Below are 72089 nucleotides of genomic sequence, written 5' to 3' on the forward strand. Positions count from 1 at the left end.
GTAAAAATAATTTTCAGACAAAATAACATTTTGACATTTTGGATGTCAAGTAAGTATATAGTTAGATCTTGTATTAATTATTGCATAACATTAGAATAAATATATTCTTCATCATCCTGCTGAAGGACTGCTCTGGATACAATAATTAACACAAGGGGGTTCTTATTTGGGTTCTATTACCAGGGATACTGGATTGCTAAATTGATATTTTAAAACTATAACGTTACATTAATCTACATTTACATTTTACATCATGGTGTTCATTTATTTATTTAATTCAATTACATTATTTTGGTCTTATTACTGGTGAAATATACCGTAGTATGCTGCTGTAAACAAACACTACGGTACAAGGGGAGCGCACTCAAATTCCATATCCCACAATGCATCATTCATTCATGTCATAGAATCGGACAGCGATCAGGCAGTGCTTTAACGGCAGAATCGCTGCAATGTGGATATTAAATGAGTAATTTTGTCACCAGCAACCGTAGCTTAGTTTTTCCAGTAAGTTAAGTAGCCTACCGTCTAATAACCATACACAGTATATAAGATAATAGGCTAACGTTTACTTAACCGGGCATCCGACGGACGTGACGTAGTAATTGCGGATCCGAAAGACAAAATACATATCACAAAAATACATATAACAAGTATATTGATTTATTTGTCTAACGTTGTATGTGATGATGTAAACAATAATGATAACAATAATAATAAAATACAGTTTCATGTATTTGTCTCATGTATTGTGTGCTCGGTCAGCCGGCGGACGGCCGCAATCTGAAACGGAATGAAGCCCACTCACGGCGGGCAGCAGAAACCGGAGTCGAACACGTCCTCCCCGGAAGAACTACAAGTATACTGGTTTGTAACAGATTCTGGGGCGCGTATCTAGTGGGAGTTGTAGTTTTGAAATATATCGTTATAATTCTCATAATTAGAAGTTGGTAGTGTAGAATTTTGGATACACCCTGGGGATTTTTGGGATAGAGAACACACTGGTGTCATCAGATTTTAAAAATTGAATCGTTAAATAGGTGAAAATAGCTTATTACCATATTTGACAGTGCTTACAGTGGGTAAACTTTGGAGACCATATCTACATGAGAGCTAAGTTCCAGACCTTTCTAGAACAGCTGGTCCTATGTGTGTAGTACCTTCTATAACAGCTGGTCCTATGTGTGTAGTACCTTCTATAACAGCTGGTCCTATGTGTGTAGTACCTTCTATAACAGCTGGTCCTATGTGTGTAGTACCTTCTATAACAGCTGGTCCTATGTGTGTAGTACCTTCTATAACAGCTGGTCCTATGTGTGTAGTACCTTCTATAACAGTAGGTCCTATGTGTGTAGTACCTTCTATAACAGCTGGTCCTATGTGTGTAGCACCTTCTATAACAGCTGGTCCTATGTGTGTAGTACCTTCTATAACAGCTGGTCCTATGTGTGTAGTACCTTCTATAACAGCTGGTCCTATGTGTGTAGCACCTTCTATAACAGCTGGTCCTATGTGTGTAGCACCTTCTATAACAGCTGGTCCTATGTGTGTAGCACCTTCTATAACAGCTGGTCCTATGTGTGTAGTACCTTCTATAACAGCTGGTCCTATGTGTGTAGCACCTTCTATAACAGCTGGTCCTATGTGTGTAGCACCTTCTGTTGTTAAATGACAAGCCTTCAAACATGGACTGGGTTCAAGGTTCAGAGGTCAATATTTCCAAGCAGGAGTAATGTATCCTCTTCATACTGACATATGTTACTCTCCAGGTTGAGACCTTTCCAACGATGTGTTTAGAATAGTCTTACGACAAGATTTTAATTTTTACTACATCATGGAGACCATGGAGATACTTTATTGTCCCCAGAGGGACATTTGTCAACATAACAGTTGACATATTGTTTTATCATACAGCTGGCATATACTTTAAATTAAGAAAAACTCAAACATAGTGGAAGCATATCACAGCCAAAATCTATTGCTCATCTTTCACAAAGAGTGATTAAGGCAACCTAACCTTATGCACCATATAATGAAGCAATTGCACAACCCCTGCAGCCTGAAGAAACATTATTTAAGTTTCAATTGAGGCAGGTCCAAATCAGGCCTAGTTTAAAATAATGTCGAGTTTACATTGGTTTACCATATATCTTCTTCCAGAAGACCTTATACTTGCTGCGCACACCGGTACGCACTCTTCTCGTTATAAATACGGACATGCGTTACCTTATGCGGTCGTGCACGAGACTCACGTTCCTCCCAAGGTCGTCCCATATTTGTCCTAATAAGGTCCATGTTAATCAATCAATGAATATTCCAGCCTTGAAAGGAGCCCTTGATCACCAATCACGAAACGGAAAAATGGGGAAAAAACACGATTCAGTGATTGTGAGATCGAGGTGCTCCTAACAGAGGTAGAACATCCAAACTAAATCCTGTTTGGAACCCTTATGTGGTGTACATATTTTTGATACACAAATTTAATAATGTAGCCTAATGTAACAGATTTAGCTCAATTACCAATGATACATAATTTATGGTTCATATTTGCCATTTACCCCTGTGAGATCACATTTATGATCATGATCATTGTCGTTTTTTTGTTAAAAAACAAGGATATTCAATTATGCAGTTGTGCTTATTTCTTAGAACTTAATCAAAACAGGTGAAAGTGCTTGAAATGTAACAATTTGGTAACTTTGTGTTGGAATAGCAGGTGCAGAAAGACAACATTCCCACACACAGACACCTACAATCAGGCGGTGTGGGAGGATCCCCTGCCTCGCCCCGTTGCTGGCAGCCCCTCGCCGGGCGCTCCGACCGGCTCTGGGTCGGTTTAGTAAGAACGGATTGTTGGGTTCAGGAAAACAAAAACTGGGTTAGGTTCGGAAAACGGGCATACCATCGGAGTTCACTAAAACGCAGTCTACAAAACCTTGGGAGCATTACGTACAATCACACGTGTGGTCAAAAGGTTGCGGAAAACTGGGAACAATAATATAAATAATAAATAAATAAATAATAAATCCCGACTATTGCGAGGAATGTTGCAACGACAAATTTCACCCTGCTTCACGCAACTTATTCTTGCGTACAGGTTTTATAAATTAGGCCCCAGGCCATATTTATAAATCCTCCTCCCCCCACTCCATCTCCGTCCACCAGGAGCGCATTGCGCATTACTCCCGGACCAGATTCCGCCGGAGTGTCCACCGTAGTATTTACCGACGTGCGTCTGTGGAGGGAAAAGTCCGCTGTACGTCGGGTGCAAAATAGGAATGATACATGCGTCGGTGTACAATTGCGCTGGGTGCAAGATAGGGCCCTTAAAGTCTTAGGGCCTGATTTACTAACACTAGCGCAGTTTGCGCTGCGTCCGTTTATGCGAGTTCGGTAATAGCGCACGCTATGCTTCCACATTTTGCGTAGTATTTATCAACCCTGACACCCATCAGCCAATCAGCGTCTTTCTCCGCCCACTAGACCGTAAATTGCGCTGTAGCAAAGCACTACTGGTGCTATGATATGGCTGAGTGCAGACATATTCCCACTGCTGATGCTATGACTGTTTGAAATGATCCTGATGCCGATATATTTGTAATATAGCGAGGAGTTTAACAACTGCTGGAATGGGATGTGAACGCTGAGTGGGAGATTCAATTTCATCTTTGATTTCTTCCAGTAACTCTAATATTGCATGGCTGTTTGATCTGTAACGCTAAATGATGTTGTGTTCACTGACAAAGTGTGATTCTTCTGTTAAAATATTTTCAGCCTCGCCTATGTCTTCGTCTTGCTCAAATTACTGTTGCCATTTCACCAGCGGCATAAAGGTCTACGAGGAAACTCGATTGCGGCTGGTTTAGACCTGCTTTAAGAGGCGGAGAATTTCCCCCGCAGAATAGAGGCGCGCTCTCACTGACAGTCTTTGTAAATACCACGGGATATATAATTAGGGGCACTTTGCGCTTATCCTCCCACCTTTTTGGGTGGAACTCCCACTTTCCCCACGACCCTCCCACGAACGCATATTGAAAGCGCAACTTGTCTCTTCTCGCTCATGTGGCAGACAATCTGAGATTTTACCCAAGTGTCCCTGCTTGTAAATTGCCCGCATCGGTTACGTCCGTCTTTGCGACCAATTAGCGCCTGGAAACAGATGCAAACGGCTCGATGAATCTAGCCCTGTGTGTAGTAGGCTGAGGATAGAACAATATAATTTACTATTCATAGGATAGCCAGTATGGTTTCTATATACTGTAGACATTTTAAGGATGCCACAGCTAAGAATATTGACGTGCTTTTTTGAAACTATTGTTTTGACCAAATTCCCAGATATATTTTAGGTTATCTTGGATGTTGATAAAACTGAAGTAGACTATTCAATTAAAAGTGTGTGATACTAAAAAAAAAGAAACAAGTTAATTTGTCTGTTTTATTGAATGAAGTGCACTAAACTGAAATACAACCTTAGCTTAGAGTGACAATAATAAACAAACACAAAAAAGTACATGCATTACAAGTTATTACAATATTAACACAGCCGCAAAACGGAAATGGATATATGACACTCAAACACTGACTGTAAATATTAATGTAAAAAGCATCCGTTTCAGAGAAGTGCTGCAAATGCGTTAGTGTCTTAAACCTGTAGAAGTCTAGGAGAAAGTCAGCCACTTCTAACTTGATTCATGACCTCAGTAAACATTTTCATAAGGAGTTTATGGTCTCAATCGCTAGTTTTAAGTCTTCTGCAACACAGAATGATATTCATTTTTTAAATTATGGTCTCGATTTTTAAATCAGCGATAAAGCAGGGGGTGTTTTAGGGCGTGGCTTTGATGTGATTGCCAGTAAAAGTGTGTAACGTAATGTAGAGTGTAAGTAGCGTTGATGGCTCCTCTCTCACTCGTCTAAAATTGTCACATCCCCAACCCTGATCACTGCGCCTAACGGCAAACTCGACGACTCATAGCAGATCTCCGCACACCAATGGCACCTACAATGGAAGCACTAACAAGTGTTGTCATCCGCCACCCACTCCAATGGCCACTTCTTTCCACGGTAAAACAAAAAGGAAAGTTGGAGTTATATAAAATGTAGACACAATGAGACAAATTTAGACTCCTGTAGCTGTTACCATAGTATAATATTCCAATGTTACTGTGTACAATAATTCATTGAGTTTATGATGTGAATCACAGTTTGGAATGCACTATATATATATATATATATATATATATATATATATATATATATATATATATATGTGTGTGTGTGTGTGTGTGTGTGTGTGTGTGTGTAGCCCTTATTATGAAGTGTTGAGTAAGATTTATGGTACTTTTTGTGTCACCTTTAATTGACTCTACCATCATCAAAACAAATGAGGAATATCCTTCAGAAAGATTTTTAATCCAAAAAACAAAAACAGTCTGTAAAAATCCAGCGTTACATCATAAAAATATGTAAATCGTTGGCTAACAGCCGGGATTATAGAGGGGGAGTCAGCCGCATACTATGATACAATACAGATGTTGTCTCACTGTGCTTTCTGCTGGGTTTTTCAACCGTGTAAAAAAATGTGATTTTGTAAAGAGATTTTTTTAATCTTTTTCTTGACAAACTTGGGAGGGTCCAGTGGAGGCTACTGATAAAATTAAAGACTTTGGGGGTGTAGGTGGAGCTGCAGGGGGATGAGGCTGGGCAACGGCAACAGCAACCTGTGTTGTTGGTGGAGCCAGTTGAGGTGTAGTTTGGGGTTCAACTGGGGATGATGAATGTCCTGCAGCAACTTGTGGGGTCCAGCCTTCATTGGAGGAGAATTAAGTGATTAACAGTAATAATACTTGGACTATTTTAAAGTAAAGTTCCCTGTGATGAAGACTGTTGTGAATTAATTAGCTGTATCTAAAAAGGGTTATTTTTATGATGTCATATTAAACCCTGCCTTTCCTGTGGTATCCTATTTTGCAGGTTTGACTTTGGCTAGGATTTGTTTCAAGAAATGTTAACATGGTTCACAAGAATTCAAATTGTTTTCTCAAAATCCATTTTCTTCTCACTTATTTGCCATACTTATGTCTTCACAGTAGTAGAGAAAAGTAAAGAATTTTGAAGAGGCCTGAACCAAAAAACTCTGTAATGAAAATACCTAATAGCTCATTTAAATCAGCCACCAACATGGCTCTATAGTTTGATCTGCTATGGTATCCTTCCTCCATGGTAAAACCATTGCAGCAGCACACTTTTGAGTTTTCAACAATAGCTGTATAATTTACTCTGCCAGAAACTGTTACCACTTAAAAAAGGCAACAATTTAATTTGTTTGACATAAATGAGTCATTTAACTAGTCTAGCACCAACTGATTATTTACAGTTGTACTTTAGCTAAGAGGTAAAAACCAAAAGAGAGACTGCATGTTTTGCTGTGTTGCTTGCCAACCAAGCTGAAACAAGTATTCTTTTTTTATTGATACTTAAATTTGAGCAGCAAATAGCTAGCTGGTATGTTTTTAACATATCTCAATAAGTTAAGTTTAAAAAGCATAATTATAAATGTGATTGCTCCGTTAGTTGAGAGAAGGCAACCACAGCCTTATCTGTGACAGGAACACAAGCCATCAAATACAATAATGTTTTTTGTAAATAACAGAACATTCTTACCTTGAATAACAAGTTCATAGAGTGTCTTTATTCTTTCAAGACACTTTTTAGAAGTGTCTGTCAGTTGACAACGGGGTGCCAAAACCTCTGAAACCCAGGCATTCTCTTTTCTTCCGGGCTTGGACAAAACTATTACAGCCCTTACACCCAGGGCCTGCAATTTTTCAAGCTAACACACACACACACACACACACACACACACACACACACACACACACACACACACACACACACACACACACACACACACACACACACACACACGACAGTAAAAGAAATTAACATGAAAATGTACAGAGCAACACTGTGTAACTTAACTGCATGGAAATAATAAAAGCAATTACATACCAGCATAGCAGCTTCATCCACGATGTGGGAGGTGGTCCGATTTTTTTGGTGGGTATGGACCCAGCTCTCCCGCTTTTCATCAAATTTTTCTAATTTTTTTTAGCCTTAGCTTTTGAGGTTGCTTTGCTTTGCATGCCTTGCAGGTTTTGCACGCGACAGTGATTTCTGTGTGGCAGACCACTTTCTTAAAGTTGTCCCCTGACCTGGCATTTCTATCAGAAATACAGTAAGAGAAACAGAAAGGGACACAAAAAAATTATGATAAATTGGGATGTCATGAGAACCAATAGCAGGTAGGTAGGTAGGTAGGTACATACATACATACACATACATACATACATACATACATACATACATACACATATATATTGTGTTCACATGGTTCATTATAAAAAAAACACAGGCAAAGCTGAATTTACAATTGATTTTATCTACCAACAAGGTAAAGAAACCCATAACTATGAAATAGAAGCTGCCAAAATGAAAAAACTCTTAAGGTGCTGACACACGACTGGCGAGGTCAATGACTCGAATCTGTTCGGTGTTTCCCGTGCCGTCATCAGTCTGGGGGAGAGCGGGATGAGCGTGACTAGAGTCTTAAAATCGGATGAAAATCTTTTAAACTGACCTTTGTTGATCTGAAATGAAGACAAACTCAGCAACTGCATCACGGCCTATTTCTCCTTAAAATGTTTTCAGAAACACGTTTTGGTGAACTATTTTAGTACAATATGAGATATCGTATTCTCTTCGAGCCGCCATGACAGTCTGGCTTTGAATTTACGGAGAAAACAAACCCATGTGACGCGTTCGTCCAATCAGCTGCCGGTTTTCATTTCTTGGGCAACATTATAGATTAGCGCCGCCTGCTGTTATAGAGATGTTTTACGTCTCGTCTCTTTGGTGTGTTCTGTGGCACTTTTCGGACCAACACGAAGACTGATCATTTCGACTGACTTTCTGTCTGCAACGGTCAACCGCGTCCGTTCGGTGTGTAAGCAGCTTTATGAAGACTTGGATAGGCGTGAGAAATCAGCAGAAAGAATGGGAAGACTGTGATCGACTAACCTAACATCATGCTTGACTTTACGTGTGTAAGCATTTTGTTACCAAATCAGAAATCAAAATGTTAATATTAGACTAACAATATTTCTGTAAATTACGTTAAAGCATTTTGACATGATGCAGCTTGTGTTAGACAGAATGTGGTTAAATATGAAGGCTGTGCAGTATAATGTTTTCAAGTCCCTTATGTGAAAGAATATACAAGGAATACAATGACAATACTCACTTGAAGACAATAGGCCAATAAGTGAGACAAAAACATTGTCAGAAAAAAAGAATGCCATAGGCACGTTCAAATGTTCATGCACTGTGTCTTTTGGTCAGTAAGACAGTAATGTGAAATACAAAAGAAGGAATAGAATGAGAATACTTACTTAAAGACAATTTAGGCCTTCTAGAGGAGATCGCAGCGCTGGCGACGTACAAAGACAGAGAGAGTGAACGAGAGACAGAGAGAGAGAAAGAGAGACAGAGAGAAAATGCCTGTGTGTGTGTATGTTTGTGTGTGTGTGTGTGTGTGTGTGTCTGTGTGTGTGTTGTCGCAATGGTAGGAGGATATTAGGTGCTAAAGAGGCCGTTGGTTTATTAATAAAGGAGGTACTGTAGAGGTGGATTTAATAGGGACAAGGGTGGTTGGTAACAGGAGCTGTCAAAGAGAGGATAATAAAAACAAAACATGGTTATTTATCTTGCAGCAAGCATGAATTTCTCACATTAAAAATACAGAAGTGTATCAAAATGAAAAAAAGATAACTTTGATGGAGATGTTGATTAATGTAAACAATTTGTATTTAGTCATACTCAACATGTAAACTGCATGAATATTAGCAAAATAAGGGACAGTAACGTTTGCTATTTGAGCTCACTATTACAAAGCTCTAACGTTACAGTTCACGAATACACGTAATGTTGTAGGCTAAAACTATGTTTACAACACTTTACAGCATTATTGAAAGTACGCAAAATAAGGATAAACGATTGCTTAAATAGATCCAACCGGACCGCGACGACCCGTTCCGACGGATCGCGTCGGACCTGTCAAGATAGCCTTTCAGCAGCTAACGTTAGAGCTAACGTTAGCGTATTCATGTAAATCACGTTACCTTATTAGCTAGTTAATAACCTTCAGCTCTCGACCGCAATGCAATTAACATGGCAACACTCATCGACAATCTTTAACAGTTTAAACAAAGGTAACACTTTACAATAAGGTACACAAAAAATAGGTAGTTAATGATTAGTTACCCTTTTTGAAAAGGGTAGTTACCCTTTTTGAAAGGGTAGTTACCCTTTTTGAAAAGGGTAGTTACCTTTTTGAAAAGCTTAGTTACCCTTTTTCAAAAGGGTAGTTACCCTTTTTAAAAAGCTTAGTTACCCTTTTTGAAAAGGGTAGTTACCCTTTTTGAAAAACTTAGTTACCCTTTTTGAAAAGGGTAGTTACCCTTTTGAAAAACTTAGTTACCCTTTTGAAAAGGGTAGTTACCCTTTTGAAAAGCTTAGTTACCCTTTTTCAAAAGGGTAGTTACCCCTTTAAAAAAAGCTTTTGTTACCCTTTTGAAAAGCTTAAAGGTATTGTGGAGGATTTTCCCCAAATTTTAGAAAAGACGCCCTCTGTACTTTTGAAAACACATCGCATAACCGCGCGCCTCCCCGAGGGAATACATTAAACGGTGTTACGCGAGGTGCTCTGTTTACAAGCTGCTGTCGGCATGGCTCATAGCAAGCCTACTTTCAGAAAGAAGATTTGCACTTTCACAAATTGAGATGTTTTGCGCGTGTGTGGTGCGCGTACGCTTGCGCGGGCTGAAACACGGTGAGAACGGCGAGCTTCCATGAACGGCTGAAACCGTAGCTCACCACAAATATACACCTGAAAGTGCTCATGCGCAGAAAGCGAAAACTACCTAGGGAAGTGCACGTACAACGGCCTTACGTATCAACCTGATCTCACAGAATTCCGTAAAATGGGCACGGACCCTTAACTCAAAATCCGTGGCAGTTTCACGGAATTGCAACTAAATCCGTTGAACTGTCACGGAATAATTCCGTTAAATGAACACGGATCGCCAACGGATCGCCAAATTCCGTGATGGGCCCATGGAAGAATTCCGTGTAATGAAGACGGATCACCAAAAACGAAATACGGGCTTACGTGACACGCGGATCGCCGAGAAAAAACGGTGGGTGGGCTTACGGTTCCGTGACACGCGACAAGAACGGGACGGTTGGGTTCAGGAAAAGGTCGTGGGTGGGCTTACGGTTCCGTGCCACACGCGGGACACGCTTAAAAAAAAATAAAAACACAACAACTGACAAACGCCACACGCGAACTCCACTCTCCTGAGTGAAAGTCCTGTGTTTTACCCATCCACCACCCCAACCAACCTCCTTACGCGGAATTCCGGCCTTACATACTACTCACTACCGTGCCACGTCATCTTCTCATTGACTTTACATTGGCATTGTTTTCCGTGGTGGCCACACGGAATTTTCACACATTCCGTACCACCACCACGGAATGAGCTGTTACCAGTCCGTGCCCATTTTACGGAATTAAGTGAGACCAGGCTGTTACGTATACATATCGCCAGACTGATTGACAACTAGGAGGACCAATTATTTTGATGATCCACCCGGAAAAAGAAAATCCTCCACAATATCTTTAATTACCCTTTTTGAAAAGCTTAGTTACCCTTTTTCAGAAGGGTAGTTACCCTTTTTGAAAAGCTTAGTTACCCTTTTTCAGAAGGGTAGTTACCCTTTTTAAAAAGCTTAGTTACCGTTTTTAAAAAGCTTAGTTACCCTTTTTGAAAAACCCTTTGAAAAGGGTAACTAAGCTTTTCAAAAAGGGTAACTACCCTTTTCAAAAAGGGTAACTAAGCTTTTTAAAAAGGGTAACTACCCTTTTCTTAAAAAGGGTAACTAAGCTTTTCAAAAAGGGTAACTAAGCTTTTAAAAAGGGTAACTACCCTTTTCAAAAAGGGTAACTAAGCTTTTCAAAAAGGGTAACTAAGCTTTTTAAAAAGGGTAGTTACCCTTTTCAAAAAGGGTAACCAAGCTTTTTAAAAAGGGTAACTACCCTTTTCAAAAAGGGTAACTAAGCTTTTCAAAAAGGGTAACTACCATAGATATAGAACAATAGATATGACATGACGTCATAACTTATGGCATAACTGTCCGCCATCTTACTAGGGTACTGTTTACTATTGTCACCAAGGGAGTAAGCTTCGCTTCAGAATGCGAACCTCCGATGGCGCCATTTTGTTGCTACAAAGGTATCACCTCTTGTTAGCATTCCACTGACCGCCATTTTTTTTTTACGTCACTTGACTGCGAATAACTTTACATCTGAAGCGTTTAAAGACTCTATTTGTCCGTTGTTTAATTCTAAAGAAACACAACAATGTATTCACCTTATTTTTAACGGAAATACGGACGGAGCCAGTTGACGGATTTTTGTGCGAGACTTCCGGTCAAGCACTTCCGGTCACTGGCTAGCTAAACCAGCTAAACTTACTTTTCACCGTAGAGTTAATCCTTCGTAACAACTAAGTTATCATAACAAATCGTTATGGCTTCGAGGAAGACCGGGATTGTTTGTGCAGTTAGAGGGTGTCATAATAACTGGTACAAAAGAAAACTTTACTTGGAGCAAGAGTGTTTAAATCACCGAACGCGAACGAGAGCTGAATGTGGATGTGACGCGCCCTACGACCTTTACCCGCCGCCGAAGAATGAGGAATCCCTTCGCCTGTGGTTAAAAGCTTTAAATTTGAAGAAACCACCGAAGCGACCGTATGTTTGTTCTTTTCATTTCGTGAACACAAGACCTACAGAAGACCACCCGATACCAGAAAAGTGGCTGGGCTACGAAGTCCCAATAAAAACTCCAAGGAGACATGTCAGGAGGTTAGCAGACACAGGTAAGTTAACGGATGTTTAATTATAGAAGATGGTGCAAAAGTTCATTTATTTCAGTAATTAAACTTAAAGGTGAAACTAATATATACTAATATATTATATAGACTCATTACATGCATTATATAATATATTAGTTTCACCTTTTAAGTTTAATTACTGAAATAAATGAACTTTTGCACCATATTCTTATATTTCGAGTTTCACCTCTATGCTCTCACATAAAGCCAACTGTCTTTTAAGTTTCTTCTCTCTGTATATTTATTGATACATCTGTATTTTTCTCAACCCTGCTAGCCCAGGGCATTTGTAAAAATTGGAAGCAATGTAATGCAATATGATTATTTGAATGAGCACTAATACAGGTGTTGCTCTATTAGCTTGGTGTTAACATAGTTGTAAGTACTCTAGGTATGCTTTATGTTGTTTGCTAAACTGGTTGTGGGCTTATGTGGTCTTGTGTTTGGCAGATGACAGCCACTGTGTTGAGGAAGCTGACCAGGCCGTTCCACAGTCAGAGTCACCTACGCATAAAGATGCTGACACTCAGTGGGAGGTTCAGGCCCTGATGGATCACACCTACATATTAGGACAAAAGAAGAATCATGTATGCGACAGAGAAACACAATGTGGTGGAGAAGAACCCCTTGCCCATGCCATCCTGAAGAATGACACTAGCTGTGTGTTGTACACAGGCCTTTCTCTCAGTGCCTTTTTTGATCATGTTAAATATCTGGAACAGTTCTATAAAGCAAACTTTAAGATGCACTTAATGGATCAAATATTGATGACCATGATGAAACTTAAGTTGAATCTACTCCAGGGTGATCTTGCAGAATGCTTTTCTGTGTCCCAGGGGTTAGTGAGCAGGATCCTCTCCTACTGGATAGACACAATGGAGGAGCACATGAGGATCTACATTCCTTGGCTGCCACGGGAGACAATCCGGAACACAATGCCTCAGTGCTTCAGGGAGAAGTTCCCCAACACCACCTGCATCATTGACTGCACTGAGACCACCCTGCAGAAACCACACAACCTTGACTCTAGAGGCGAGTCATACAGCCATTATTATTCCAGCAATACTATAAAGTATTTAGTTGCTATTGCCCCATGTGGACTTATTATGTTTATTTCTCCTGCTTATGGAGGCAGGTGTAGTGACAAGTTCATCACTCAGGAGTCTGGCTTCCTGGAGTATCTTTGTCCCGGCGATGAAGTGATGGCAGACAGAGGCTTTACCATCAGAGATCTGCTGTTTGAGAGGAAGGTTAACCTTGTTCTACCAGCGTTCACTCATAAAGGAGGGCAGTTGTCTGATGAGGATGTAACTGCCACAAGGAGAATTGCAAATGTGCGCATACATGTGGAAAGAGTTATCAGGAGGCTCAAAGTGTTCAAAATAATCTCCCAGACTGTACCCATCAACTTGGCACACAAAATGGACAAAATCCTCAGAATCTGTGCAGCCCTTGTAAACATGCAGGGGGAAATCATCCACGAGGATGCTGATTGAGTATAGAAGTCTACATGTCAAAAAGATCCTGATTTCCACTGTAGCTTAATATTTGTAAATAATTATTTGACAGCCTGCAGTGCCTTGATTGTACTATCATTTGCACATGTCATTTGTCTTTAACATTTAATTTTTCAGGTATCTCTATTCTGCACTGCTGATTAGTTATTTTACAGTAAACTGTAAACCAGTGAAATTATAATGCACAAGAATGTGTTTTGGATCTCAGGTTTTAAAAAATATTTATTGTGTTTGGCACCTTTTCAAGTATTGTATAATATCAACTTATTTTTAGACTTTAAATGTTTACAGAAAAACGATATTTAACTTGTGTCCAAATAAAATGTGTATTATTAAAATTTTCAATCTGTTTTTTCAATCAAGTTTTTCAATCTGTTTTTTCAATCGAGTGGATGTTGCCCTAACCACATGTAAATAACTAAAGAAGTGTATTTTATGTACATAAACTGGCAAAAAGATACAGTATTTCACTAATGGAATTTATTAACTCATGTCATTTGTTTACATTGAATGTAATTACAATTATTCACTTTAAAAATGGCAGAGGTGCCAATTCCAGGTTCAGAAAGTAAAAGTCACACACATGGCAGGACTTTTACTTTCTGAACCTGGAATTTACACCTTAAAAATGGTAAAACAACTAAATTTAAACATTTCACTTATGGCATTATTTGTAGGCCATTTAATTTTATACATATTAATTATAATCACAATTACTATTAAAATGGTAAAAAATCACCTTCCTGTGTAAAACGAAAACGAGCACTAGCTATAAAAAGTAAAACACCAAGGAACTAGCCTAACAAAGGGTCAGCGGAACAATTATTAACAGTTAGGTATCATCACACATCAACACAGACACAGGAAAGCTGGTGTCTGGCATGCCCATACAGCAGGTTAAAGACCCTGAGCCTATTTACACATATGTACATATTTATGGCACAGTGTAAGTCTGCCTGATAGAAACTCATCTACAATCCTTGGCAGCATGTAACTAAAATAGAAGGACTTGAGTTTAGGTAGAACTTGTGAACAATACTCCAAATCAAATGGCACATCAATGACAACTTTCTCAGATGGAGCCCAGACAAGCAGCTTGCATCTCTCTAGTCTTGTACAAAACATACCTAGTTGGACTTGAAGGTAGTAACCACGGGATCCATTTGGTTGCAGCTGTGGAACCCCGTTGACCATCTTCACATCTGTGAGCTTGCTGGAAAACACTTCAGCCAGAGATGAACAGTTCTTGGCCAGAACAGGACATTTAATCTCCAGCAGCTCCGTGGAGTTAACCACACCATCTGGGCTTGCAGAAAGCCATGGTTCTGTAACACTAACTACAGTGCCTCTCTTCTCAACTACAAACCCACAGCTCTCCATCCACGCGTAGGCCACCTCCTCATTCTCCTGGCCATACCTGGTTGCAGTGTTCCCGTGGAACCTAGGAAACAGATGCTCTCTAAGAAAGTTATCTGGCTTAGTAGATGCACGCACGGGGACCTTTTTTGCAGAGCTAGCAGTTACTCTTAATTTACGAGCATCAAACCACAAGTGGGAGGCACTCTGCATTTTAGTGGACTCCTCCAAACTGGCACATTTATCCCCATCTAATTTAATGTACATATCATAAAATGACATGCATTTCTGGCACTGTATGTCCGTGCCATGTTCACTATGAGGCTGCTGGAGCTGTGTGGGAGCTGCTGGAATTTGCTCTGGTTCAGCAGAGATGCATTTGTGCAGAAGGCTGCCCACTGGAACATTTGCGGCTTCTAAGCTCATCTTCAGTGCTTCATGTGAGCTGTAGGCAGGAGTTGGCGGTAGAGATGGAGAGATGGGCAGGATGTTCTCAGAGACATCAGAACTTTCTTTGTGGTGCCTGAAACATATATTGCTCAACCTTTTGGGGACTAAATTACGCTGTGTCCCTGAGTTCCAGTGGCGCTGCTCATCTGTGCAGGACAATCCAGTCAGACCTTTGGACACTGCAAACTGCACCTTTAACAAAGTTTAAATAGAACAGTTGCATAGTTTTAATGTATTACAGTCCTTGGTGTCACAATACTTATATAGAAAATATGGACAGCTATAAACTGTCCATATTTTTCAACTTACCTTGATGATGTACTTAAACAAATTGCCATTCGAGATTAGACTGGTATGAATTAGAATTGGTGAAAATATAAACTTACTTACCTACACAGAAGAGGTGGTTCACCAAAAAGTGGTGTGCTGACAGAATATTACATTTACCCAAACTTGAATGACCTTACCTTAACCCAAGGAACATCAATGAACAAGAGATTAGACTTTACTTATCTGGAAAAGGTGCACGATCTGTTAATAAAAAAATAAAAACGTTAGTCATATACTAAAATTTATTTAACAAATGCTTTAGAAGCCAATGTTTTCATAAGCTCTTTAGCACTTATTTGTATTGTCTGGGTATCAAATAGAAATAAACGAAGCTTCAATGTAAATCTAGCTTAATCTAATCTAAAATCTATCTTATTTTAATGTGAAAAACTTGCATTAAGAGCTCGGTGAGTACACATCAGATTGGTACAATGTTGTGACAAACTTAAAGCCTAAACATTATGAGGTAGGCAACAGTTCAGTTAACGTTTTGATATCAAATTGTAACGTTAGTTAAATCCCAAACATTTAGCACTGCTATCTATGTAAAATAAACTGACAATCACATAATCACAACGAGGCAACAGCTAACGTAAGTATATTTTGACACTGAACCATAGACTGTATATAAAACAGACAACTGAACAGGCAATTAATTAACCTACCTTCCATAAGATCGCCGCTGCGTGACTGCAGGACTTCCCCTGTCCCGCGACACAGGAGCACCCGGCCGTCTCAACAGTGCCGGTAGATGTAGTCAGGATCCATGCAGAGTGAACGTCAGACTTGCTTTGGCTTGGTTGAACATCAGCCTTCATAAATACCAGGTCATCGATTATGTTGTTATTGATTAACACCTTCCCAACTTTTCCACTGTGAAGGTACTGATACGCCTCTGTACTTTTATAATTGCGCATTGTAGACCCATCCGCACCAAGTGACAACACAAAATAATTAAATATGTCCTCGTACGTGATCTGAGGCCACTTCTTCATGTCATCCTCCCACTCATGAATAGTTTGAGGGTGTGGCACTGACCTGCCATTTGGATTATTAAGCGATTTTTGGAAATGTTCCCACGACATAGTTTACCAATTTAGTTAAGCTAATGTTTTGTGTTAGTGTTGCCCAGGGAAGCGATGAAACGGAAGTACCGCACAAAAACCGGAAGTTAGACCCATATTTATTTCCGCGTTCGAAAATAAGGCGAATAAAAGGCTCCATTACCTTGTAGCTCACGTTATGGCTCCGTAGCAGACTGTTTTGTAAAAGTACGCTAACGATTGTGTCATAACTAAGTGACTTACTGTCGCACAGTAGAGGAATTACCGTATAGTACAGGAGAAGCTCGCAGGCAGTTTCGACTTATATTAGCTGTTTAGGTTTAATTACGAATGTTAACTAGCATGTTAGTTAGCAATAATTAGCCTGTGCTTATGTTATCTCCTTACATATACCTACGCTCGCCGTCTCTGTAAGATTGGGAATGATTGAGATTTCTCTTGGCACAGCTACAAGAAGACTTACAACTTTCAGACACGTTGCTCACGTCACATTTACGCTGTCTCTCTCAGTTGGAGGCTGCTCAGTAAAGGAAGAGATCACCGGAAAAGTGCTTCTAATAGCCTTCACTGGTCTCCGTCCAGAGCAACGGGATCTATTGGTCCATTAATATATATGTCAATGATTGTCACCTATGGCAGCAGTATGGTTATCAGCTGTGCAGCACCTAACTGCTTTACCAGAAGGACCAAAGAGACCCAGGAGGCTGCCATCACTTTCCACATGTCAGTAGGAGTAGATAGAGTATTTCTTCTCTTCTTTTTTTAATTATAAATCCAGAAAAGTGAAAAACCCCCTTTTGTTCCCCCCCACCTCTAAAAAACCCCGCAGAGGAATGGGGGATTGCTAGCTAGCTCATCATTTATGAACAGCAAACATCGTTTTTTAATTGATTGATTTTTTACCTCAAATAAGACATTTAGTAACGTTAACGTTGTAACAGTTTTTGTAGCACGTCGTTAATATTGACATACATACATTGACTGCTGCGGCTGATTTCACTCAATCTGTGTTAAGTTTTCAGTTAAATTAAAGTTAACGAAGTACTGTAACGTTACACATAGAGTAAAGTTACGTTACACAAATCAACAGTAGCCACACCAGCAACACGGAGCCTAACAGACCAGCCGCACTTAACGGTACATTTTCACCAGCTGACGTTAGCTCCCCAAACATTAGCCATGTTGAATTCTGCTGTCAGTCATCATAACTATCTATTGTTGTCAGCTTACCTCAGGCCTTTACACGATTTTCCTTTCAGTAAAGCAAATTAAAACTTAATAATCCATGTCTTGATGAGGTAAAGTAACGTCCAGAAAGACTTCCTAATTCAGCAGCAAGTCTCCGCATCACTATCGTAAATGTAATTTCCAAAACGTTAGCTCAATGAAAATTGCGAAACGTCCATCAGCACTTCTGGTGAAGTCATTATAGTCTTTATCAACAAAAAACGATTGAAGCTAGCGAGGCTCTCCAACTACTCCGCTCATCGTCAAAACTAACTCCATGCTGGCCAGCTGACAGTAAGAAAACAAACGCTAAACCGGAGGTAGCGGGGTTGATGGGAAATGTGGTCCTTTATAGTTGAGATTGACATTAAAAAATATTGTTTAATGTATATTAGCCATTCAGAATACCAAAGACAGTTTTTACATATTAAGTTCATGCAAAATTGAAAAAATAAAATTATTACCTGCAATATAAATGCAAAATTATGAGATTATCTTCGTAATTGAAAAAATTACTTGTTCTCTTGGAGCTATATCAATCAAAATTCCATCCAAATCTCTATTTTTTGTTTCTTTCTAGAAAGGCACAGTTGTCTTACAGTCATTACTTTGAAATAAAACCACTATTGATGTATTGGTAGAAAAATATAAGGATAATAAAGACAACATGAGCCTCTTTCCCCATTGATTCCAATGGAAGCAATTCTAAAACTTAACCCTGGTAAAGCCTGGCTCACACTACAGGAGTTTTAAAATCCTAACCGATTTTGAAATCTGGTTGCAGCACACACTTGAGGAGAATCTTTGCAGATTTTCTTCCCTCAAATCTTAAACATGCTCACACTACAAGATTTGTAAATAGTGGGGCATCACACACTACAAGATATTCTTAAGATTATCTTGCCAGATTTAGCACCTCACGTGACGCGATCTCACGGGGAAGCGCCTTATATATATGTCAATGGGAAGCGCATGTAAACAAAATGGATACTGTGTCATGGCAACTTGCTGTAGTAATACTTATCCTTTGTACCAATAAAAAAACAAAAGAAAATAAAACGAGCGTGGACGATAATATTATTCAAACAAACTATTGTATTTTCCGGACTATAAGTCGCACTTTTTTTCCTACTTTGGCTGGTCCTGCGACTTATAGTCAGGTGCGACTTATATATCAATATATATATATATAATTGAACATGTTAATTCATACTGAAACATTACCGTCTACAGCCTCGAGAGGGCGCTCTAGGCTTGTGACAACTATATGCTGCTCCTAAAGACAACTGAGAAAGAAAAGAGATAAACTGCAGGTAGTAAAACATGCAGCCGAAAACGGTAATCGAGCAGCAGAAAGAAAGTTTGAAATGAGGGAGAAACTTGTGAGGGACTGGCGAAAAGGTGACTCTTACTGCAATGAAGAAATCAGAGAAAGCTAATCGGCTAATCGCGGGCTGAAAGCTAGACGGCCAGAGCTGGAGGAACGAGTCCACAGGTGGGGGCTTGAACAACGTGCTGCCGGGAGGGGCTGGTCAACGGTGCAGTTACGCCTCCAGCCCTGCTAGTTGTTCTGTGGGATTTATACTCCGGAGCGATTTATAGTCCGAAAAATACGGTATGTGCAATACATCTTTTGTTAGACCTGAACGTAGCAGATGATCACTGATCTAGATATAATGTTTACATTTGCTAGCTAGTGCGCTAGCAACTTTGTCCACTCCCCCGGTAGGTCCAGATCTGAAGCGATCTCTCCCCAGCTCTTCTCTTTATCATCCCGATTATGATATTCTTTTGATGATACATTAAACAGGCACTCGTGCTGTTGCCACATCTCCACCATCCTTTCTTCCAACTCAGTTGTCCACCGGACCCGTACTACAGCTGCTTTCGCGGACATTTTCAAAAGTTTCCGTCACTTCTGTCTCCTTGCAGACCTGTCTCTCATTGGCTATTGTGGAAGTACTGACGTAATCATAGTCGTTTCACGCCCGATTATAATCCTAGATATCGGGGCGGCCCCGATGTGTCTGCGAGCAGATCGGGAGGTGCAAGATTCGATCTGTGAACGCCTCACATTACCAGATAATCTGCGCCGAACATCGGGACCGATCAAGGTCCTCGTCAAGATTTTATATCAGATTCTCGGGAGGTGTAAATCGGGCATAAATCGGCCTAAAACTCCTGTAGTCTGAGCCAGGCTTTAGATGGCTGCCAAGTGGTTCCATCCTGGAATGGCAAGTCAGAATTACATGTCATATCTATTGTTCTATATCTATGGTAACTACCCTTTTTAAAAAGGGTAACTACCCTTTTCAAAAAGGGTAACTAAGCTTTTCAAAAAGGGTAACTACCCTTTTCAAAAAGGGTAACTAAGCTTTTCAAAAAGGGTAACTACCCTTTCAAAAAGGGTAACTAATCATTAACTACCTATTTTTTGTGTACCTTATTGTAAAGTGTTACCTAAACAAAAGCCATTAATGAATTAAAAATATATAAAGCTAGCCTTTTAGCTAACGTTGGAATGCTAAAACGAGCTAGCGCTAGCTTATTTATGCTACTTATTTCCTAAATCCTTCAATTCCCATCTCTAACGTTAATAACCTTTGGCTCTCTACCACGGAATTAAATTAACATGGCAACACTTACAGGTAATATAGCTAACACAGTTGAAACAAAAGCAATTCATTACTTAAAATACATGAATCTATCAAGGATGTATCTTCCTCTTACCTGGTAGGGAAGGAAGTTGGAATATACTATTCTTCTCTTTGGTCGGCGGGGAATTGTTGGCATTGAGGAAAAGTATCGCCCCCTGCTGGTATAGTACCTTCATAATGCGTGTAATGTTCACGCCTCGGCGAGGCAAACCGTGACACTGACACGCAAAACCCAGTGGACCAGCGGGTGTATTACACGCTTAGGCGTGATACTGGGTTGCAGACACACATGCACAGAAACACTGTTTGAGATTCATGCTCATTTCTTTTCTGAGTTTAGAACAGATGTGTATTTAGCTTCTTTAAAGTGACAGATTTTCTCTTGAAAAATCTTGATTTTGTCTCTCAAGTTTTGATTGTCCTTAACGCACAGAATTTATGTTCATGTTTGATTTATTGTTATTGAGTTTTTGTCATCTCATTGCAGAACACACGCACACAGACGCTGTGGCGGGACAAGAATGGACCAGAATGAAATTGCAGTGAAAACCCACTAATTTCTTTGTACAGCAAAATAAAGAGTGCAGCTCCCTTGCGGCGTGGCTAGTGTGCAGGGTTGGGTTAGGTCTTGGGGAATTCTGCTGGTTAGGCGAGGTGCAGTAGGGAGCTCACCGGTGAAGTTGGGCAAGGAGGGGACAGGAGACCTTGAGTTCCAGTGGAGATTGAAGAGTCATTCAGCTCCAGTCGTCCTTGGCTTGGTTTATGGGCTTTCTGGGTGCAGGAAACAGAGCAGTGGTTAGCTTGAGTGGCAAACACAGACTAACCTGCCTTAGTTGGTGTGGCTCCTTTTGTCCTGGCCTCACAAGGGCAAACGAGAGGCAGCTGGAGGCGGTGATTGGTGGTTGCCAGCCCTGTCTTGTTGTAGGATGGCTTCTTGGCCATGTGCTTGTGCAGCATGTGATGACAGTGCAATGTCCCTGAGGAGGCTACCAGGAATAGGACAGGAGAGGATCATAGAGACACCACATATAAGAGATGAGAATCTGGAGTAGCCTACGCGCACCACAACAACAACAACAACAAAACACTGGTGAATGTGCACCATAACACATGAAAAAACACACTAGGGCAGTCCCTCCAGGATTTCATGGCTTTTTTATTTGGGTTTGTTGCGGCCCAAAATGCCTGATTTCACGGGAGCTTTTGTAAAAAATTGTGATAAAAGTTGCGATGTCTTTTGTATGTTTGTTGCAATGAAGTTGCAGAAGACAGTGAAAGTTGCAAAAAAAGTTGCAATTTCTTTTGTATAGTCTGGTTTTATTCAATTTAATAGCATTTGAAAAAAAATGATAAAAGAACGTTGAAAAAAATCACAAAAATGCCGGAAAAAGCTAGCCTGACAAGCCAGACCCACATCCAGATGTAGGGTCTGGGAACTCACCATTGGCAGGGCTCGATCCGAGGGGCGGGATAAATGGTTGTCTTTCAAATTCCCACTGCACGTAATAGGATAGGATACAACCAGGCAGAGCAACGAAGAAGGTAGCGGAGATAGTTGATAGATTACATTTTTGCAATATCAGGTCTGCAAAACTCTGAACACATCTTCCTTTTTTAAGAATGATTTCAGTGATGTTCTTTGTTCTTTTCTCAAAGAAAAGCTGAACTCCAAGTCAGCCATAAGCCCCGCCCACCGACTCTATACACGATGTGATTGGTCTGACCAGAGTTTGGTTTTTCCAGCTCGCAAGCCAACGAGTGTCTAGACCCCCCTGGCTGCAAATTAACTCTTGCTGCCACTAGGGTGCATCTAGATTTCTAGGCTAGGAAAAAGCTTCAAAAAGCGCAGAAAAAGAAAATCTACAAAAACATTGAAAAAGTGACAAATCTTGGAAAAAAAATGTATCTATAAAAACATCAAGAAAAGTGACCAGAGGCCTGTACTACAGAGCAAGATTTGGGGTTACCGAGGTAACTTCAGGTTCAACCCACGGTTTTGTGTATCACAACGGGGGATCACTTGTTACCGGGGTAAATCGCCGTGGTCATTTACGCTGAACACCTAACCTGCTCGGGAGCAGGTGTAGGGGAATTGGAACACAGTAAAAGGAGTATATTGCACAATATCATAAAAAAATAAAAACCACTACACATTATCCTACTTCACATCTATTCCTTCAGTCATACACCTCCCTACACCTTATTTAATTGGGTTATTGCCATAGGAATGAATACGTTTTTTGCTCAGTTGGTTCTGACATTAGGGTATCTATATCTCAACCAGAAGGGAGTGGTTTGAACTCCACTGAAAGTGGATGGGTTGTATCCATACAAACCTTATCTGCCTTCTGTGCCAGTCTGGTCAGATATAGTTGGTACAGCTCTACCTGTTGCCTACCAATGATTTTTCTACCGGTTTTAACAATCTGGCCCTTTTTAAAAACGGCATCAGCACACTGATCCCAGGATAATTTATGATCAATAATGAGACCGAGATATTTGCACTCCGTCACCATCTCTAGCTCCTCTCCTCTTATCAGAGTCGGAGTAGGTGAGGGAGCCCCACGTCTAAAATCAAATACTAATTCCTTGGACGTATTCAAATGCAACTGGGAGGCTTCACACCAGTCAGCAAATTCCTGCAACACTGGACCATGTTCAGTTTCATCTCGCTCCAGTAAACTACTCACAGCAGTATCATCTGCAAATTTAATTATATGACGTCCTGGGTAGCTACTGCGACAACAATCAGTGTACAATATATAGAGCAGTGGTGACAAGACACTACCTTGTGGTGTCCCAATTGAAGTAAAGCGGACCCCAGATAATGTGTTTGCTAAAATGTGTAGGTGGATTGTATTGAATGCTGATGAAAAGTCTGCAAATAAAACGTGAGCATGCGTTTTACAACCCTCCAGGTGGGTATACTAATAATTTAAAAGCACTGCAATGGCATCGTCCGTGCCCCTCCCAAATCTATAGGCAAATTGTAAAGGGTCAAGAGCATGTCTACAGGAGTCAATGATGTGTGTTTTAATGATCCGCTCAAGTGATTTAAATAAAAGAGAAGTGAGAGCGACATTCTCTGATGGGTATTTTTATGAAAGATATAGATTTTCAACAGAGGTAATTATGTATAGGTTATTTGTCGGCTTCCTGAGTCGTATGTTGCCAATGCGCACATCAGTTTGAATTCAATTCAATTCAATTTTATTTATAGTATCAAATCATAACATAGGTTATCTCGAGACACTTTACAGATAGAGTAGGTCTAGACCACACTCTATAATTTACAAAGCAACCAACAATTCCAACAATTCCAGTAATTCCCTCAAGAGCAAGCAGTGCGACAGTGGCGAGGAAAAACTCCCTCTTGGGAAGAAACCTCGGACAGACCCAGACTCTTGGTAGGCGGTGTCTGACGAGCCGGTTGGGGGTGTGATGAACAGTGGCGATAGTAGTCACATTAATAATGGAACAGTGACTGGATGTAGCGGGAAGCTGCAGGGTTCAGCAGGAAGCTGCAGGGTTCAGCAGGACGCAGCATGACATTGCAGGGCACCGTTGAGCTCAACAAGGAGTGCAGCAGGACCACGGCGACAGCTGGAACCAGGGTCTTGGTGCCAACGTTCTCCAAGGAAATACGCTGGGGGAAAAAACATAAGGACTCCGGGGAAACTCCCCAGAAGCTAGGATTAGTAACTAGCATTTCCGGGACGGGATACACGCAAATAGTAATAGTAATAGTAATAGAGAGGGAGAGGAGAGAGCAGCTCAGTGTGTCAAAGGAAGGAAGTCCCCCGGCAGTCTAGAACTATAACAGCGTAACTATAACAGGTAACTAAGAGAGACAGGTCATAAGGAGAGGTAGCTTTTTCGGGCTTAGAACTCTCCCCCTGCCGGATCTGGCTTGGCTGGCCTGCCTCCCTCTACTTTGTTATGTATTATTAATCTAACAATTATGAAGAGAAGCAGTTGGGCCAGTTAGGTGAACACTGCAACTCCTCACTCCCTCCTCACTCCCTAACTATTACTGAATTATGTTTTTATAATTTTTATTTTCTCCCACGATTGCTTACCACTGCTAGGGTAGCAACTGAAATAGAAGGCTAAAGCAACGACAGTTTATAGAAAGCACAAGTGTAATTATGGTCAGATCTAGGTCCTGACTGATGAGGAAGTGATATTGATAAGCGTTGTGATTTACACATCTACAGTGTCAGCTATTTTTTAGCCAGCTTTCCTTCTTGTTTTAGAAGCTGTGACTGTATTGTGTTTTGCCTGTAAAACCGTGTTTGTGTTCTTCATATTTATGTGAAATTATAGCTTGCTCTTCTTATGTAAAATATGCGGCTCTGGTAGATGTTTGCGATTGGTCGTGCTGTGCAAACCCCGCCTCTTTTATGTGAACACGTGTCTCTAGATTGGGAAACCCTGAGTTGACTGAACTAGTTGATAACCAGTGTCGTGACACAGCTTATGAGGGACCGCGGTTGTTAGGTTAGGTGAAGCCGGGTAACTGAAAGAACTCCAGGACATGTTGATCTGGATTCCTAGTACAGGCCTCTGATGTTAAAAAAAGAACAAAACATTGCATAAAAGTTTTAATTTAAAATTTTGACCCAGGAAAAAGAAAAAGTTGCATGGTCAACGGGAAGACAACACAGGGATTAAAAAGTTCCCTCATTAGTTTTACATCAGAGATGATTCTCTTTTATGAAGTGAAAGCAGCAGCTGATCCGTCAGGGTGAAATAAAAACACGTGAACCACAGAAAACAATGTCAGACTTCATCTTTATTAAAGAAGCTGAGACAGACTCAGTTTACGTGTTACAGCTTCTGGTTCTGGTTTCATTGGCATCTGCTGCTGATCACGTTTCCATGTTCGTCCACTTCCTCCGTGATGGTGATCACCTTCGTTGTCTTGGTGGTGGAGGAGGTCTTGGTAGTGCTGCAGAACAGAAAATAAGTAACTAATTTCATGAGACTTCAACTAGTGGGTTTTATAATTGTAAAAATACATGTTCAGCATCAGTTAGCGTCCACTAAAAGTTCTGTTTTTGCCGCTGACAGACTCAGATTCTTATTCTAAGTGTCTGACAACATTATGGGATGGATCCCTACAGAGATAGGCCTTTTAGTTAAAGAGTAAGATCCTTTTAGTTTAACATGAAATCACCATCACCAAACTCCACCAGACTCCATGTAAATAATCAGGACTTTTAGCGTGTATAGAGCCAGCATATCTCCACCAGACTCCATGTAAATAATCAGGACTTTTAGCGTGTATAGAGCCAGCATATCTCCACCAGACTCCATGTAGATAATCAGGACTTTTAGCGTGTATAGAGCCAGCATATCTCCACATGTAAATGGGTGAATTAAGGGTTTATTTCAACCAAACCAGAGTGGTGATTGTTGGAACAGTGGAAAGATAAACCAAGACGGCTTTTGGTAGTTTAATTTTGTTTCTGTCCACTTTGAATGAAGTGTGTTTTACCATGATAACATTACTGTGTATTTCAATGGAGTCTGGTGGGTTTGGTAATGGACGACTGTAGACTCGGCTCACCTCTCTCCATCCAGCAGCCTCCTGTACTCGGCGATCTCCATCTCCAGTCTGGTCTTGATGTCCAGCAGCTCGGCGTACATGGCCCTGTGTTTACCCAGGTCGGCCCTGAGGTGGGACAGCTGCTCCTCCAGAACCTCCACCTGTCTCTGGTAACCTGCTATCATGTTGGCGTAGCGGCTCTTGGTCTCAGCCAGTCTCACCTCCACAGCTCCTTTCTGTTGAGGAAGAGGGAGGACAGTCAGGTCAGCTGTGTTCAATGATTACCGTCACTTTGATTTACAGTAAGAGAGCCCTTTAGTACTTAAAACACCTCAAACCAATACAGAAGGCCAACTCTGCCAGAAGAGAACCAAATTAGTAAAAAGCTCAAATGAAAGTCATCGTCAAAGTTATGCAAACATCTATTGTATTTTATCAGCTCTAACTTTTCTTCACTTATCTCTATTTTCCTGGCAGAAATGGTTAGCACGGAAACGATTAACGTTAAGGGTTCATCCTATTCATCCTGCACATACACTTATTCTTATTGTTACGGTTTCTGCACTACAATGGTACTGTTACCACACTGCACATACCTGTACATATCTGTCTATATGGTTCATACTGAATATGCATATTTATTCTGTTTCTTATAATATATTCTGTTAATACACTGCATATATCTATATTATTTTACTACTATTATAATGTTACTGCTGCTACATTGCACATATCTGTACATGTTGTTCATACATTGTTCATATTACATCGCCATATTTATTCTGCTCTAATAAGGTAACTGCTAATACACTGCACATATTTAAATTTCATTTATGTTACTCTAAACCACCTTCTGTATACTACTGTCTACACTGCACTACATTTCTTGTCCCGTCTATACTTGTATATCACGTTGCACTTTTCTGCTTTTTTTTTTGCACTTCTGGTTGGACACAAACTGCATTTTGTTGTCTTTGTACTTGGACTCTGCACAATGACAATAAAGTTTAATCTAATCTAATCTAATCTAAAATATCAGAATTCAGTCGTCAATAACAGACTGAAGGGATAATTTTTGTGTTGTTTTGTTTCCAATTTAGATTTTGGAAATCGATCCCAAAATACAGAATCAATGTTACATTTGATGACTTGATGAAGTTGAGAGATTTGGTGTTTTCTCACCTTGCTGGTCTCAGACTGCAGTTTGATCTCCAAAGACTGAAGAGTTCGTCTGACCTCTGAGATCTCAGACTTGGACGTCTGCAGAGTCTCGGTGCTCACAGCCACCTCTGTGTTCAGCTCGGCTGACTGTGAAGAACAATCAATGATGTTATTGATCAAATATCAGGGAATCAGAGCCCAGCGGGATGTAGAGTTATCTCACCAGAACAGCAGAAGTTAGGAAACTAAAAAATAAGTTGAAAACTAAAACTTAAAAAACGTTGGCACGCAGAAACTTGAGTGAAGATAATTATCTCTTCTGAAGAGTTAATAATGATGTTTTTAATTCTCAGTGTCCTCATTGGTTACTAGTTAACAACACAAAACAAGTTATAAAAACTTTCTAAACTAAAAGTAAAAAGACAGTGGTGGCCTAAAGGTTAGAGAAGTGAGTTTATGACCAGGAGGTTGCAGGAAAAAGGACTTGTGGTAGCTTTAGCATTTTAGCGTTTCAGCATTCACAAGCATTTTCTGCAGGTTTCTCCAAAAGTTAAAAACTAAAACTTAAAAAATCCACAAAGTTTTAAAACTTGAAAACAATAAAAAAACAAAGATGTTAGTGGTGTAAGTTGAGCTGCATCAGGTTTTGGACAGCATGGGGCAGCAGTGAGCCCATTCAGGGCGGGAATCAGGACTTTGTGGTCTCACCTTGGTCTGGAACCAGGACTCCAGCTCTTGGCGGTTCTTGTTGGCGACGGTCTCGTAGTGTTCTCTGATTCCGGCCATGACGGCGGACAGGTCCTGCTGCGGAGCGGCGTCCACCTCCACGTTCACCTGGCCTCCTACCTGGACTCGCAGGGCCAGCAGGTCCTGGAGGAAGACACCGGTTAAACTTCTGTCTTTTTATCTTTTTATTAGCGCCCGAACACCAAAGTGCCAGGGACCTATTGTTTTTGAAAGGATAATATATTATTTTTCTGCTGCGTAATAGCATTTTTGAGGGGCTTGGGATGCTCGCAAAAATTGGCACACATGTCAGAACTGGTGAAAATTGCAAAGTTGTGCAGTGATTGGGCTCAAGGACGTGGCCAGCACCTCCTAACCGGGGATTTCCACTAGATGCGTAACAGCTGCGCACCGGTTCTGCTGCGTGCTCCGCCGTCCGTCAATACCCACCAGGTCCGGATTTGTTGCGGAACGGCTGCGGCCATGACTGACAGCTGTAGTCACGAGGACCCACAAGTTCTCTCGAATTCAGGTAGAATAGAACCACAAAACCAACAACAGTTTGTTTCCATCGAGAGGAGTAGAGGGGAAACGACTCTGTGCCGTGTTTTCAAGGTGTAGTGCAGGGAGATATGATCCGCCGTGAGCACGGTGTATTTTATTTTGAAAATTAACCAGATATTTATTTTGTTTCTGTGCTCGACTTCCTGTCCCGCACTATCTGCCGTGTGCTGAATTGCTGCGGAGCTCTCCGTCGTCCGTCAAAAATAGAAGCTCTGTGTATCCGCTGCGGAGGGCTGCGGACTGACGGAACTGGGACGGAGTCGGGACGCAGACGTTCCGCAGTCTGTGGAAATACACCCACTGCCTTTAATGGAAACCTAACGACTCCGTCGACGTTCCGGAGACGTTCCGCATCCAGTGGAAATTGCCGGTAACACACGCCATGGTTCAGAAAAAGTTTCTTTGATGTTCACGAAATTTGGTGGGAACATATTACTTATCTTCAGGAACATATACCATTTTTATGAAATTTTTTCACCTGACGGGATGTCGGCCATCTTGGATTTTGCACATTCATTTTCATTTTACAAACAGGTTTGAGAGGACTTATATCCTAACGTCCTCTCAAACCTGTTTGTTTGTTCAAAAACTCTCAAAACGTTGTAGCCACTTTCAAAGTAGTAATAGTTTTTCAGAGTTCATTTGTGCTTGGGCGTGACATGGTGGCCATTCATCGCCTCTTGCAGCTTTAATTTATCTTCCCGTCTGGTTTCAGCGCTCTCACCTCCTCGTGGTTCTTCTTGAGGAAGATGAGTTCCTCCCTCAGACCTTCGATCTGCATCTCCAGGTCAGATCTTGCCAGAGTCAGCTGGTCCAGGACTCTCTTCAGCCCGGCGATGTCGGCCTCCACCGACTGACGCATGGCCAGCTCGTGCTCATACCTGAATAAACAAACAGGAGAATGAGTTCCAGAAACTCAGCTGAGTGTTGACCATGTGTGGACGTTAAAGGAAACTAAGTCTCACTTGACTCTGAAGTCGTCGCTGGCCAGCCGGGCGTTGTCGATGGCGAGGAGGAGGCCGGCATTTCCACGAGCAGCGGAGTTGATCTGAAAAGTTCAAAAAATTAGGAACTTCAAACTAAAATGTTAAAAGAACTCAAAAATCGATACAACATGTTATTTTAGACATTTATTAGACATTTATCTATTTCATTCATATGTTACACAACTTTTGTGAAGCTAAGACTTCGGTAAACTAATTTCGAGAACCAAAACAATTCGTCCACATGAGTAAAGGTGGAAGTGTTTTCACATACGCGATTTGAGGAAATCCAAAAAGCGAACAACTTTTCAGCTTTAGGGCCAAATTGTCTATTTACACATTGCTCTAGGACACATTTGGGCCTCACTATTTAAAAATATACCCTGACGCAAGAAAGACAGGGAAGAGAGCTTGGGACACTTGTCATTTGCCTCTCTGTGCATAATTGAAGAATTCCAAAAAAGTGAACATCAAGTTTTCATTATATACAAATACCTTAAAAGGTGAATCTAAGAAGATATGTAGGAATTGAGAAAATGCCCTTAGAGTTCAGAGTCTCTGTGCTCACCTGGTCCTGCAGGTCTTTGATGCGGACGTAGTACGCGGTCCCGTCGTGGCCCTCAGGTTTAATCTTGTTCTCCAGGAACTGTCTGATCTTCAGCTCCAGGTCTGCGTTGGCCCTCTCCAGGCTGTGCACCTTGTCCAGGTAGGACGCCAGGCGGTCGTTGAGGTTCTGCATGGCCACTTTCTTGTTGTCGGAGATGTCGGCGGCGTCAGACAGGTTGAAGGCGCTGCCAGCACCGGCGGCAGAGGAGGAGAAGGAAGCCTTGGAGACACGGATTCCCGTGCCTCCGGCTCCTCCGTACACGCTGCCAGCCCCCATGCTGCCGACACGGCGGGGGGAGGAGGAGGAGGAGGAGGACATGAGGCTGCTGCGGCTGGAGAAGGAGGTCATGGCTGAGGGTCGGCTGGTCGTTGGCTCTGAGCGGAGAGTGAAGAGTTGCTGGGACCAAGGCTCCTTTTATGTCTCAAAATGAGGCTGGGTCGCAGGGTGGGGAGGGATGCCAAACTGGCCCGGTGGGTCACATGAAGCCCCGGGGCCCAGAGAGTAAACTGGTCAGAGCTGAACAGGCGAGGTCCAGCAGGTCGGGGCTCTGGGCTCTTCATATATTTATATTATCTCTTCTTATATTCTGGCTCTTCTTATATTCTGACTCCTCTCACGTCTCTCTTGACTTGAAATAAGGAAACAATTGGATGCAAAAAATTTCTTTAATTAAACAAAGAAAAGACTGAAATAATTCTCTTTGATCAAGCCAGTCTGTTCTTCAACAGACCGTGAGGTCGATCACAGATTTACTGATGCTAAAATGGAGAATACGCGTTGTGCATTTACTTTACACAGAGTGAGCAGCAGCTTCTTATGGAAGTTTGATGAAGTGAAACATTATTTGTAAGAAACACGGCTGCTGTAATAAAACAGTGAAAGAAAGCATTGTTAATCACGGACCGACCGAATGTGTAAGGAGCCTAAAAATAGACTTTATGTGACCACTACTCTGAACTGAAACCGTCATGTTTTTTACATTAAAGGAGTAAGGCTACTAATCATTTGCACATATTAACAGCTGTATATTTTGCATTAAAAGTGGGCAGAATGGTTTCAGTTAAGAGAAGTGGTTCTTAAATTTATATTTTTAGACTATCATTCAGTCCGTTCGCTATTGTCTGCCACGCGATTTCTCGCTGTTTTATTATAGCGGCCGAGCTTGCTTCTTCACATATATGTATCCATATCCATATCACTGGAGCTTAACATCACCAAGACCAAGGAAATGTGTTGCCATAGGGGCCGACTGCTTGATACTCCTCATCCACTTTCCACACCATTGAGACTGGAAGGGCAAGTAGTGGAACAGGTTGAAAGTTTCCAGTACCTCGGTACTTTGATTGACCACCATGACCGCCACACCTTGAACCCTGCATGTTGACACAATTTACCAAAAGGCCCAACAGCGCATGTGTCTCCTCAGAAGGCTTAAAGGATCTAAAGTGAGACAGGACATTCTATCCAGAGTATACCTGATACACTGATAGAGTCTGTCATCGCTGTCAACATCACATCTTGGTACAGCTTCCTACCAAACACATGCAAGAGAAAGCTTCAAGTCCAGCTACATGTTCAATTCTCAATGCTGATTTGTCTGGTGGTGGCGAGGACCCTAAACTATACACAACATGGCCGCTGTTCCAACATCTGGTCTGAAACATCTGAAAGAATACGAGTTGTGCATGAAGGAATCTCCAGACAGCAGCCAGAATGGAGCAACTTCAGGTAAATACAATGAAAAATACACTGCTGTGGATGGATTCGGTGCATCCCTAGTTTTTATAATTGTTCAATCCTCTGAAATTATAGTCCCAGTGCACATTGTGTACTAAGAATGGCAAATAAAATGGCCATGGAAGAGTTACATAGGCCTACATGACCCTTTATTAAATATAAAGAAGTTAAAGAATATAAAAATAAATAAATCATCTTAAAACATGAATTGGTCTCTGCCTTTGTTAGAACCATTATAGAACACACACGTGTATAGCTCTATATATACTGCCTTTTCATTGCAGACTTCATTTAAAACACATTTGCAACTTTATCAGCCTTTTCTAATGATCTCAACAACTGCCATAGCCTAATATATTCACCAAACAACAATATAAACAGCAGTCTTCATACAGCAATGTAACAGCACCAATGACAGTAACATGAATCCTTTTTAAACTAATAGTCACAATGGTAAAATATTAAAAGTATTTAACTGAACAGCAATATGTACCTGTTGTATTTTAATGCAGGCTGATAATAATAATAATAAGGTAAACCCACTGCTGAGTGATCAGAAAAGGCTCCAGGATTAATAAATCCTGGTTGTTATATTATATTATTACTGTATATTTGTTTTTATTTATATTTTTAATTATTGATAATATATGTTGTTTTTATTTGTTGTTTGTATACCTGGAGTGGTAACGAAAATAATTTCCCCCTGGGATTATTAAAGTATTTCTGATTCTGATTCTGATCATGGGAACTTAGGTGCCTCTGCTTTTGTGAAAACCGATTCAAGACTTAAGTCATCCAGTATAACTGAGATATCCCAGCCTAATATGCTATCTAGGTTTTGTGAGATAGCCCTCAGGAGTGATTAGGCTAAATGCCATCTAAGGCCCTGTTTACACGATGACGCTCTCGGGTGAAAACGAAAATTTTTTTAGCGGATGTGCCTTTCGTTTATACGGCGACGGCGTTTTTGGGGCTTAAAAACGCAAAAAAGTGAAACCACCCTCCAGAGTGGAAATCTTAAAAACGCTCCACCGTCGCGTTACCGTCTAAAGGGTAAAAACGCAAAAGTCTGAAGACAGAGGTGTGGAGAGAGACGAGAAAAAGGCGTCTGTTGTTACGGAGTAGGATACAGAAATTATAGGCTCCTGTTAGAATTTCAATTTAATGGCTCAATATTTAAATGATTTCACCAATGTGGATAAGGTTGTTATAGTTCGATGACGATATGTAGGCTATTCATTTGAGCCAGAGCAGGCGAGAACGTTACGGATGAAGAGAGAGAGAGAGAGAGCGAGCGAGCGAGAGAGTGGCAGCGGTCAGCGGGCAGAGGAGGGTCTGCTTCAGCCTCCTCTGCCCGCTGCCTCTCGCTCTCAAGCAGCGGCTGAAGGGACGCGAGGCTCAGGGTATTGGTAGTGCTCCCGTGGGTGCTGTGTTGTGGCTCAGGGTATTGGTAGTGCTCCCGTGGGTGCTGTGTTGTGGCTTATCACGGTCAACTGTGCCGGTCATCATCAGACAAACATGCAACTCCACCTCCTCGTCTTTCCAGACGAGCTTTTGTTGTTCGCTTCGGCATGTTTTGGTTTCGCGCTACTAAGGAGAGAAGTAGAAGGAATGTTCTACGCAGGTGGGTGCCTTGGTGGTGTTGTGGGCCAGTGCCACCTAGTCACCTGGAGTGCATACTACATCGAATTTCACACACTTTTGCGTCACCATGTGCACGCAGATTTCCCCTCCATAACGCTCGTCTAAACGCAGAATAAAAAGTGATAACGCAACGCCACTTTTGCGTTTTCTCTTCAGATCGTTTCCGTGTAAACATAGCCTAAATAACATCAACCGACTGGGCAGCTGAGATAAAGGCCTGTGTTGCTAAATATTTGTGGAGGTGCACATTAATCCGACCATGAATGTGGCACACCCAGTTTTTCTGTCAGGCTCCATTCCTGCTCCTGGTCCTCCATGGGAACCTGACAGGTCACAGGAGTGTCTGTTTCAGGTCGACAGGTCTGTTGGTTTCCCTTTGTTTTAAAGACTTCATTGTGGCCAACTCCCTAATCAGGGCTCAGCTATATAAGACAGACCATGTATGTGAGAAGAACACTCATGCACATTTCTGCCTCAAGCAGTTCATTACAGTTCATTACCTTCAGTTTGAAGCACTGTCAGGAGACCCTTTGTGCCTTGCCTGCCTTGTGACTGGGGAATTCGTTCTCAGAGAGAGTATGTTCAGGTTTTCATGGTATTCTTTTCAATGGTAAATTACCATGAGCTGGGGTCTCATTTATAAAACTATGCATAGGATATTTACTAAAAGTATACGTCAAAAAGCCAAAAATCTGATTCATAAAACTGTGCATATGCACATCTGTAAGCAATGTTCCCTTTATAAATCACAGATTACCGACAAGTGTATGTACATAAATCAGCCTCTTATCCCACCCTGTACACGCCCATTTTTAACCATAAACATTCAATGTAAAGCACCTCATGAATGCTGATCAGTATGTTAATGACCCTGGCAGTTGTTCTTTCGTTACGCTGAATCATGACGACTGGCGGGATGAAAGCAAAAAACTTCTCAGACGCTGTTGGATTGCTGCATATTGAATTATAATTTTGGCCTGTTCTCGCACAGTGTAGGGAAACCTGATGTATAGACTGCCTACTGTATATTAATAACACCTTCCAAAACGGCAGGCATGGGCAAGGCAAGGTTAAAGGACGCGACAATTCATGATTCACAGATAGATTTTCGGATATCTTTCACCAGCGGAATCTTACGTGGGCAAATACTAGAAAATCCCCCAAAAAGCTTTGTTGATAGTGAATATCACCACACAGCAGCAGCATGTAAGCATTTTTCCAGGTGTTTGTTTCTTTCCTGGTGCAGGTGGTCAGAGGACTGCAGCATCACCATCACTCTGCACAGTCATCACAACATCTCCAGCAGGCCGAAACTGGACCGCATCTCTGGACCGCATCTCTCTGAGCCACGGTAAAAACTTGACTGTCTACAGGTTTGAGATTCTGGGCCCTATTTTAACCATCTAAGGGCACGGCGTGAAGTGTTTGGACCTTGGCGTGTTGCTATTATGATGGAGGATTTGCACAGTAATATTTTTATTTGTAATCTTCTGCAAGTTTGTGTGCTCCTGCGCGTTCCTTTTTTATTAATGGGCCTATAGACAGCACATTAGTTCCATTAGTTCCATTCACTTCCCGCTGCCTCAAGATGGCAATAAGCCCAGAATGCACCCTAACACACCTCCCTGTAAGACCAGCACGCCCAGAATGCACCCTAACACACCTCCCTGTAAGACCAGCACGCCCAGAATGCACCCTAACACACCTCCCTGTAAGACCAGCACGCCCAGAATGCACCCTAACACACCTCCCTGTAAGACCAGCACGCACAGAATGCACCCTAACACACCTCCCTGTAAGACCAGCACGCCCAGAATGCACCCTAACACACCTCCCTGTAAGACCAGCACGCCCATGGGGCACAAATGGGTGCAGGTGCATTAGCTATTTAAACGACGGGGGCTGGACGGGAAATTATGAAGAGTCATGATGGATGAAGAGATAAATGTGTATCGCATAGCTTGTGAGCGCTATGATAAATATGTTGATGTTTATTATGATCATAGCTACATGTGGCAGAAGTATAACATCAAGCATTACTTCAGTGATGTAAAACAGAACCTACAGACACTGGTTAATCAGAGAGGATACTTAAAGGTGGACTGAAAGAGGCCGATACATCTGAAGAGATGAACAGACATTTTCATCTTCATGGTCTTTGATCTGATGACATATAGCTGAAGAATGACACTGATGCAGTGCGTTGGTTGTAATGATAGCTAATTGTAATTTATAGTTTATTGTAAAGAGCTGATAGTTCTTCAGCATTTTCTTGTGATGTTTTGATTGCCCTTAAACACAATTTATGTTCATGTTTGAGTTTTTGACATCTCATTGCAGAACACACATGCACACAGACACACACAGACACACACACACACACACACAGACAGACAGACAGACACACACACACACGCACAGAGACACTGCTTGAGTTTCATGTTCATTTCTTTTCTGAGTTTAGAACAGATGTGTATTTTGCTTCTTTAGAGTGATAGCTTTTCAACATTCACACACATTTTCTTTTGATGTTTTGATTGTCCTTAACGCACACAATATATGTCCATGTTTGATTTATTGTTGATGAGTTTTTGTCATCTCATTGCAGAACACACACACACAGACACACAGACACACACATATACACACACACACACACACACACACACACACGCACACACACACACACACACAGACAGATTGTCGAGAAAATGCTAGCCTGACAAGCCAGACCATCATCCAGATGTAGGGTCTGGGAACTCACCACTGACAGGGCTCCATCCGAGGGGCCGGATAAACGGTTGTCTTTCAAATTCCCTCTGCACACAATAACCAGGCAGAGCAACGAAGAAGGAAGAGAAGCTAGTTGATAGATTAAACTTTTGCCATATCTGGTCGGCAAAACAACAAACACACTTTTATGACTTCAGTGCCTTTCTTTGTTCTTTTCTCAAAGAACTCCAAGTCTTCCAGAAGACCGCTGTTCCCAGCAGCAGCAGCAGCAGCAGCAGCCATAAGCCCCGCCCACCGACTCTATACACGATGTGATTGGTCTGACCAGAGTTTGGTTTTTCCAGCTCGCAAGTCAACGGAGAGTGCCTAGACCCCCTGGCTGCAAATTAAATCGTGCTGCCACTAGGTTGCATCTAGATTTCTAGGCTAGGAAAAAGCTTCAAAAAGCGCAGAAAAAAAATCAACAAAAACATCGGAAAAGTGAGAAATCTTGGAAAAAAAATGTCTCTATAAAAACGTCAAGAAAAGTGACCAGAGGCCTGTACTACGGAGCAAGATTTGGGGTTACTGAGGTAACTTCAGGTTCAACCCAGGGTTTTGTGTATCACAACGGTGGATCACTTGTTACCGGGGTAAATCGCCGTGGTCACTTACGCTGAACACCTAACCTGGTCGGGAGGAGGTGTAGGGGGAATAGGTCCAAAAGACGGGCCCAAAATAAGGCCCTAATGCCAGAGAGATCTGACTCCAATTTAATAATTCCTGTGCCTTCTTTGATTGGACTTAAGTTTACCCAAAATACAAGGATCAATCTGAGACAAAGAGTTCAGTTAAGCAAAGTTTACTGAGTCCAGCATTTAGAGTTACAACACAGCTGTGGGTTCACAAACAGAGTCTAAGTTTCCCTAGCAACAGAGTCAGAGCTGGTCCACCAAGATCTCTTCTGAAAATGAACGCTCTATTCTCTCCCTCAAGCTTTTATCCTATCCTCACAAGGGGGGGAGGGGGTGTCTTCTTGTTTCTTAGACAGAAACTGTTGTTATCTTACACAGACACACACACGTCAAGGTCGGGGTCTCTGTGTGGGGCAACTTCCTCTTCTGTTCTCGCGACCTTCAAACAATGCACCTCTATGCCATAAAATCATATTGCTTGCTCTTGAGGGAATTATTGGAATTGTTGGGTCTTTGTAAATTATAGAGTGTGGTCTAGACCTACGCTATCTGTAAAGTGTCTTCAGATAACTCTTTGATACTATAAATAAAATTGAATTGAATTGAATAATAATAATAATAATAATAATAATTGAAACTATTTTTAGGACTTAAGCATAACGTTCTGTGCATCAGAGGTCACCCAGAGTACTTTAAACCACTTCCTCAATGACTAGCACAGCTCTTTTGCAACGAGCACATACACACATTTGTTAATAAAATATTTCTACACAGGTTATGTTGGAGACCATCGAGACCAACCGGTGTAAAAGCACCGCCTACTGACCAATTAGTACTCGATTGATAACGGCGTCACCGTTCTTATAGAAGATCTGGTGGAGCTCGGTGCGCGGAGACTGCTCACACTCGCACCGACAACCCTGTTAACATTCCCTGCATTGCAAGATTTTGTGCCCAGGGGCCTCTGCATTCTAAATCCGTGCCTGCCTGATGGGTATTTTTATGAAAGATATAGATTTTCAACGGAGGGAATTACGTATCGGCATCTTGAGTCGTATGTTGTCAATGCGCACATCACTTTGAAATATGTTATATATATGTTATATATTTTTTATTTGCTCCCACGATTGCTTACCACTGCTAGGGTTGCAACTGAAATAAAAGGCTAAAGCAACGACAGTTTATAGAAAGCACAAGTGTAATTATGGTCAGATCTTGGTCCTGACTGATGGGGAAGCGATATTGATAAGAGTTGTGATTTACACATCTACAGTGTCAGCTATTTTTTAGCCAGCTTTCCTTCTTGTTTTAGGAAGCAGTGACTGTATTGTGTTTTGCCTGCAAAACCGTGTTTGTGTTCTTCATATTTATGTACAATTATAGTTTGCTCTTCTTATTTAAAGGTGTGATAGAATGATTATATAGGGTATTTTACACTGTTCCTTAAGGTCTCCTAATAGGGTATGTAACATTGGTTGGGCTAAAAATTGCCCAAATGTTATTTTATTAGGCCCTTAACTACCCTGTGAATATGGCTCTATTTGGAACAAGAGCTTTTCTTCCAAATATGGTATGCTCATGAATATTCAGAATGAGCTACGTGCTGATTGGTTTGAGCAAACTACATAGAAAGACATGGGAGACTCGACAGCAGGTCTCATATTTCAGACACTGCAAAGTTATACATTGTTTGTGGGGCTATTTCGTTATTAAAATCACTTCTGATTTGCTTTTTTGCGAGAAATCAACTATATAAAGCTGAAATATGGGCCGTTTTACAAAAATTGATGGCCAATTACAAATTTGGTAAGACTGTGCGTCGGAGTTCAGCGGCCGGTGCTGCCTGTGTTGCTGCCTCGCCGCCCGGCCTGCCTTCCTTCACAGACCCCGGCCTGCTATGAGGTCCTTGGAGCTCCGTCACGGCAGCCCACAGCTCTCCATATCCGCGCAAAGTCACTGTTTTTTCGCCTGTACCTCCCCTCTTCCTGCTAGCTAAATACCCGGTGTATGTGAGTGAGAGCGCGGTCAGCGAGCTTGTTATGCCAGCAATCTCTTACCACAGTTCCAGTTAATCTTTTAATGTGTGTAATTATAATGTGTTGAGTTATTTAAACAAACGCCGCTTGTCCGCGAGTCCCTTTGATAGAGCCTGCTGGATGTGACCCGTTTGTAGCTACAAATCACGGATAGTTAGCTTCATTTTCGGCCTAATTCCGAGTATATTTACAGTTTGAATTTCGTCACGCCACGTATACAACATCTAGCTACATGTCTTATAAAGCTAACAACGGTGTCCGATTTCAAATTAATGAATATTTGTGAAGATAAGGGCTTTCGTTATCTGCAATTGTCCCTTCAATCCTAGCTACCTGTGTAGCTACAAATCACGGATAGTTAGCTTCATTTTCGGTGTAATTCCGAGTATATTTACAGTTTGAATTTTGTCACGCCACGTATACATCTAACTAAATGTCTTATAAAGCTAACAATGGTGTCCGATTTCAAATTAATGAATATTTGTGAAGATTAGGGCTTTCGTTATCTGCAACTGTCCCTTCAATCCAAGCTACAAATCATGGATAGTTAGCTTCATTTTCGGTGTAATTCCGAGTATATTTACAGTTTGAATTTCGTCACGCCACGTATACATCTAACTAAATGTCTTATAAAGCTAACAACGGTGTCTGATTTCAAATGAATGAATATTTGTGAAGATTAGGGCTTTCGTTATCTGCAACTGTCCCTTCAATCCTAGCTACCTGTGTAGCTACAAGTCACGGATAGTTAGCTTCATTTTCGGCGTAATTCCAAGTATATTTACAGTTTGAATTTTGTCACGCCACGTATACAACGTCTAGCTAAAGGTCTTATAAAGCTAACAACGGTGTCCGATTTCAAGTTAATGAATATTTCTGAATTTCAGAAGCACTCTAAGAGGAGCTAGCTCTCATTGATAGAGCTACATCCAGCCACAGGCTCTATCAATGAGACTCAGGGACATGCATCGTTTATTTCCCCAATTGTTTGTTTAAATAACTCAACACATTATAATTACACACATTATAAGATAACTGGAACCTGTGGTAACAGATTGCTGGTGTAACAAGCTCGCTAACCGCGCTCTCACTCACATACACCGGGCATTTAGCTAACAGGAAGAGGGGAGCTGCAGGCCCTGGAGCTCTGTCAGAGCAGGGGCATTTGGTTGTCTATTAGCCCAAAAGACGGTGACTTTGCGCGGGTATGGAGTGCTGTGGGCTGCCAGTCGTGACGGAGTTCCAAGTACCTCATAGCAGACCGCGGTCTGTGAAGGAAGCAGGCCGGGCGGCGAGGCAGCAACACAGGCAGCACCCTAACCCTAACCCTACATTTTCGTAAAATGGCCCATATTTGAGCTTTACATAGTTGATTTCTCGCACAAAAAAGTTTCAGAAGTGAATTTTGTAATGGAATAGCAGAGATCTGTGTGACCTAGATTAAGAAGACTTCCTGATCTCAGGTAAGTTGTGTAGCCTATGTAAATGTTGGGGCGTGACCGTTATCTTAATACACCCATGGGCTGACAAAGGTTCCGGTTTTTGGGAGGTTGACGTCAACTTCCAGCTTTGTTGAGATTCGCCCGTTTTCAGCGGCAGTTTCAAAATATGAGATTTTCATAGTAAAGGGGTGTCAGTGGGACTTTGAGCTTCTATGTATGTCCTATTTACCCACCCAACTGTCGTTATTCAACTATAGTTTTGCATTCTATCACCCCTTTAAAATATGCGGCTCTGGTAGAGGTTTGTGATTGGTTGTGCTGTGCAAACCCCGCCTCTTTTATGTGTCTCTAGATTGGGAAACCCTGAGTTGACTGAACTAGTTGATAACCAGTGTCGTGATACAGCTTATGAGGGACCGCGGTTGTTAGGTTAGGTGAAGCCGGGTAACTCAAAGAACTCCAGGACATGTTGATCTGGATTCCTAGTACAGGCCTCTGATATAAAAAAAAGAACAAAACATTGCATAAAAGTTTTAATTTAAAATTTTGACCCAGGAAAAACAAAAAGTTGCATGGTCAACGGGAAGACAACACAGGGATTAAAAAGTTCCCTCAATAGTTTTACATCAGAGATGATTCTCTTTTATGAAGTGAAAGCAGCAGCTGATCCGTCAGGGTGAAATAAAAACACGTGAACCACAGAAAACAATGTCAGCCTTGGTTTTTATTAAAGAAGCTGAGACAGACTCAAAAACAACGTAACATGAGACACAGCCATCTTTTAACAGTAAACAAACCGGGAACTATATTCTCAGACAAAGTTGCTGCGAGCATATCACTCCGCCCAAGTAGTAGAGCTTCGCCTTCTGAGAATATAGTTCCTGGTTTGTTTAGGGTTAGAAGACGGCTGTGTCTCATGTTACGTTGTTTTTTGTACACGCTGTGATTCTAAAAATCACAACATGTAAATAGGAACATGTTGGCGTTATTTTGTCACTTATTCGAAGCAGTAGGATTACTGGAACTTTTCAGCTTTAGGGCCAAATTGTCTCTTTACACATTGCTCTAGGACAAGTTTGGGGATCACTATTTAAAAATATACCCCGACGCATGAAAGACAGGGAAGGGAACTTGGGACACTTGTCATTTGCCTCTCTGTGTATAATTGAAGACTTCCAAAAAGTGATCAACTTTTCAGCATTATTGGCCAAATTATCTTTTTACACAACACTCTAGGAGAAATGTGCAGGCTTTGTTCTGAACATTTCGATATCAAACACATGGGGATCAGTTATATACAAATACCTTAAAAGGTGAATCTAAGAAGATATGTAGGAATTGAGAAAATGCCCTTAGAGTTCAGAGTCTCTGTGCTCACCTGGTCCTGCAGGTCTTTGATGCAGACGTAGTACGCGGTCCCGTCGTTGGCCCTCAGGTTTAATCTTGTTCTCCACGAACTGTCTGATCTTCAGCTCCAGGTCAGTGTTGGCCCTCTCCAGGCTGTGCACCTTGTCCAGGTAGGACGCCAGGCGGTCGTTGAGGTTCCGCATGGCCACTTTCTTGTTGTCGGAGATGTCGGCGGCGTCAGACAGGTTGAAGGCGCCGCCAGCACTGCCAATATCACCACACAGCAGCAGCATTTAAGCATTTTTCCATGTGTTAGTTTCTTTCCTGGTGCAGCTGGTCAGAGGACTGCAGCATCACCATCACTCTGCTCAGTCATCACAACATCAGAAACTGGACCACATCTCTCTGCTACGGTAAAAACTTGACTGTCTACAGGTTTGAGATTCTGGGCCCTATTTTAACCATCTAAGGGCACGGCGTGAAGCGCCTGGGGCAGGTGCGTTTAAGACGTGTACGAATCCACTTTTGCTAGTTTAACGGCGGAAAAAAGGGTCTGTGCGCCGAGCGCATGGTTCAAAAGGGTTGTACTTAGTAGAATAGAATAGAAGTTGTGCTTTTTTATTAATGTGCCTATAGGTGGTGCACTAGTTCCATTCAGAGCCAACTGCCCCAAGATAGCAATATGCCCAGAATGCACCTGAACACACCTCCCTGTAAGACCAGCATGCCCATGGGTCTTAAACTAGCAAAGACACTTGTATCAGGCTTTGCGCTGCGCTGGGTGCAAGATGGGGCCCAACATGTTCAGTCACTGACTAGAATCCTCTTCAGCAGCTGATCTGAAGTCTGTAACCTGTTTGTAGTAGTGAAAGAAGAATGCAGAGCCTCAAGGAAGCAATAACCCACTTTAAAGATACTTCATTACAGGAACAGAACTGCATTTTAATCCTAGTTAATGCAAAGCTTCAATGAAAGTAAAAACGGTGTTCTAAGATCATTTGCACGTTCACTGTTTGTGTGTTGCAGCGTTACCCAGAAAACTACAAGCTCCATCTTTGATCTGATCCTGAAAACAAGAAGATGGGTGATGAGAGGAGAGCAGAATGGAGGAGAGGATGGAGAGGGAGACGGCAGAACTGGATTATTTCAGGAAGCGAATCAAAAACGGTCTTAATCTGAGAGTCAACACGACCATTGTGATGATGTACTACGAGAAGAGGAAAAGGGAGGCGGGCCTGTCTGCTGCAGACCATTTCTTTACTGGTGCAGTTGGTCGGGGCGCCCCCGCACCGCAGCATCACCATCACTGGGGGAAGGCGGGGCGGGGCTCACACAGACTGCAGCATCACCATCACTCTGCACTCTCACTCTCTGTCATCAGAATATCTCCAGCAGCGTGAACTGGAGCTGAGAGCACGTCTGGACCAATGTCTCTGAGCTGAGGTAAAAACTTTACTGTCTGAAATTTGGGGTGATTAGTCACTGATCTGTTGATCAAGAACAGCTGGAATAATCTTCTGCAGCTGATCTGTAGTCTGAAACATGTTTGATATGATAGCATGCCAACACACTGAGGCTAAAGCTAACAGACTTTATTGTCTTTTCATAGTTCATTTTTAATAATAAGCTATTGCACTGTTCTCTTCTGCACTACCACCACTGCACACAGTCTACCAGAGCACCTGATCATGGTCATTACATCACATAGTCAGTCCATACCAGACCTTTGGAATCAATTGTTAACTCTTTACATTTCTGTGAGTGATTTTTATGTATGTGAGATATATGTGTGTTTGTTGTGTTATGGTTGTCTAAGTTACTGGATGCCTAAAAAAAGAATCAATCTATCCACCCATCCATCCGGCCATCCATCTATCCATCCATCAGACTGAGGCTAAATCTAACAGGCCCCATGCCATGATATCATGTGTAACCAATGTGATCTCTGCGTTGTGTAATAATTGAAGACTCCACACTTGCTTCTCAATCTTGTCGGATTTATTCTGGTAAACAAAGAATTATATCCTGGTCAGCAACGTGGGACACATCGTACACACCCTGTAATTCACGGGCACACTCCTCGTGCACTGGCCCGCTAAGTCATGTACAATGGCATATATAATATCACAACACGACATTAAATTGGACAAATATGTAAACAAAACAATACGTACCTGGTAAACAAAGAATTATATCCAGGGGCCTGTTTCTAGGTCGAGTCAGGCTGAGGAGGAGAGACTAGGTCGAGTCAGGTTGAGGAGGAGAGACTAGGCCGAGTCAGGCTGAGGAGGAGAGACTAGGTCGAGTCAGGCTGAGGAGGAGAGACTAGGTCGAGTCAGGTTGAGGAGGAGAGACTAGGTCGAGTCAGGCTGAGGAGGAGAGACTAGGTCGAGTCAGGTTGAGGAGGAGAGACTAGGTCGAGTCAGGCTGAGGAGGAGAGACTAGGCCGAGTCAGGCTGAGGAGGAGAGACTAGGCCGAGCCAGGCTGAGGAGGAGAGACTAGGCCGAGCCAGGCTGAGGAGGAGAGACTAGGAGCTGAGGAGGAGAGACTAGGTCGAGCCAGGATGAACTAATTCAGATAGATGCGCGTCCACGGCTTTCCTCAAAAGACCGCGAGGTCGATAACAGATTTACTGATGCTAAAATGGAGAATACGCATTGTTCATACTTTATACAGAGTGAGTAGTAGCTTCTTATGGAAGTATGATATCATGAAATACATTATTTGTATAAAAAGAAAAGAAACACGGCCGCTGTAATGAAACAGCGAGAAAGCGTAGCAGACGATTGCGGATGGACTGAATGTGTAATTGTAGCCTAAATATATACATTAACTGACCACGGCTCTGAATTGAAACCGTCATAATCATACCATTCAAGGATTAGGCTACTAATCACTTGCACAAATTAACAGTTGTACTCTTTGCCTTAAAAGTAAGCAGAAGATAATGTTACTCAGGAAATTTACCATAAAGATCAATTTTCTACAACGCTAGAATATGATGCGTAAATATCTCTTTCACTCTGTTTCTCTCTCTCTCTCTCATGGGCTAAAATATAAATGTCCTAAGTCATATTAACTTCCACTGCTCACTTTTAATGCAAAGTGTACAACTGTTCGTTTTTGCCAATGATAGTGACTCATTGAATGGTTTCAGTTAAGAGCAGTAGTTCATAAATGTATATTTTTAGACTATCATTCAGTCTGTCAGCTATTGTCTGCCACGCTTTTTTCGCGTTTTGTTTTTAAATTTGATAGAGGACGAGTTTCCTTCTCTACATATTATATGCCTTGCTCCCTGTATATATGGACATAGAAAATAAAGACACTAAAGAAATTGGACTCTAAAATCTAGAAACTATGAAGATAATTAAGTGATAAATTCCATGCACACTGTAAACATGAATGGAACAGAGTATATTCATCTGTTATTCCCACCCAGCAAAATATAAGGTCAAAAACCATTTAGATGTCCTCTACCTGTTGTCATGAATGTACAGTAGCCTACATCACTAGATAGTTACTGGTCCAATGAACTAAGACTATAATTTGGGAGGATTGTACAATTAGGATATGTTCTTAAAATTGTACAATCCTCCCAAATTATAGTTCCAGTTTACTGGACAACACAAATTGTGTGCTAAGAATGCCAAATACAATGCAAATGGAAGCAGAATATGATACTTATTGTTAAAGAATAAAAAAATAAAATGAATCCAAAATAATTCAAGGTGCATTGGTCAACTATAGAAATGTAAAGCATTGTATGTATTGCCCTTAGTAACAGACTTCATTTAAAACACATTTGAAATTGTATCAGCCTTTTCTAATTATCTCAACAACTGCCATAATATATTAATTAAACTTCTAACAACAATATGAACATACAGCAATATAACAGTAATAATGTCACATGAATAATTATAAAAATAATGGTCACAACTTTAAATAATAACAGTACTTAAATGAACGGCAATATGCACCTGTTGTATTTTAATCCAGGCTGATAACAAAAGAGTAAAACCACTGCTGGGTGAGCAGAAAACGCTCCAGGATTAAATAAATCCTGGCTGTTAGCCTGGTCGGGAGCAGGCTAGCTGCACAGAATAAATCTCCATGGTGATTTATGTTCCTCTGCTTTCGTGAAACTGAGTCAAGGCTTAATTCATCCAGGATAACCAGGAAATCCCGGCTTAATCCCCTATCTTGGTTTTGTGAAACAGGCCCCGGGTCATCAACGTGGGACACAGCGTACACACCCAATCATTCTAATTACAGATGGACAAAAGCAAATTAGCGACCTAGCATGCTACGCTAACTAGCCGGCTAAGCTAACTAGCATGACCTCAGCACTTTCGGTACATTGCCCGAGATAAGCATTTCAAACAGTATACATAGCCATCGCTACATTCTACCGAAGTTTTTATACATCATCATATCCACATGGCATGTAAATTAAATATTATGAAAAGAAACAATTAAAATGTGCTTATGACTGGGTGCTATCCAACCTACGACGGGCACGTAAATCACGTACAAGGGCATATATCTACAGAGGAGACTCCCACTGACCAACCACAATACAGAATGTCAATAAAACCTCTTGGTATTGGATGATTAAACCCTGGCAGGTGGAATCACTAAATAACTCTGTTACACATGCTATCCATTTTAATGTTTAGTTTACATCCATATCATTTATTTTAATTACAGTTTCAATACTGAACCAACACAAACATGACTATATCAGGGGTGTTTCAGGCTTGTATATATATAATAGTTTCCTTCTTAGGCCATGATATCATGCTAACTAGAGAGTGACACAGGAATCAATTGTCCTCCTGAGCCCACGAAAATATTCCCGTCATATCCTGATCACGTCACTGCCCCCCCAAAAAAATCTTGTTCTTCAAAATCCAGAGAGAAAGACTCCCAAATCCCATCCCACTCCTGTTTCGTTCCCTATGTTGTCTAAAGTTATCAGACTCTGTGTGTGTGTGTGTGTGTGTGTGTGTGTGTGTGTGTGTGTGTGTGTAGCGATGGCTCCAGAGAGAGCGAGAGCAGCTCCTCTGCTGCACTGATGTTGTGTGATTGCAGCGCTGCAGAGCAGAGCCGTTTGTCTCTCCTTGCTGGTTGCGTTAGGGTTAGGTTAGGTAGTGACATGTTTCCAGACTCCCGCGTTGAAATAGACTCCCGTACCGCAGGACTCACGCGGGAATCACGTGACATGCGGGAGTCCTGAAAAACTGTCACCCTCTAAAGCTAACACACTGAGGCTAAAGCTAACAGACCGGAACATTGATGCTTGTAGCAACACGGATTGTTGTTTATATGTCACACGAACTTAAACAGGACAAACACACACCACCAGACAGACCACTGGAGATAGTTTAAACACTCAAAATGATTCAGCTAGCCGACAGGTCACCCGCTAGCATGTTCGGACATTGCATTTCATTGTAAGCATAGCAAGGCAGCTAGGCTACATAGCCAGGATACCAGAGCATTTATGAGCTAACATTTTCACTGAATGTCAGTTTTGTGTGTTGCAGCATTACACAGAGAACAACAACCTCCATCTTTGATCTGATCCTGAAAACAAGAAGATGGGTGATTGGCAGAGCCGTCTGCTGGAGGAAGGGAGGGAGGCGCATAGGAAAGATTTGGAAGATTTTGTGTTTCTAATCAAAAACGACGGAAAGGCTCCAGATCTGAGCGTCAACAAGAGCATTGTGATGTTCACAGGTCTGTCATCTTCAGACAATCTGAGACAACACTACGAGAAGAGGAAAATGGAGGTGGGCGGCTCCGTTAATGACTTAATCAAACTGCATGCTGCAGACTGGATCAAAAACCTGGCGGATAAACTGGCCAGCATGGAGTCAGCTCCTGCACTGGCGGGCCTCGGAGCGCTGGCCATCGCTGTCCTCATCGACTTGGCTTCCTCGAGTCCACCTGAGGAAAGCACGAAGGACGCTCTGCGGAGCGTGTTTGCAGAGGAGAAGGCCTCCGAGGTCTGGGATCAGATCGACGAGTGCCTGAAGAGATGCGTGATGCACATCAACAACGACCACGAACTGGTGACTGACATCAGACGGATCGAGGTCCAGCTGAGCGCCGCCCTCACCAAGCTGAGGAACTCCATGGTGAGGGACGGCCACATGTCGTCTCAGGCTCTGAAGGCCTGGGTGAACGGGGCAGCCTTCCATGTCCAGATGCTGATTCACCTGGTGAGACTCGGAGGGACTCAAACCTGCGACCCTGTGGAGAGACTCCTCTCGACTTACCTGAGAGACCTGGACACGCTGTTCATCAAGCACAGGGAAATGATCGAGGGGAAGTGCAGAGTGAATGAGGTTACAAGTACTGATGTGCCATTGAGTTACACATATCTGGTGGATGATAATTTAAAGGCACACTATATGATTTATAATTATGCCTGCTTTAAAGAATACTTTGAGGCTTATTATGATAACAGATACCACGTGCAGACGAGTGACATCAAGCGTTACTTCAGCGGTGTAAGAGAGAACCTGCAGACGCTGGTTAATCAGAAAGGAAACTTTAACGTCTAAACATCCAGAAAATAATAATAATAATAATAATAATAATAATAATAATAATAATAATAATAATAATAATAATAATAATAATATTCTGACATTATAACTGTTGAGTTTAGGGATGCACCGAATATTCGGCCACCGAAAATTTTCGGCCGAAATGTTGTGATGACGCAAACAGAAACCGCGACCTTCATGTGTGACAGTACCCGATCCGTTCCACCTGCATGCGCTGTGGTACAAGGATTTATGACACTACCCGATCTGTTCCCACGCTAGCCTCCAGCTAAGTCCACAGGTAACCTAGGTGATCTTCCAAATAGGAGGTAGAACGGTGAAAAACCTGTGACTTCACCTCGAGTGCTGTTGTATGCATAGATGAGTTTGGGCAGTGACTCTCGCCAATCTGACTTCTGCCTCTCAGTAAGCGTTCTCAGCATTTGCAGTATTGTGCTGTTTAGTTTTAGTCTCCACCTGCCCGTTGCCTTGGGGATGGTATGGTGTTGTTCTCGACCCCATCACCCCACAGTTTTTCTTCAGCTGTGCAAACAACTGGTTTTCAAAGTCCCCTCCCTGGTCATGATGAATTCTCAGGGGGAACCCAAACTTCAGCACATAATAATTAAATATCTCAAGAGTTTTGGCAGACTTCGATGTGGTGGGATAGGCCTGTGCAAAACATGTGTAATGGTCTACTATTACCAATATGTATTCATATCCACCTTTACACTTGTCTAGCTGCAAGAAGTCTATGGATACCAGCTCAAATGGTAACAACTATGGATACCAGCTCAAGTGGTAACAACTGGTGTGAGTGGAGCTGTTGTTTCTCGACATGGCTTTTTCTGTTTAATACAGGTACAGCTTTGGGTGACATAGTGGATTATCTCTCTTTGCATGTGTGGCCAGAAAAAGTGATGTTGTGCGGTCCACACCTTGATGTCCCATTTCGTTGTGCAGCTGTCTCAAAACTGTTGATTTTTTCAACTTGTTGGATTGGTGTTTTTTCCATTCTTTTCAGCAGGAGCATCGCTCGACTGGACTGAGTGGGTGGTAACAGGCTTCTGTTGTCCTGACATTCTTTTCTTGTTCTGTCTCATAGGCACATGCTGCCCAGCCAGCAATGACATGTGGGGCCCAGATGAGGGCTTCATGGGCGGCAAATGTGGGCCCCATCATGGGCTTGCACCCGGGATCCACATTGGGGCAAGTCGTGGAAGCCCAGACATACTAAAAGTGGGACCTGTAAGGGTCTTATGTGGGTCCTAACTGGGTAATTCATGTCAAACCCATTTGGGCCCCACCTGCCTAAAGGGCGTTTAAAATGGGCTTGCACCCGGGATCCAGCCGTGGATGCCCAGATGGGTTTTAAGTGGGACCTGTAAGGGTCTTATGTGAGTCCTAACTGGGTAATTCATGACAGACCCATTTGGGCCCCACCTGCCCAAAGGGGTTTAAAGTTGGTTTGCACCCACGATCCAACCGTGAATGCCCCTATGGGCTTAAAGTGGGCTCTGTAAGGATCTTATGTGGGTCCTAACTGGGCAATTCATGCAACGCCTATCTAAGCCCAACCATGCCAAATGATTCAAGGAAGCAATCTAAGAAAAACGAAGAATGAATATAAATCCAAGATAAATAAAAGACACTTGACGCTTGGAACTGCAAGAAATATATTGTTAAATTGAACAAAATTGATCTAAAAATACATAATACAAAATTGTTACATCGAACAACAAACAATCTTTAAATAACAATTTAAAAATATATTTATAAAAAATCTGAAAAAAAACACCTCTCCAAAAAATACATTAATACAAAATACACTCATGGCATCTGAAGGAACTGTAAGGTGATGGGAATGGTTCAGGTGGAGTGAAGGTGTGGTGAGCAAACAGTCTCGGTCAGAAGACAGGTGGTATGGAGTGAGGAATGAAACAGGGAGAAGGCAGGGTTCAATGCAGCACCAGTGCTATTTTATTATTTATCATTCAGAGTGACGTGGATTCATTGCAGTTACGGTGTGCTGCAGAAAGGGATAACATAAACATTATACAATTAATGATAGTGGTCAATTAACACATATTGCAAACAAACAAATGCACAGGCTTTCAGATAGTACAAGAAACAATATATCCACATTGCTTATGGCACATGGCTGGCAAACAATGGCATTCAGTTAGCAGTGCACATGGTAGCATAGCAAAGACACAGTAATTCATGGCATAAAACAAACAAATGATAACTTGATTCACGTTAACTCCTGAAGACTCACACAGGTTGCATTGGAGTGCCGGCAGAGTGAGCAAAGAATGAGCCAAAGGGTTCACAATCAATTTATAGGCAACAGGTGAGGTGGGCGTGGTCAGGCAGCAGATAGCAAAAGCCTCCTTGAAAAAGTGGAACGGAGTTGAAAGGGGATGGGATGGCAAGAGTCTTTTCAGCGTCTGTGTGCTGGACTCTCCTTTTTCTCTTTGGGCTCTTGCAGCCCTCTCCCCTCCCAACACAGTCTCACTCCCTACTCGTCAAATGTATGACGCATGGTCAAGGACCCTGGCGTCAAGTTTCAACGAAATAGGGGTACCCTTAACGTCATTTTTCGACGAGGGTATTTTTAGCCCAATAACCGCTGTTTTAATCAACATTATTCACGAGATATTATCATGGTTTATATGTATTTCTTTTAATGTTATTATTTCGGTCTATTTCGGCCAGGGAAGCTGGGTTGCTTTTTTGTTGATTTATATTTTTTAAACTATAACGCCAAATCTATCAACATCTATTTAGATGTTATCGTGGTATTCATTTCTTTACTTTAATAATATTATTTCGGTCTTATTACCGGTGAAATATTACAGTATATGCTGTAATACAGAAGATTACGATATGATCCGAGCTGGACGCATTCAAAGCCGATAGGCCTATCCCCTAATGCAATGAGGCCATTCATTTCAAAGAATCGGGCAGCGATCAGCGGGTCTTTAACGCCAGGATCGCTTCAATATACATATATACAGTCAGTGATTGTATTACCAGCAACAACACGTTGCTCAGTTTTGTTCCAGTAAGTTATGAACCATAATAACGTTTAAACGAATCCGCGGAAAACTCCGGAAGTGACGTAGTACGTCCCGCTCAGCGGATACGAAGATACAAATATATAATATTCGTAATATTGATGTTTTTTTCTAATGTTGTATTTGAGGAGTTAAACAATAAAGATAGTTATAATAATAAAATACAGTTTTATGTATTTGTCTAGGTTTAAACGAATCCGCGGAAGTGACGTGGAAATTCCACATCTCGTCTGTGAAAGAATGTTCCACGTTGTACGTGAGAATTTACACACTAAAATACTAATAATGAAAAAATTGTGTTTTATATTTAGCACTTTGATTTGCCTTATATATATTATATAAAAAACCTACAGTTGAGTGTTTAGAAATACAGCCTAATGGCTTGTTTGACTAATTTGCATTTGTTTTGAATTGTACTGTTGTGAAAAACAATAAACTATATACAAAGAGAAGCATTTTTTATTTTATTTTCCATGCATAGTTATTTAAAAACGCAATTTTCTAATTTTGCAGTTGATTAATATTAATAGCAAAGACTAAAGGGGAAAAACATGAGTATATTTATGTGTGGGACTTAGTTTGATTTAAAATCACACTGCATTATTAGTTGTTTTAAATAAATTACTTTTTTGAAATATCAATTTATTTTAGACCTAACATATTAATTATTATATTCAAAAGATGATCCTCAAATCAATCACCGTGGTTACAGCTTGTAGCCATCCTAACCTTTGTAGCCTTTACTGAGACTACCTTTTCAAAATTAAGAAGGGACTAGTTTTAGGAAGCATTTTCAGGAAATTAAAAGGATAAGCAGATTGTTGCCAAGGTTTTTGTTCACAGGGTAAGATGTATATAGCTTTGTTTGGGTATGTATACATATACAACATGTGTTTTGGCATTTTTGGCACACTTCTACCTCAGCCCTACTGCACAAAGGCAAAACTCACACATCTCATTCAACCATTTCACAAGCTGAGAAAAGGGTCATGACATGGGTCAGAGCAGTGGTTCCCACCTTTCTTCCTTGGTGCCCCCTACTCATGTCTAAGAAAAGCTGAACCCCCCCCTTTGAAACTGAAGTTGAGGTAACTCTCGAGATAGAGCTGGGTCAGAGGATATCAGAGGTCATAAATAATGAACCAATCCATCGGCTCTGCTCCTATAGGCCCAATGGTGTTCATATGGACAACATGCACCTTTGGCTGGAAGGCCCGTGTTGAAAGTGTGTCTTATCATTTAGAGCAGACACTCACGGTGAATCAGATGGTTTATGTATACAAGGCTGCATTACAGAGCATATTAATATGACTGTCATGAAGGTTGTGTAGAGGAATAGAAACCAGTCTCTCCAGGCAAGCACACAGAATATGGTCTGCTCTATCTTTATTCTCCATTCCAAGAATGAGCTCTTATCCTCTGGCAGAAGATATGGGTGAACTTAACATTTCTAATCTATAGGCCTAATTTGGACCTACCTCAATTAAAACTTTAAATAATGTTGCTTGAGATTGAGGGTGTGCAATAGCTTCATGATATGAAGCATGGTTGTGTTGCTCTTGTCACTGTTTGTGAAAGATGAGCAATAGATTGTTGCTGTGTGATGTGCTTCAGTCTAGCCTATATCCCTTTGTTCATGTTGTTTTTTATTGTAAGTATGTCAGCTGTATGATAAAACAATATGTCAAGTGTTATTTGTGAAGCATTTGAACTCAAGGCAAATATCCCTCTGGGGATAATAAAGTATCTCCTGCTAAGTGGTCTCCATGATGTGTAAAAATTAAAACGTTGTCGTAGGACTATAGCAAACACATCGTTGGAAAGGTCTCAACCTGGAGAGTAACATATGTCAGTATGAAGAGGATACATTACTCCTGCTTTGAAATATTGACCTCTGAACCTTGAACCCAGTCCATGAATGAAGGCCTGTCATTTAGCAACAGAAGGTGCTACACACATAGGACCAGCTGTTCTAGAAAGCTCTGGACCTCAGCTGTCAGGTAGATATGGTCACCAAATTGTACCTACTGTAAGCACTGTCAAATATGGTAATAAGCTATTTTCACCTATTTAACGATTTTATTTTTAAAATCTGATGACACGAGTGTGTTCTCCATCCCAAAAAACCCCCAGAGTGCATCCAAAATTATACACTGCCAACTTCTACTTATGAGAAATATACCAATATACTTTAAAACTACAACTCCCATAAGAAACGCCACAGAAGCTGTTACAAAGCTTGAGCACTTGTAGTTCTTCCGGGGTGGGTGGGGGGACTCGTTCGGCTCCGGTTTCTGTCTGTCCGCCGTGAGATGGCTTGATTCCATTTCAGACTGAGGCCGCCCGCCGGCCGGCCGAGCACACAATATATGAGACAAATACATGAAACTGTATTTTATTATTATAACTATCTTTATTGTTTAACTCCTCAAATACAACGTTAGAAAAAAAACATCAATATTACGAATATTATATATTTGTATCTTCGTATCCGCTGAGCGGGACGTACTACGTCACTTCCGGACTTTTCCGTGGATTCGTTTAAACGTTATTATGGTTCATAACTTACTGGAACAAAACTGAGCAACGTGTTGTTGCTGGTAATACAATCACTGACTGTATATATGTATATTGAAGCGATCCTGGCGTTAAAGACCCGCTGATCGCTGCCAGATTCTTTGAAATGAATGGCCGCATTGCATTAGGGGATAGGCCTAATGCATCCAGCTCGGATCATATCGTAATCTTCTGTATTACAGCATATAGCCTAGGCCTACTGTAATATTTCACCGGTAATAAGACCGAAATAATATTATTAAAGTAAAGAAATGAATACCACGATAACATCTAAATAAATGTTGATAGATTTGGCATTATAGTTTAAAAAATATAAATCAACAAAAAAGCAACCCAGCTTTCCTGGCCGAAATAGACCGAAATAATAACATTAAAAGAAATACATATAAACCATGATAATATCTCGTGAATAATGTTGATTAAAACAGCGGTTATTGGGCTAAAAATACCAATAACTGTCCCAGATTTCGAGTTAAGGGGCGGGGGGCGTGTTTTTTTCTTTCGTCGATATCCGACGGTGAAGGCCTAACATGAATGTCTATCTGACGGAAACCCTCGTCGAAAAATGACGTTAAGGGTACCCCTATTTCGTTGAAACTTGACGCCAGGGTCCTTGACCATGCGTCATACATTTGACGAGTAGGGAGTGAGACTGTGTTGCCCCTCCACGGTCACGTGCGCCGGTTAACCACTTCAACAGCGCCATTTCCACTTCACATTTAGAGTCATTGCATTACTCTTCAGTGCACCTAAAAACAGAGGAGCATAAGTCAATTTAGCAAGGTTCTTTTTTGCTCCAACAAGTGCATGTTCTGCTCTTTCAATGGGTTGTCTCAGTCAGTTTTTTAGCGCTAACAGTCACGGAGATATTCAAGCAGTTTAGCACTGTGATGGCCACAGCCGTGGCCACACAGCCATCTTAAAGGCGGTAACCTCATACACTCACATTTATCTTAGTTCATGCCGTTTTCCTTAAGATTGGTTTCTATATCTTTTCAGACACATTATATATTTTGTTGTAAACATTTATTTAGTTTTAAATAACTTACAGGGCACTGGATTTGGTTTACATATATACTTTATTAGTTTTGGATTGGTTTTCTAATATAACTGTTTTCTTTGAGCTTACCAGTGTTGCGGATTCCACACCCTGGAGTGAGGCATGCAGGCTGCAGGGACAAAGGGGTGGCGTCTGGAACTACAGCAGCTTTATAGGGGTGGTGGCTAAATTGGACTCTACCACTACTTGTTATGTCAGGGGGGAGTTAGCTTTATTTGTCCTCAAGATATTTGAGTTTTGATTTGTATTGTCTTTAGTACATTTATTCAGTTAATGTTAATTAAGATTACATTTCTTTTGGAGTAAGTGTTTAGTTGTTTTCTTTTGTTATTTGTAATTTACATATTAGTGTTATTGTTAGTCTCCCCCTGGGTGTCAAACCTGGTCTGATCACCCAGTATATAAGTCCCCTTTGTTTCTTGTATAGGTCAGTTGTATTTTTGAGTTTGTTATGTTCAGAGCTTGAGTTCAGTTTAGTTTGTTTGTTTGACCTCTTTTAAGGGCCCAAACTTTATCTTTATTTGTTGTCAGAATTTTTTGTGGGTAAAATAAAAAAACCTTTTTTGAAATCTCCTTGCGACTTCTCATGCCTAACTGCTTGGTCCCTGACAAGCACCATGGATTTGGTTTTCTAGTTTGTGCTCACCTTTCTTTGAAAAGAAGTCAGTTACCAATTGTTTCCCCTCATTCTGTTTTCTCTCCTCCTCCTGTCTTTCCTTTCTTTTTGGTAGCATGATTTGGCTTTCTTTGAGAAGACATTTCTACAGCAGAAGTTTGCGCTCCACCAGACGCTCAACTGAACTGGCTAACGTAATGCATGCAGGTGGACTAAACCATTTGGCACATTAGCAAGGGGTGAGACCTTTTTGTATACAAAATAGTCAGTCAATCAACCAAATTATTCTGCCAATACACTAACTTTACATTTCATCTGATATGCATTATGAAATGTTATTAGGAAATAAAGATATCCAGGTAAAATAAAATATATTCCAGACTTTTCAAGGGCCCTCTCTCCCCTTGGGCCCTGGTAATCAGTATTGGTTTTACCCCCGGTCCGATGCCCCTGGTGTCTGTGCTGCTGCTCGTCTTTATCCAGAGAGAGCGAACACTAAGCGATGCACAGGTCTGCTTCAGAGCTCCGTCTATCGTGATATATTAATTATTGTCCAACCTCTCCCGCTGTTTTTCCTTTTGGTTAGATTCTACATCAGATTAAACAGCACAAACCAAAAATACAGACCAAAAAAAAAATCTGCAGTGTTATTTTTCTGGCAAAATAATATTTCAACTTACCTCAATTTGTGAATGTCTGATAGAAGTTCTCCTTGAAGTCACAGCTAGCAGCAGTGCTTTCCGAATGGACTGCTAACGTTTTGAGCGCGAAACAAGGCCTTTGCATACAGGCCCCTTATAGATGTCCTAAGAACTGCCTGACCAAATAACAATTAAATACAGTAACATTCGTAAATTGAGAGAATTAACAAACATTAACTGCTCCGCTGGCTTCATTCTGAATGAGCCTAATTAGGTGTTGTGTGCATAACAGGCGGAAAGAGTACAGAAAATCTGTACTCAAGTACAAGTACTGTTACATTGCTAAAATATTACTCTGTTACAAGAAAAAGTACTGGTGTTAGAGAAATACTCAAGTAAAAGTACAATTTGTAAAAAAAAAAACTACTCAGAGTATTAGTTACTTTTAACCACCGTCACTTCTCCAGACTAGGGCTGTATGTGTGTTTTCCTTTACCAAAAGTTAAAATGCCAACAATCTATTAATCATTAATAATTGATTAGATACAAAACAAGTGTTTTTCCCTCATTTTTTTCTCAAACAGATCTACTGTACCTTTTACAGCCAACACATCAGTCATTGTTGGTGTATGAGCTACACCTTGATAGAAACACATGCTACTCCTTGGTCCAAGGACATCTGACACAGAAGTGGAAGACAGATTGATGATGAGGCCTCCTGCAAGTCCTTTTCTAACAAATATTGAATTACAATTTCCTAAGAGGTAATAAATGCATCATATTCATGTCCATAAAGGGACTAGCTGTCTGTGAGCTATTTGGCCTCATCTTCAAAAATGAAGTACCGTAAAACTTCGAATAGGATCCCAGAGTTTTATTTGATCAAATAGACCATTGGGACAGGCATCTATGGGATGTGGATAACCGTATGGGGTTATTTGTAGGGATGCTTGACATTGATTTTGTACCGATATCCGATATACCAATATTGTCCAATGCTTAATTTCCGATACCGATATTAGCCGATACAGATACCGCAACATATAATCGTTTATAGGCTTACTGTTCCTTGACTCCCTTGATACTGGGGATTTTAATGTTTTGAAGGACTAGCCAGCAACCGGTAGGCTAACTGGGGTGCGGTGCTTACTACCCCTTCGAGAGAAGATGCCAACTGAACATTTCTTTGACTGAGGTAAACTGAAAACAAATAGCCACACAAGAACAAAAATTCAACTCATTCCACTCATTGGGGCTTAGATCTGCCCTGCTCAAGAATTTATTTACTCTACAAACCCTGTGTGTATGCTGGTTGGCCAACAACCTACACCCAAATTTTGTCTGCATTCGCTTTGAGAGGAAACAAGCTTTCCAATAAGGTATAAAATGACATACTTTAGTCATTTTAAACCATTTCAAAAACCGATACCGATATTTACCGATATTGAATTTTAAAGCCAATATCGGACGATGATATTGAGCATAGTTATTTGTCTAAATATGTGTTTCTGCCCCAAGGGACAGGCGTCTGGGACTGGGCTATTATTTGAATTGTTACGGTAGGCCTGCAACCTTTCTGAGAGTCCACTAATCAGCATAATTCAACATAGCGTAAACTTTAACCTATTTTGATGTTTTTTACATTTTTGGGAAGTTACATTTTTCATTTTCTGCACGACTACCAAAAATGACTGATGGATTGTTTTGGCAAAAGATCTACATGTATGCAATGTTTGTTCTTTGGTGACTAGCGTGACTTGAAATGTATTGAGTTACAATTACTCAATCTCAACATGCTTGATTAGCCTAAATGTAGAGTTACTACAAGTTAATAAAAATTGTACAGTAAGTAATTACATAACTCAATAGGCCTACATAGTTACTTTGTGCCTCTGCCATGCAGGACCCATATATGCGTTCCCAGATCAAACCCATGCCCACTTGGCCCATGAATATGCTATGCAGGACCCATATATGCGTTCCCAGATCAAACCCATGCCCACTTGGCCCATAAACATTCTATGCAGGACCCATATATGCGTTCCCAGATCAAACCCATGCCCATTTGGTCCATGAATATGCTATGCAGGACCCATATATGTGTTCCCAGATCAAACCCATGCCCACTTGGCCCATAAATATTCTATGCAGGACCCATATATACGTTCCCAGATCAAACCCATGCCCATTTGGTCCATGAATATGCTATGCAGGACCCATATATGCGTTCCCAGATCAAACCCATGCCCACTTGGCCCATAAACATTCTATGCAGGACCCATATATGCGTTCCCAGATCAAACCCATGCCCATTTGGTCCATGAATATGCTATGCAGGACCCATATATGCGTTCCCAGATCAAACCCATGCCCACTTGGCCCATGAATATGCTATGCAGGACCCATATATGTGTTCCCAGATCAAACCCATGCCCACTTGGCCCATAAATATTCTATGCAGGACCCATATATACGTTCCCAGATCAAACCCATGCCCATTTGGTCCATGAATATGCTATGCAGGACCCATATATGCGTTCCCAGATCAAACCCATGCCCACTTGGCCCATAAACATTCTATGCAGGACCCATATATACGTTCCCAGATCAAACCCATGCCCACTTGGCCCATAAATATTCTATGCAGGACCCATATATGTGTTCTCAGTTCAAACCCATGCCCAGTTGGCCCATGCCTGTCCCTTATGAGGCCCATGTAATCAGCTCATATGGGCTTCCTATGTGGGACTCATACTACAAAACCTACATGGGACCCGCTGATTTCACCCAGCCAAAGCCCATGCCCACACAGATACCATGGAACCCCTACTTAACCCATCTGGGCCCCACATGTCATTGCTGGCTGGGTAAATACTCAGTCTCAAAAGTCAGAATTAGTTTCATTTGTTTGTATTCACAATAGATGATTTTTGCAATTATTAATTTTGACATAATTGACCAGATATTGATTTTACAATCCAATTAAATCAGTGTATGGATCTTTCCCGTGCTGCCAGAAATCTCTTCCTGTTCGTTTTACGGAGTGGAAAAACAGCTTGGAGTCCTCCGCGGTCCTGGCCTCCTTCTCTCTAAAAATATTTTTATTTCGAGGTATAGAGGCAGGCTGATCGTTGATCCCCTGGTTTGCAAGACACCAGGTCCACGGAGTCCTCCGTGCCGCTGTTCGCAACCGTCCTGCTCTCGACAACGCCAATCTGTGATGGAAATTTCTTCGCAGCAGCAGAGTTTAGTAAATATCAATGATAAAATGAAAAACCAATAGAGACTGATTGAGAATTAAACCAAAAGTTGGTCTTTGAGCATTTATTATATTTTGCAAAATATGAGAATACAGATTCAAAGGTACATGCAGTACAACTGAATGAGCATTTCTAAAGAAATCTAAACATCCCATCATCATATAGTCAAAAACCCCTCTCAAGCCACCTCTCTAACTTTATCTTCTAGCCTGGTCAGAGTTGAAAATAGGTCATCAACAGAAGTCAACCCATCCTTACCTTCCCCTCTGCCTCTGTTCCCAACATTAACCCAAACAATAGTTTATCTCAGGAGGCAGAAGGAGACATGGTTTTGTGGCCTTTTCTACTTTGTCTGCTAAAAAGTTAAACAAATGAGAGGCTAGTGTCTCTCCAAAATAAAGCTTCTAGGCTAAGAGTTCATGGCTGCAGCTGTCCCTCTCTAGTCTTTAAGAGTCTAACAGGACAGAACAGCATTGAATGGAGGTTTAAAACAATCTTTAAGCAAATGGTTAAAATCATTAATCAATAATGGTTAAAATAAAATTTGCCACCACAATAGACCTAAGGAACTCAATGATCTGCGCCCTGTTGCCCTTACATCCACAGTTATGAAATGTTTTGAAAAAATAATTTTAAAAGAACTTCTCCATAAGCTCTCACCTCTTTTAGACCAAAATCAATTTGCTTATTGTGCAGAGAGAGGTGTTGAGGATGCGCTGCTATTTTTGATTAACAGCATTCATGAGCACCTTGAGCATGCTAAGAGCCTGGTCAAGATTGTGTTCATTGACTTTAGCAGCGCTTTTAATACAATCCAACCCCACCTGTTGGTGGAAAAATTGGTGCATTTGGGAGTAAATCCACAATTGATTATTTGGATCTATAACTTCTTGACGGATCGCAGTCAGCAAGTTAGATTTAATTCATGTATATCATCCTTAAAAACTATAAACACAGGGGCACCACAAGGGTGCATTCTGTCGCCTATTTTATACACATTGTACACCAATAATTGTCAAGCCTCCTCTTCAGCTTACACTTATTTTAAATATGCTGACGATACAGCATTGGTCGGTTTTTTAAAATCCGACATTTCTTCCATGAATGAATTCCAGAGGGAATTACAGGGTTTCACTCAGTGGTGTTCCGATAATTTTCTTGAAATAAGTGTGAAGAAAACAAAAGAGATGGTCATAGATTTGAGCAAAAACAGAATTATAGTCCCCCCTTCAAAAATTAATGGTGAACTAGTAGAGAGAGTCTCAACCTACAAATATTTGGGAGTTGAAATTGACTCTAAATTAATTTTTAATGACTGTGCATTGAATAAAACTAAGAAAATGCACCAGCGGATGTTTTTCCTTAGGAAACTAAATACTTTTAGACTAGATAGACACATCCTTGTAATGTTTTATTAAAGTATTCTCCAGAGTGTTCTGTCTTTTGGCCTTATCTGCGTGTTTGGTAACATGCATGTTAAGGACCAAAAAAGACTGCAGCGTATGATCAAGATGGCCAGTGGGATCATAGGACTTGATCAGGTATCAGCAACTCAGCTGTACAATGAGCTTATCCTAAAAAAGACCGACCAAATCCTTAATGACCCCACTCACCCTCTTCATCATAAATTTATGAGAAGTAATAGGTCAACTGGTAGAATTTTACAACAGAGAATTAAAACGGAAAGGTACAATAAATCATTTGTGCCTACAGCGATCAGACTGTATAATGACCAAGCACATCGTAAGTACTTGGATCCTGCACTGGCACTTTAACTGGATGGTAGATCAAATTTTCCTTTTTTGACAACCACTCCTAGTTACTTTTATATATATATACTGTATTAGCTACCTTAATGTTTCGTAAACGTTAGATGTCGGATTGTCTTTGTCATTTCTGTAGTATTGCTTATTCTTTGTATTGTGATTGTTGACTTCTGTTATTGTTGTTCCCATTGTACTGTCATTTTTTGTTATATACATGTTTATTGGTTTGTCTGTGGTGTCTATATGTTTAGAGAATATGTTGTGACAAGAGTGCAAAATGAACGACCACATGAATTTCCCCTTGTGGGATAATAAAGTTTACCTTGACAATCTCCCTGCTTGGATTCCTGTGAGGGTTGTTTTGGACACGCTACACTCTGTCCACGCCCGCTGCAGTCCTGTCTCCCCCACCTGCGCAGCTACTGTCCCTGGCTGCTTTGTTTGTCCTGTGACGATCATTAAAAGACTGCCTAAACGTTTTCCTCCGTGTCCGTGTTGTGATACTCTGTGTTCTGGGTCATAGCCACAGCCATAACAATATATGTGTTCCCTGATCAAACCCATGCCCACTTGGCCCAGAAACATTCTATGCAGGACCCATATATGCGTTCCCAGATCAAACCCATGCCCACTTGGCCCAGAAACATTCTATGCAGGACCCATATATGCGTTCCCAGATCAAACCCATGCCCACTTGGCCCATAAATATGCTATGCAGGACCCATATATGCGTTCCCAGTTCAAACCCATGCCCACTTGGCCCATAAATATGCTATGCAGGACCCATATATGTGTTCTCAGTTCAAACCCATGCCCAATTGGCCCATGTCTGTCCCTTATGGGGCCCATGTAATCAGCTCATATGGGCTTCCTATGTGGGACTCATACTACAAAACCTACATGGGACCCGCTGATTTCACCCAGCCAAAGCCCATGCCCACACAGATACCATGGAACCCCTACTTAACCCATCTGGGCCCCACATGTCATTGCTGGCTGGGTGTGTTCATTCTCTCAAGCAACAGTTCATCAGAAATGTCCACTTGTTCCAAATAAGGCTGATGATCCCGCCTGATGTTGTCATTCTGGAGGCAAGTTAACACAGTGTGAAGAAACATTTTTTGCACCAGGGTCATATTGGAGAACTGACTCATCTTCCAGCAAAGCGAACAAAATATTTTGTCTCAGGTCAAAGGTGCGAATAAGGAAACTCTGTGGGGTTTCTTTGAGGCCCTGCACCTCTGAGGTCAGCTGCTTATAAAGTTCGGTCACACTTTTTTCTTGAAAATGTAGTATACGCCTCAATGTGGGTAAGGGTAAGCTGGCTTTGCCCTCTAAATAACTTCGAAGTTGCATACCAGGGGATATCGCTCTGATCACTGCATCTACAATCTCAAGTTCAGGGAACCACTTGCTTAAGCCATGTTCAATTTGTCGTGCTAGGCTTGAAAAAGTCAGCTTGTCTTTCTGACCGGGCTCACCAATTTGGCCAGCGATTTTAAAGTCTTTGTGCCATGGGTGAGGAGCAGGACTGTTAACTGCTCTCGGTGGTGGCTGGCTGGAGGGGGCGATGCTTTTCATTTCTCTTTTATCCTGCTTTTCATTCTGGTTCTGTTTCTGTGTGCTTGCCAATTGAAGCTGCAAGGCCTCAATTTCCCTCAATAGTCTGTCCTCCTCTTCATTCTGTTTTTTCTGTTGCTCGTCTACTTGTTTTAGTGTGTCCCCGCTTTACAAGCTACTTGGAGCTCAGAAAGTTTGTCTTGGAGATGGAGTAATTCAGACATGCCTTTATCCTCAAGCTCTTCAAGCTCTGTTCTCTGTATGTGGTTCGAAATTAGTGTGATGAGAGCAGTTCGGCCCTTGTCCTCAATGATGTCACATATCTCCACCAAACTTTCTCTGGGCAGCAGACACAACCCTCTTATTACTTCAAGCTGTTACTTCTCTAACTCGTCGTCTCCATCTTTCCAGCAGAGCGTGGGTACTAGCAGTGATGTGGTATCTTTCACTCTTTGGGTAGTAGTAGTAGTAGCTCTCCTGGTATGTAGAAATACCTCAGATCACATACAAGCTGCCCCTGAGACGGTCGGAATCCCACTGCCGCTGATCCACCTCCTGTTAAGAATTATCTGGGTTGTTTAAAAGAGATGTGTGACGGCTGGGGACATCTCTTGTAGATGCTGGACCAAGCTGCAGCGGTGCCTCCAAATGTTGTGCCCCTGTAAAAGGGGAAAATAGAATGAACTACACAGACACGATGTTGCTTCACTCAAATCCAATGTTAAAATGTATTTTTTCAGTAACATCATAATAGCAGATTTACAAGATGTAACAAACCATGAATTTTTTCAGTTCACAACACAATAATGTTCCTTTAAGTAACTCAAACAGTTTTGAGTAAGTAACAGTGAAACAGTATTTTCAATAACAAAACAAAATATATCTTAGCTGCACTTTACAAAATACTTGATAATTGATAATCTTACTTCAGTTGCACTAACACAGTATCATATACAGAATATTTGCTTCTGCACATTTAACACCATAATGGTCAACACTATTATTATTAAACTGCAGCAATAGCATCCTGATATAAACAATATAGAAACTAGTGAACACAGGCAACGGCGATGTTACATTAACGTTAGTACCACGCTTCACCTAACTTTACGTGACGCAGTTAGCCTGCAGGCCACAGTAGAGCAGCACGTTTACACTCAATCTTCTAAATTCACATGCTTGAGTTATCACAGTAACTAATATTTTACTCCTTTACAGAATTAAAACACACATACATTGATCAAACATATTAGAACCTTCATTTTTACCTGTAAAAGGGGAAAATAGAATGAACTACACGGACACGATGTTGATTCACTCAAATCCAATGTTGTAATGGACGAGCGGAAGCTACACATTCCCGTACAGTCTGAACAAGGCATTAGTAATCGAACACAGATTAGCAACTCAACTAGTGCTTAAAACAGGAAACAAATAGAAACTTAAAGAAACAAAGAAATACTGCAAAATGTCATTTCAAATGCATTTTTCTTACAGGTATCTTAGACAGCATTTTACACAAATCGCCTTTTTATCCTATTTATCTTTAAGCCTCTTTTACCTGAAAAGGTCAGAGCAATGGATTACCGATCTACAGATCATAGTCAACCCGTTCTCATTCCGAACTCGTAAAATAAGTACGTTTGGGCAGTGTCCTTCAACGTCCAATGCGACGAAAAAGGCACCCTTCGGCGTATTTGTGTAAAGTACTGGGGAGAGCCGTAGTTGAATGACATTTAGCGAGTGGTATGTAAGGGGAAATTGCTGCGTAAGGAGGTTGGTTGGGGTGGTGGATGGGTAAAACACCGGACTTTCACTCAGGAGACTTGGGTTTGCGCCCAGCGTGTGGCGTTGTGTTTCCCGGCTTTTAAGGCGTCCTTTACCGGTTGTTTTTCCCCAACCTCCGCGTTTTGTTTCCCCGTCTCCGGCGTGTGTTTCCTGGCTTTTGAGGCGTCCTTTCCCGGTGGTTTTTCTCCTAAACTCAACCTCCGCGATTCCGTTATTGTGGCCCTTCACCCGCGGCCGTTTCCCGGCTTTTGAGGCGTCCTCCCCCGCTTGCTGGAGTCGCTTTAAGGGACGGCAATAGTGGCGACCAAGCACGTTTACATGAGACGCTAAAGGAGACCTTTAACGTCAATGAGAACGAGAAAGGCTCCTGACCGAACGTCCTTATTTTATGAGTTGGGTGTGAGAATGTGTTGTCATAGTTCATTTTAACTCAAAGAAATTAATAACCATCTTTTTAACCAAGCATTCAAATGAATTACAGCATTTTAACTTAGCAGTTTTGACTTGTACTTTTATGCACATTTTTAAGTATATTTTATCCTATGGATGTATTTCCATTCAATGTATTCAATGCACTATTAAATGCACTTGACCTAAATGCACTTTGTTTTTTTTATGATATAACATTTCATTTAAAAACCTTTCTGCAGGCCAATAGGCCTGTACATTATTATTTAATGTACACATGAGTGGGGTCAAGTTAAACATTTAAGTTTGAATTTTATTTTATACTGTGCATTGTTGCAATGTGCTAAATAAATATTTGCATAATTTGTAATTGATTTATTCTTTGAAACTTTAATATTAATTTATACATTTGCAATGCCTTGATTTTAGTAAAGTTAGTACACAGTCATAGCCATAAATGAATGGTACTAATAATTGGCATAATTTCTTTTGGTGTTTCGGTTTTCGGTCTTGGTTTCCTCTTTTTTTCATTTCGGTGCATCCCTTAGTTGAGTTGCTGCAGTCTGTTCCAGCTCAGTGTAACTCTGTTGTTCCTAACACGACCACCAGGTGGCGATAATGTGACAAGAAACTAATAAAAGAATTACTAACTAAACTAGTGCTGTCAAACGATTAAAATATCTAATCGCGATTAATCGCATCAATGTCATAGTTAACTCACAATTAATCACAATTAATTGCACATTTGTATCTATTCTACCCTATAAACCATGGCTTAATTTCTTTTTCTCAAGTTAGCTTTGAACATAGCAGTCAGGCTACTGCTCTTTATTCACCAGAGGCTCATCAACCCAGCCTCTTATTTCATAAAGAATGAACAGTAACGGTTACCAATAAAAGGTAAGCCTACTACTTCTTTGCTTTGAGCCAGTTACTCAAACAGACAAGCCATATAGGCCAAATGCCATCTAAATACCATCTACTGACTGGGTCTATATTGCTAAATATTTGTGGAGGTGCACATTGATCCGACCATGAATGTGGCACACCCAGTTTTTCTGACGCACACCCAGAGTCTCTTTTCTGGCTACGCTAGTGATTTTTTCATCTTGGGCTTTGGGAAACACTGATCCACATTTTTCACAATATTCTGAGATTTTAGAGACCAAACAACTCATTTTCAAATAATTTCATACAGAATATAATCCATATTGATAACATCTCAACATACCCAGCCTGTTTCTTAATGGTCTCGCCTGAGGGCAGAACTGTGACCTGTGAGGCGTTTGTGGTCCAACTGGATGTCTGTTCCTCGGGGCTCCGTGTGAACTGACAGGACCGGACTGTCAGGTCCTCCAGGGAAACAGGAGGAGCCGACAGGTCAGGCTCCATTCCTGATCCTCCTGACGGTCCTCCAGGGAAACCCGACAGGTCCCGTGAAGTGTTTTAACCCTTGTATCGTCTTGAACCCTTGAGAGAGATTATCTATTGATTGATGGAATAGCTGACAATGTAACACCTTTGTGTCTTGAGCAAAGTCACACTTCCGCACATCCTTTGGTTTTATTCAGAATATATGCAAGTAACAAAATTAATCAAATTTTAATCACGATTTCGGCTTCCCACGATCAAATTCACATGATCGAGCGATATTTAAAAGGATTCATTCAGTTCACAGAACGCTCTGTATCAAAGTATTTTTTTTCAAAGCTCCGTAAACAACTCTCTGATCACGTGCCTCCATGAGCCAATCAGAGTTGTTCCCTGCACCGCGCAGCTTAGTTTCTAGAAGTAGACAGTTACAGAGGACAGAGAGTAACGTGAGGAAAATTCCACAACAGATTGCAGTCGGTCATAAGTTGGTCCAGAGGTTTACCAGTTTACCAGTAAACGCTACATTTAGTCCTGTCTGTGTTGTTTTTCAGACAACAGCATGGATGTGAAAGCAGCCTATGTGACAATAAAACTTGTTTTGGTTAACATCAACAAATAATCGTGATAATTAATCGTGATCTCAATATTGATTAAAATAATCGTGATTATCATTTTGGCCATGGTCGTGTAGCCCTATTTCCTACATTTATCTTTGCTCATTCTTTCTCTTGACTATCAGCTTGTCCCTTTTAATGGACTTCGTGAATCCATTTATATTTTAAAATGTATTGAAATTCAAAATACGGCTTCTCTCTGCACCCTGTACGACAACCTCTGACTTGGTAATCATTTACTATCACCTGTCAACATAAGAAACTTTTCCTTTTCCTTGCTACTACTCACAATTCCCCAATCTCTCCGCCACTCAACATCATTAAAGTAAAATGGTGACATGGAGATCGAGACAACCCTCAACAGGGCTTCCTGAGACAAAACTGGTCTGGTTTGTGTGTAAAAGGCCCTTTTAGAATGATTGTGGTGATATGGCGAGCACCTGAGTGGTGGGTGGAAGACCTAAAATCCACATGAGGAGTCCATTAGTGGATCTAGTGTTGGAGGAAGCCCCCCTGATCTGATGGTATCAGCGCCTCAATGCAGCGAACATGAACACAACAAATGCTATTGGAGTGCAACACTGGCCCAAAAACAGGATAGCTTTCTCTGCCCATAAAACTCAGAGTAGCCCAAAGCACAGACACACCCAGATATACACAGGTATATAAGGCAGTTGACGGTGCACCTGAAGGCTGACCACTAAACAGAGGTGTTAGGTAGAGTCACAAAGACAACAGGAGGATGGAAGAAAAGGGAGCAGAGAATGGAGTGGCGGCCATGGCAGCCTGCTACCAGGGATTTGATCCTGCAGCGTATCTGCAGACTAACTACACTCCACCACTGGCTGATTTGGAAAGAAAGGACAGCACTGTGCCGTGGAAACTGGCATGCCTGCATAGAGCTTTCACTGAAGGTAAGGAGACGGGGTGGTAAACTTCATTCCAAAAACAGTTTATGCTCAATAACAAGCTTTTAAATTGAGTATATTGCCTGATTACGATGATAATCTCTTATGTTGCTGGTGTTTATTCAAACAGGTCATTGGTTGCAATAATAATATATGTGTATGTTTAATTCAACACTAATGATTTGATTTCTGTCAGAGGCAAATTTTTCAGATGTTGGGCATTTGTTTCTTCTCCGTTATTCTCACTCTTTTTTTCTGAAAACACGCAAAAGTCGGTGAATATACCTTTATTCTGTTTATTATATAGATTTAAAGTGTGTCCAAAACTGTTCAAACCCAAAGATCTTTGTTTTTCTAGAACTCAAGATTTCCAAACACGTCAGGCTGAATTAAAGGGACATACGTATAACATGTCAAATAAATGTATTAATTTTGAATTTGGTGAATATGTTATCTGGATTTAAGTTCTTCATTTAGAAATTTGATATAATCTTATAAATTGGTGCAACAAGTTATTCCAGAATACAGTATGTGTATGTGACACTGTCCGTAGTTATAACAGTGTGAAGGATTTTATTTATTTTTTATTTTACTTTAATGAAATTGTTGAAGAATGAAGGTGATGACGTAGAATAAAGGACAAAGTGTGATTAGACCTTACAGATGCTAATACCAGATACCTTTGGAAGTTTTCACATAAAACATTTGCCTGTCTTCCTTTTTGCAATCTTTCTTTATAATCCAATCACTCCTCCCTAAAACCATTTTCCTTATATTAATATTCGGAAGCTATGATCATACAATAACTCTGTTGAGATATTGAATAGAAGCTGTGGGAGCAACTTTCTGACAATGTTTTTGTTCCCTTTTTGTCCTTTGGGATCTGCCTTGATCGACACGCTTAAACAAGTCTCAGAATCCCTCCACTGTTCTCCTTTTATTTTCACGTTTATTTTTCTTTATGACTCAAACTTCAATGTGATACATTTTCCTTTTCCACAAACAAAGTGAACTGTCCTTACCAGGTGGTGTACAAGCATTGACAGCAGAGCAAAAATAAAAGATATAACAAAAAACAACTTCAACTCATAATCACGTTCTGTTCTAAGCAGTACTTAAAACAGTGGTCAATAAAACCATACGGCTCCAAACCAATGGCTCCAAACTGAATGTCAGCTGGGCTATTATACACCAGCTGATGCAATTACTGCCTCAGTCAGCTGATTGTCAAAAGGCTGTGACGATATGCCACGCACATGATGAAGGTCGCTCTAAACCGGAGCGTCTTCGCCTCTCTAACAGTTTCTCCCTACTCAGCGATACACCCGCTGAGAAGCCAGTTCTGGTTATTGGGAGCTCTATACTGCGATATGTGAAGCCAGCGGCCCCGGCGGCTACAGTAGGCCTACCTACGGTCATATGTGCCCCCGGGGCTGGAGCGGGCGATATAGAAACCCATCTACTAAGCTGCTGGCAAAAAGAACTGTAAATACAGTAAGATCATACTTAACTTAGGTGGTAATGGTCGTAAATCGGAGATCACTAAAATGAATGTTGAGTCACTTTGTGCATACGCAAAGACAATGTCGGACTCAGTAGTTTTCTCTGGACCCCTGCCAAACCTGACCAATGATGAAATGTACAGCCGTACGTCATCCTTCCACCGCTGGTTGTCGGGGTGGTGCCCAGCTAATGATGTGGGCTATGTGAATAACTGGAGCGTCGGGCCCAAGCCTGGTCTCGATTGAGAGAGACGGCATTCATCCCACCTGGGACGGTGCCGCCTCTCATATCAAAAATCTGAACGAGTTTATCAGACATAAACCATGACAACCCAAGTTTGATATTAGTAATCAGAGGTGCAGTGCTACGCCCTCTGTACTTCCGTTGGAGCAGTCGCCCACCTCAAGTCTAATAAGCACGGTGTCTGTCCCCCGGCTCAGATCGGTTAAATCAAAGGTAAACGAAAGATGCGCTATACTTAACAACCTAATTGGAATTAAAACTACTGCAATAGAACAAAATAGGAAAATTAGATGTGGACTATTAAATATTAGATCTCTGTCTTCTAAAGCAGTACTGGTAAACGAGTTGATATCAGACAATAAAATTGATTTATTTTGTCTTACTGAAACCTGGCTGGGCCATGAAGACTATGTTAGTCTAAATGAAGCCACTCCTCCCAGCCATATTAATACTCAAATTCCTAGAGGCTCAGGCGGCGAGGGGGAGTTGCAGCCATCTTTGATGCAAGCCTGCTAATTACTCCTAAACCTAAATTACATTATAACTCATTTGAAAGTCTTGTTCTTAATCTTCAACATCCAAAATGGAAAACATTACAGCCAATTATATTCATTGTTATTTACAGGGCTCCAGGTCCGTATTCTGAATTTTTATCTGAATTCTCAGAGTTTTTATCATGTTTAGTCCTTAAATCAGACCAAGTACTTCTTGTAGGTGATTTTAATATCCATGTGGACGTTGACAATGACAGCCTGAGTACTGCTTTCAACTCATTACTGGATTCAATCGGTTTCAGTCAGAGTGTGCACAAGGCCACGACTGTTTTAACCACACCCTCGACCTTGTGCTGGCATATGGTATTGAAATTGAGGATTTAATAATATTTTCTCGCAGAATTCGGTATTATCAGATCATTCTTTAATCACTTTCGAATTCTTACTACCTGATTATATTAAATTAGATAAAAGCTCCTACACCAGATGCTTATCTGACAGTGCTATAGCTAAATTTAAAGAAGATATTCCAAAAGCATTCGACTCTATGTCATGCCTTAACATAACAGAGGACCTGTATGTTAACCTCAGTCCCTCTCAAATTGATGCATTTGTAGACGGTGTTACCGACATGCCTACGGATCGACCTTAGACTCCGTCGCGCCCCCTGAAAAAGAAGATGAAAAAAAACCTTATGAAGCACCAAAAGAATTAAAACAAATCTCGCGAAACCTCGAATGTTAAGTGGCGTTCCACCAAGGTGGAAGAATCTCGTTTGGATTGGCAAGAAAGTCTCAAAACCTATAGGAAGGCCCTAAGAAAGGCCAGATCAGACTATTACTCATCACTAATAGAAGAAAACAAGAACAACCCAGGTTTTTTTTCAGCACTGTCGCCAGGCTGACAGATAGCCACAGCTCTACTGAGCCATCTATTCCTCTAGCTCTGAGTAGTGATGACTTCATGAGCTTCTTCAATGATAAAATTACAACAATTAGAGATAAAATTCATCACCTTTTACACTCAACTTCTAACGGTTCACCTTTAAACGCGAGTCGTTAGAAATAAAGACTAGTCTCGACATATACTTAGACTGCTTTTATCCTATAGATCTTCAACAATTATTGTTAAAGATATCCTCAGCTAAGCCATCTACCTGTCTCTTGGACCCCATCCCAACGAGACTACTCAAAGAAGCATTACCTGTGGTTAACACCTCATTACTAGATATGATCAATATGTCTCTATTAACAGGTTATGTACCACAGTCATTTAAAGTAGCTGTGATAAAACCTCTTTTGAAAAAACCCACCCTGGATCCTGAGGTCTTAGCAAACTATAGACCTATATCTAACCTTCCTTTTCTATCCAAGATCCTTGAGAAGGTGGTTGCTAATCAGTTATGTGATTTTCTACATAGCAACAGTTTATTTGATGACTTTCAATCAGGATTTAGAAAGAATCATAGCACAGAGACGGCACTGGTGAAAATTACTAACGACCTTTTAACTGCTGCAGACAAAGGTCTTGTCTCCATTCTTGTTTTACTAGATCTTAGTGCTGCATTTGACACTATTGACCATTCAATCCTGTTACAGAGATTGGAACACTTGGTTGGCATTAAAGGAATTGCTCTGAGTTGGTTTAGGTCCTATTTCTCTGATCGATCTCAATTTGTGAATGTTAATGATAAATCCTCCAAGTACGCTAAAGTTAGCCATGGGGTTCCTCAAGGCTCAGTGCTTGGACCAATTCTATTCTCCTTATATATGCTTCCTCTAGGCAATATTATTAGAAAACACTCAATTAACTTTCA

General features: G+C 41.2%; 3 protein-coding genes and 1 pseudogene across 4 annotated transcripts in view; 2 read left to right on the forward strand and 2 right to left on the reverse strand.

Moving 5' to 3' along the window:
• Window positions 1-7503: 7503 nt before the first annotated feature.
• Window positions 7504-16812, reverse strand: LOC120575327. Its single transcript, XM_039826045.1, has 4 exons — window positions 16333-16812; window positions 14659-15868; window positions 12539-12573; window positions 7504-7575 (listed from the first exon to the last, which is right to left on the reverse strand). Exons 2-4 carry the CDS (start codon window positions 15311-15313, stop codon window positions 7504-7506), a joined length of 762 nt encoding a protein of 253 aa, XP_039681979.1. The 5' UTR covers window positions 15314-15868; window positions 16333-16812.
• An 8578-nt stretch (window positions 16813-25390) lies between these two features.
• LOC120574789 lies at window positions 25391-30823 on the reverse strand (annotated as a pseudogene).
• A 12345-nt stretch (window positions 30824-43168) lies between these two features.
• On the forward strand, window positions 43169-50952 carry LOC120574800. Of its 2 annotated transcripts, none has more exons than XM_039825253.1 (2): window positions 43169-43263; window positions 47359-50952. In XM_039825253.1, the coding sequence occupies exon 2, from the start codon at window positions 47428-47430 to the stop codon at window positions 48394-48396; it is 969 nt and encodes a 322-aa protein (XP_039681187.1). In that variant the 5' UTR covers window positions 43169-43263; window positions 47359-47427; the 3' UTR covers window positions 48397-50952. The 2 variants fall into 2 exon arrangements, with proteins under 2 accessions (XP_039681187.1, XP_039681186.1); XM_039825252.1 differs by having other exon boundaries at window positions 47374-50952.
• Window positions 50953-67836: 16884 nt separating this feature from the next.
• Window positions 67837-72089, forward strand: part of LOC120574805 (phenylethanolamine N-methyltransferase-like) — a 7615-nt gene continuing 3362 nt past the window's right edge. Inside the window, exon 1 of the mRNA XM_039825259.1 lies at window positions 67837-68039. Within this exon, the coding sequence (XP_039681193.1) occupies window positions 67868-68039 (172 nt within the window). The 5' untranslated portion in view covers window positions 67837-67867. The remainder of the gene's footprint in view (window positions 68040-72089) is intronic.

Source organism: Perca fluviatilis, chromosome 15 (assembly GCF_010015445.1).
Source record: "Perca fluviatilis chromosome 15, GENO_Pfluv_1.0, whole genome shotgun sequence".
Taxonomy (NCBI): Eukaryota; Metazoa; Chordata; class Actinopteri; order Perciformes; family Percidae; genus Perca; species Perca fluviatilis.

What these genes read in the sequence shown, in the direction of transcription:
- LOC120575327 (XM_039826045.1), bottom strand. Translation starts at nt 15,313, where the DNA reads ATGAGCTTAGAAGCCGCAAATGTTCCAGTGGGCAGCCTTCTGCACAAA. An exon ending in CTACCTTCAAGTCCAACTAG is followed by an intron (nt 12,574 to 14,658) that starts GTATGTTTTGTA and finishes CCTAATATGTAG; the next exon opens with GTGTGATCCATCAGGGCCTG. An exon ending in GCCTGAACCTCCCACTGAGT is followed by an intron (nt 7,576 to 12,538) that starts GTCAGCATCTTT and finishes GCTCTCCCCCAG; the next exon opens with ACTGATGACGGCACGGGAAA.
- LOC120574800 (XM_039825253.1), top strand. Translation starts at nt 47,428, where the DNA reads ATGGGTGATTGGCAGAGCCGTCTGCTGGAGGAAGGGAGGGAGGCGCAT.